This window comes from Bubalus kerabau, chromosome 9, assembly GCF_029407905.1.
Source record: "Bubalus kerabau isolate K-KA32 ecotype Philippines breed swamp buffalo chromosome 9, PCC_UOA_SB_1v2, whole genome shotgun sequence".
Classification (NCBI taxonomy): Eukaryota; Metazoa; Chordata; class Mammalia; order Artiodactyla; family Bovidae; genus Bubalus; species Bubalus kerabau.
In genome coordinates, this window is record NC_073632.1 from 31,714,664 (window position 1) to 31,786,752 (window position 72,089).

At 39.3% G+C, this 72,089-nt stretch overlaps 1 protein-coding gene across 5 annotated transcripts; it reads left to right on the forward strand.

Moving 5' to 3' along the window:
- The first annotated feature begins 336 nt into the window (after positions 1 to 336).
- Positions 337 to 33,682, forward strand: KIAA0408 (KIAA0408 ortholog). 5 transcript variants are annotated; one of them, XM_055534937.1, is made up of 7 exons: positions 340 to 571; positions 3,141 to 3,219; positions 7,121 to 7,375; positions 12,226 to 12,585; positions 12,674 to 12,753; positions 15,079 to 16,411; positions 18,878 to 33,682. In XM_055534937.1, the coding sequence occupies exons 3-7, from the start codon at positions 7,241 to 7,243 to the stop codon at positions 19,049 to 19,051; spliced, it is 2,082 nt and encodes a 693-aa protein (XP_055390912.1). In that variant the 5' UTR covers positions 340 to 571; positions 3,141 to 3,219; positions 7,121 to 7,240; the 3' UTR covers positions 19,052 to 33,682. The 5 variants fall into 5 exon arrangements, with proteins under 5 accessions (XP_055390914.1, XP_055390913.1, XP_055390912.1 ...); XM_055534939.1 differs by lacking the exon at positions 7,121 to 7,375 and having other exon boundaries at positions 337 to 571; XM_055534935.1 differs by lacking the exon at positions 3,141 to 3,219.
- The last annotated feature ends 38,407 nt before the right edge of the window (positions 33,683 to 72,089 follow it).

The window sequence follows — 72,089 nt, forward strand, 5'->3', positions numbered from 1 at the left end:
CACATAAAACACCAACTTCCAAAGGGACCAAAAAGCGCAGTTCTGAAAGGGGGGAAGAGAGAGGTAGGCAAGATGATTCTTGCCTGTAAACAAGGAGTTAACTTTTCCAAATAAGTGAAATCTAAAATTGGCCATTGTCATCGTGTGATATTAACACCAGCTCTTTTGGCAAGTTTAGAAATACTGGGCTCCCTTATAAAAGTTAAAAATGTCCTGGACCTGGAGTTGTTTATCCAGAGTAGGAGCTGCTCTAAAGTTACAGAGCTCTGGTTGGAAGAGGTGACTTGAAGGCCGCCTCCGAGAAACTGACGTCACAGTAGGCTCAGCTGCCGCTGTGACGCTGGGCTGAGCAGCTTTTTGATTTGTGAAAGTGGTAGAGGTTTCAAAGGGACTTGTCAGTACTTCTCTGTTGAATGGTTGGACTGATTTTACATTCCCATTTCATGCAAAGAAGCAAGATTCACTGCTCCAAGACGTCAAAGGCTTTTCACTCTAAAACAACCAGCTGTCCTCCCATTGCTAGGTTGACCGGTGGTTGGACCTCTGTAGGATTTCTCCCCAGTGCAAAAAGGTATGTTTGTTTTCTGACAGTTTGAAAGCAAGTGAGTAATTGTGGCAAAATATAGAGAGGGGCTGCTGCTGACATGTTTAAAGCTGTGGATACCTTTTAAGTGGAGGGTGATTTCAACATCTGCTTGATTCAGCATCAGTGCCTGGGCTTCAAAACAGTGGGGCGGGGTGCGTAACGGATTTTACTGACTCCCAGGGAAGAAAGGGTTCAGCTGCCGTGAGTGGATTTCCTGACTCTGGACTGACAGTGCCATCCGCTCTGTGAGACGGTTTTTCAAACACTGCTTCTCAGAACTTTGAAGACCGCTTTCTCTGCTGCAGGATTTCACTAAATTTATTTATTTGAAAACTAGTTTCATTAGGATGAAGACTTTTTAACGTTTGCCGAGTAAAGTTCACAGTCTTTGAAACTGTTGGCATTTGAAAATGGCAGGGAAAAATAAATCAGTGTGGTTTCATCCAAGATGATGGTTTACTCACTGCATGATAAGTGTTTCTGTAATTTGAGTTGAAGTGCATAACATTCATAATGGGTTCATCTGCAGTTAGGAGGGAACCTTAATCTATGTCTTCTACTGTTTAAGCTGGTTAACTTTAGGCATCTGTTTATCCTTGGATGTTTTCTAGTTTGAATATATAACTGAAGAGAGAACAAGAAGATAATGTAAAGGCAAAATTGATTTTTCAGAATTGCGTGTGGTAATATCCCTTTGACCCTATTGGAAGATAAAGAACATGTTTAAACAGCCAGTTTTAAAAATTCCCTTTTGCCTTGTAACAGAATCAAGTCATGGTTTTCTTTGGAAAGATGCCTTTGTCAGTAAACACTAAGGGAGGAATAAGGTCTGTTAATCAGTTGAATTGTTACAAGTGATTCCTAATAGCCTGGAGAAAGGGCTGGAGAATCCTGGAAGCAAATGGTGTGTAACTTTGATGGGTATAGACAAGGGAATTCCTGATTCCTCAAAGTTAAGAGGAAGCAAAGCATCTCCAAGGCAAACGGTTGTTCTAGGAATTGTGAGATTGGCAATACCAGTGGCATTCCTATTGGAATGTGTAGCCTCCTACAAATGAAAATGTTTCCATGATATGAAAAGTAGATGTTTAGGGAAAGGAAATCAGAGAATAGGAAACAAACTAGGAGCAAAACTTTCCAAAGGGAGAAGTTGCCATCCAGTCTGCTCTCCTAACATTGTTTCATTTGTTTGGCTAAAATCCAGTTTTTAGTGGGGAAGATGAAGGTTGAACTGGTAATGATGAAGGTGTAGTTAAGAGTGGAGCATCCCTCAGATGAAGAAGTGTTACCATGGCCTATGTGAGCCTAACATGGAAAATGGAACTGATTTATTGTGAAATTCCTGTGTTGCTCCTAAATTTTGCTTCCTAGTAGGGCCGGAAGGTTAGCAGAACTTATTTTCCTCTCGTCATCATACTTATGCAACCCACTCACAACTCTTCTACAAATCTGGCTTCCGGCCTTGGGGAGGGAGAGGTGGGTTAAAGTGGATTATGTAATGCTCACTTAGAGTTGTTGGGGGAAGAATGTGTGCATGACTGAGTAATGCAACTCCCTCTGATACTTTACATGTGCTCTTACACATTTTTATTCTGAATGAAATTCTGGAGACAGTGAAGTGAAATGGAGAGTCAAGGAGACCTGGGGAGGGATGTAGATAGCAGAAATTCTTCTTTCTCTCCCACGGAGATACCAGTATCTGTGGGTGAAAAAGAGTGACAGCTAGGAACAAAGAGAACTTTTATATTGGCCTCCGCAGAAAGCACTGAAATTGAGTTTTTGAATCGGTTGAGCCATTTTACCCCATAACTTTTCATTTCAGAACATTATGTCCCTACAAAATTGCCCTATTTAGTTGGATTTTTTTTAACATTTAGGGAGAATTATAACAAGAACAGTTTTATGTAAGATTCGTCTACTCAGATTTTTACTAACAATAAAAAAATTCGTAAATCTTTAACTTGCCTTCTGTTCTTAAAATACTTGAAAAACACTGAAGGCAAAGGAAAACCATTAAAAATATGAGTCCACACAATTACACTTGCTTCTGTGAATTTTCTAATTAAATCAAAATCATAGTTTTATCTAGATGAAAATAGATTAAAGAAAGAAGGGTGCAGGGGAAGACCAAAAAAAGAGAGAGGAAGAAAGGAGAGAGGAGAAAACAGCCCTTTATTGAGCACCCAGTATGATCCGAAACGGTGTTAGGTGCTTGGATTAAGCGTTCTCTCTCTTGCATATTTAATCCTCACAAAATGCTTTGGACCCCACTTTATTTTTGGAGGAGAAAGCAATATATTCAGCTCTATTATATTTGACATTTGTGACAAGACATAGACAGTGGAAAGTACAATAAACCCACAGAAATTGACACAGACATTGCTGTATAGGAATTTTCTCTCAAAGGCTTGTTTTTGATCCATAGCCATTGGGTTTTGTGGCACTAGATGTGGCTCTAGTCTTAGAAAAGAGAAGCTCTGTAGATTGGTCCTTCTCCATATTAAGTGATGAGTTTGGCTTTTTGCAATTAAGTGCAGGGTTCTGTCTGCTTCAGGAATATTACCTGGATTCATGTGTAGTCCTGTTACCAGGAGCAAGCCTGATTGAAGGTTTTCCTGGATGATGTTCTTCAGGTAGGTAAAAAAGAAAAGAGTCTGTTGCCCCTTAACCCTGATTTGAAAGTGGTTCAAGAAGAATTTGAAATGAAAAGAAAAATTGAAGCCATTTGCTACATAATTGCAGGAGACAATTTATGATGATTTCTGTACATTTAGTGTTTAAAGACAGAATGAAACATGGACTATCATAGCACCTCTTTTCTAGTAGCTTGAAATTAGTCTGCTCTCTTTATATAACTTGATTGGTTAAATTTGTGACTTTCTCTTGATATCTTAAACCATTCCACTATTTCTAAGAAGTTTTAATGTTAAATACCTGCTAGTCTGCACGATAGTTTTAGCTCACAAGTAATTACATATAGTAAAGCAGTCTGTATTCTCTGAAAATTAGCACTGTCTCCATTTCCTGTGAAATAGATGACCCCAATGGCACCCCACTCCAGTACTCTTGCCTGGAAAATCCCATGGATGGAGGAGCCTGTTAGGCTGCAGTCCATGGGGTCGCTAAGAGTCGGATACGACTGAGCGACTTCCCTTTCACTTTTCACTTTCATGCATTGGAGAAGGAAATGGCAACCCACTCCAGTGTTCTTGCCTGGAGAATCCCAGGGATGGGGGAGCCTGTTGGGCTGCCGTCTATGGGGTCTCACCGAGTCGGACATGACTGAAGCGACTTAGCAGCAGCAGCAGAAGATTAATAGGTAATCAAAATCAGTAACAGATTCTCTAAGACACAAAGTTCTGTGTATTCTTTACTCTCTTCCTTATGTTATGTCTTTATCGACACATTATTTTGGGGCAACTTCCATTTGCTGTGGCACACACCTCTGGTCACTGTCTCACAGGGCTGGAGGGTAGCAAAAGGAGGGAAGGGGGTCAGAGAGGATGGAAAATGAGATGAGCAAAACTGGATAAAATTGAGACACGGTAGTGTTTTTAATGGATAAATCTGAAATTACTTCTTTTTCTTGGATGAATTAGTCACAGTAGAGTGCCAAAGAAGTAGGTATGAATGATCAAAGTATCTGTAACAAATTTTTTGAGAGAAGAATAACCATATAGGTCCTAACATTATTGGGGTGTTTTTTGAGGATGGAGCCCTGTATATAGCACTGATATTCTTTGACCCTTATTAGTCTATTATAATTCATTAATAGATTGCAGCTCAAAAATGTATGTTTGGCACAGTTTAGCACATGATATGCACATTCAGGACAGCCTGACCAAAAAAAAAATCGAATGTCTTCAATGTTTATATTTGGGATATGAAATATGCAGCCTTCTTCTATGACTGCAGACTGAGGCTTGCTGCCTGGTTTTGTGGGCTTCATTTGACAATGCCAGCACCCAGGCAGCTATGACTCTTGAGAATTAGCTCAAAAGTAGCATCATCTGCCAACTTGTAAGTCAAGGCACTTTGGTCGTGGCCTAAAAAGTCGAAGAGTTAAAGACTTCTTTTAGGCATGATTATCTTAGATGAAGATTTGAACATTTTAAGCATGCTTTTCTACCCATTAAAAATGTATCTGGCTTTACTAACAAAAATACTTTCAGTGGAAGTCAGCACAAGATTTTTTTTTTTAAATAAGAAATAAGGGAAATTTTATCTTTTTCAAATCTCTTTTTATTCATGTCATTTAATCTTTATAATAACCCTGTGGATACCCCCCATTCTAATGTAAGTAAATAAAATCTCAGAAATTTTAGATGAGTTATAAAAGAGTTACCAATCAGGTATTTTAAAGTTCATCTTAAAATCCTGAGTACACATGCCCTAAATGCTAGAAACCTAATTATTTCAGTCAGTGCTTAGTATGATCAAAGATTTCCCTGCAAAGTGATCAAAACATTTTCTTCTGTACTCTAAATTCAGTATCAGAACACACATTCTGATATCTAGTCTATTCAGTTCAGTTCAGTTGCTCAGTCGTGTCCTACTCTTTGCGACCCCATGAATTGCAGCACACCAGGCCTCCCTGTCCATCACCAACTCCCGGAATTTACCCACACTCATGTCCATTGAGTTGGTGATGCCATCCAGCCATTTCATCCTCTGTTGTCCCTTTCTCCTCCTGCCCCCAATCCCTCCCAGCATCAGAGTCTTTTCCAATGAGTCAACTCTTCGCATGAGGTGGCCAAACTATTGGAGTTTTAGCTTTAGCATCAGTCCTTCCAAAGAACACCCAGGACTGATCTCCTTTAGAATGGACTGGTTGGATCTCCTTGCAGTCTAAGGGACTCTCAAGAGTCTTCTCCAAGACCACAGTTCAAAAGCATCAATTCTTCAGCACTTAGCTTTCTTCACAGTCCAACTTTCACATCCATATATGACCACTGGAAAAACCATAGCCTTGACTAGACGGACCTTTGTTCTCTGCTTTTGAATATGCTATCTATGTTGGTCATAACTTTCCTTCCAAGGAGTAAGCATCTTTTAATTTCATGGCTGCAGTCACCATCTGCAGTGATTTTGGAGCCCCCAAAAATAAAGTCTGACACTGTTTGCACTGTTTCCCCATCTATTTCTCATGAAGTGATGGGACCGGATGCCATGATCTTCGTTTTCTGAATGTTGAGCTTTAACCAAACTTTTCACTTTCCTCTTTCACTTTCATCAAGAGGCTTTTTAGTTCCTCTTCACTTTCTGCCATAAGGATGGTGTCATCTGCATATCTGAGGTTACTGATATTTCTTCCAGCAATCTTGATTCTAGCTTGTGCTTCTTCCAGCCCAACGTTTCTCATGATGTACTCTGCATATAAGTTAAATAAGCAGGGTGACAATATACAGCCTTGACGTACTCCTTGCTTCCTGACCTGCATATAGGTTTCTTAAGAGACAGGTCAGGTGGTCTGGTATTCCCATCTCTTTCAGAATTTCCCACAGTTTATTGTGATACACACAGTCAAAGGCTTTGGCATAGTCAATAAAGCAGAAATAGATGTTTTTCTGGAACTCTCTTGCTTTTTCCATGATCCAGCATATGTTGGCAATTTGATCTCTGGTTCCTCTGCCTTTTCGAAAACCAGCTTGGACATCTGGAAGTTCATGGTTCACGTATTGCTGAAGCCTGGCTTGGAGAATTTTGAGCATTACTTTACTAGCGTGTGAGATGAGTGCAACTGTGTGGTAGTTTGAGCATTCTTTGGCATTGGCTTTCTTTGGGATTGGAATGAAAACTGATCTTTTCCAGTCCTGTGGCCACTGCTGAGTTTTCCAAATTTGCTATTAGAAGGAAAAAAGAGCGTGGATAAGTTCTAACATGGTTTTCAGAATAATTTTGCTGCTTTAGTATTTTACTTGATGAAATAAAATAATGACAATATTTTTCCATGCTTTAGTTTGGTTTCTTGCTGATACCATCTGTCCCAGATTGACGACCAACACTGGGGTCTTATTGATACAGTAACTGCATTTGCCACAAGATTGAACTCTTCAGTATAAAATGAAGACTGTAGCACAGCACTGTCTCAGGACTTTAAAAATCATAAAATTATATAATCTGGTTGCATCAGAACAGAAGGAGTAATTCTACTGCAGAAGAATCTACCGCAGTTGTGTAGCTGTGACTATCCAGTTGAATTTCATACTTCCACTCTTAAATAGTCATGAAAAATTCTATCTTTAGATTAGGCGGTTAGTTTAAGGAATACTTATATCTCACACATGCATTTAACCATCCTGTCCACTGTAATTTTGCTGTCTGGTTTCAGAAAGAGGAAGAAAAAAACCCTGGATGATACTTTTGTTTTGTTTTTGATTGTGCTAGTCTCTTCTTAAGCAGATATTTTTGTCATCTCTTCTTCTGAGTCCAATTTTCCTGTGGTTTGTTTATGTCAGTGGCTCTTGACAATCTGATAAAATGTTTCCAGAAAGCACATGGATTTGGAACTCTCTCTTGTTATGTTTATATTAGGCTTTGTTTTAAAGGCAAGTGAGACGGCTTCAAATAAAACAGCTCCAAGCTTCCAAGAAACAGTTAAGAGAAGGCAGAGACGAACAGAAATACCCCTTCACTAACACTCACACGGTTGCCATGGACCTGCACAAGCAGTGGGAGAACACAGAGGCTAACTGGCACAAGGAAAAAATGGAATTACTGGACCAGTTTGACAATGAAAGAAAGGAATGGGAAAGTCAGTGGAAGATAATGCAGAAGAAGATAGAAGAGGTACATGTTGATTTGTTTGAATACTTTGGAAACTTAAAACTCAGAATGAAAATCCTTTTGGCTTGTTTTGTATTGGAAACTGTTTTAACTTTCCAATTCTACCTAAAAGATACATGTCTCAGTGATACTTACTAGACTGAAAATAGCATAAGCTAACCCATTGGTAGTGTAGAGACTATACTTATTTTATAACTTTGCATGAAAACTCTAAAATATGTCAATTTACTCTTTTCTGACTAAAATGCTGATGGCATCAAAAGTGAGGTATGTATTTTGCATGAGTTTTCAAATGCCGAGCTCAGTGTGAAAATAAAAGAAAAACATAATTAGTGGAACATACCTTCGGATTATTACAATTGGGCATTAAACTAGATCTTTTCTGAGATAATTTATGAATAACATCTACTAAAGGAAATTATGTACTCGATAATTCAGTATAACCAAAAGGAGTGTCGTATTTCAAAAAGAAAATGACAGTGGACATGATATTTATCTGGCAAGGTGCTCCACATTTATTGGCATATTTATTAGAAAAGAGTTTATGAAAAATGACATGCCCAGAATCTGATACAAATAGTAATTTAATCCCTTCAGCCTGTTGGACCTTGAATATTTCCTTTAGTTATCTGCATTGATGTATATTCAGGCTTGTTCCAACTGAAAATTATTTATACTTATCTTGCTTTCTTGTAACATCCCTGCTGTTGACTTACATGGTTTGTGCACATTGTCAAGACAGTTATTTTAACAGACTCCTTGGCCTTCATTCACAGGCAATCAATGCTGATGCTTTGTTTATAGTGCAAATAATTTTCTTATTAACAGCCATGTAATTAGTTATGAATAAAATACAAATTGGCATGCTAAAAGGAAAAATAAAAAAAGAATAGCCATTACTCTATTAGAGAATTCCATGGACAGACCATGGGGTCGCAAAGAGTCGGACATGACTAAGTGACTAACACATAGCCATTAGACTGTTCTTGGAAAATCCAGCTGAGAAGTCAGGCATGTAGTAGATGATTGCAGATTGAAAGGAGAACTTGCTTCTTGTCCTTCTATAGTTTGGAAAATACATTTTGCTTCCTCTGTTAACTCCTCCACCCAGAGTTCAATTGGATCAAAAAGGAGATGGCTAAATCAGAGTGTACAATGCCAGTTTGAAACCTGAACTCATAGGTCACTGGCTTCTCAAGGTTTGGAAAATCCATTAAATAATAGCCTCAGATGATTCTAGCATCTGAGCAAAATAATTAAGGGAGTCAGGATTAGTCTAGCCCATTGTTTAAGCCATGTAGCCTAAGATGGTAGCTAAGGTAGTCTGCGGTCTGGTTAGATTTGTTATTGTCAAATAATTATTCTGAGAGCTCTGCTGACTCCATCTATGGAAGATATGAGCCCTGTCAATTAGCAGGCATTAGACATACTTCAAACTTAGGTGATAGTCCATAAAAGTACTGACAGAAGGAATGGAGTATTTTTTCTTTATCTTGGATAGTAGCTGTGGTGCTATTTATTCATGATGCGTGCATTGTACAGCGCCATACCTGAGAATAGGTTTGAAAAATGTGCTTACCCAGACTACCCACCCAGAGAGGATGCTCTACAATACCTGAAGACTAGCATTGTGTCCCCCTTGTCATAACAATATAGTTGTCCCTCAGTAGACACGGGAAATGGCTCCAGGAGACCCCACGGATACCAAAATTCATGGATACTCTCAAGTTCCTTATATAAAATGGCAGAGTATGTATGTATTCTTTTCCACTCCCAGTATTTGTACCTGTAATAATGTACCTTTAATATCTTCCTGCTTAGAAGCTACAAAGCTGGGTTAGAAAAGATTGGGAAAAACAGGAAATTGTCCTCACATGTCATAGAAAGTCAAGACAATATTGTTAACTAAAATTAAAAGTCTACACTTGGAAACATGTAAGATACTACAAGCGTGTGCACATGTACGTGCTAGTCACTTCAGTCGTGTCCGACTCTTGCGACCCTGTGGACTGTAGCCCACTAGGCTCCTCTGTCCATAAGGTTCTCCAGGCAAGAATATGGAGTGCATTGCCACATCCTCCTCCAGGGGATCTTCCCGATCCAGTGATCAAACTTGTGTCTCTTTTGTCTCCTGCATTGGCAGACAGGTTCTTTAGTAGCACCACACTAAGAGACTGTATTTCTTTCTTATTTATCACGAATTCTGTGTTTTAAATCAGACACAACGTATTAAGTCATATGCTAGAAAATTTGACATTTTTAGGTGCAGGCTTATAACTTCTGTGATTCCAAGTAAATATATCGTTAGTGAAAGGATCAGTATTGGGTATTAAGATGCTAATGATTCTTTATTCAGCCACTATCCACAATCATTGCATTTGCTGTTACAAAGTGAAGATGTAGATACTTGGATCTTTGAAACCTAGACTGATCCAGATAGTTGCCCTTAACAGAGTTAATAGACAGCTGGGAATTTTTCTTTTTTTATCACTTTGCCATCTTTCCTGCCTATGTCCTTTGTTTGAATGATCAGATACCCATTGAAAACAGCTGAGGACCAAGTAACAGATTTCCTTGCACAAAATAAATGGTTTCCCTTCAATAGTATAATGTTTTTTGTTTTTTCATATGTCACCTAAGTCCCCAAGAGAATTTAAGATGTCAAATAGAATTCTGTGTAAATTAAAGTATTTCAAAACGAGAAGAGAAAGGTGAAATGAAGATAAGAGGAAGGATCCCTTGCAAAATGCATGCAGCAGGTCCGTCTTTCTAGCAAGTAACAAACAATTACCAGATGCATATTTCTCAATATTCAGGAAACAAAAGCAGACTAATTTTCCAGAAATAGTACTTTGGTCCCTAATTTTACATTGAAGCAATTTTGTTTTCACCCATGACTCCTCTATAAGAGGACAGTGCCACCAAGAACATCCTTAGATTTAGCCTGGTGCTTTTGAGGGTTGCTTCTTATTATGCCCCTCAAGGTCGGCCAAAATTATAATGCCCACAGCAGTTCAGTGCAGATAATTTTACAGGAGCCAAAATGGTTGATTCATGATGGCAATTTGATGCTATCCTGACTTCATCCAATGACAAATTTATGACTAGGGCAATAAATGCACTGCATATCCTTCAGGCATTAAATATGTTCTAGTGCTTCTCTCTGAGATTTGCATAAATACTGAGTGGAAATTAATCTGTTATTATATTCTTTGATTAATAGATCTCGTGCAGATATAGGATGTGATTGTAAAATGTAGAGTCATTTGCTTTAATAGTTCTCTGACAGTCTTTGGAATTTGACAAGCTTTCTCAGAACTCAAGCCTGAAGAGAAAGTCACTAATTGCCTGCAGGTTAAACTAAATCCTCAAGAACTAATTTGGGGCAATTAATAAACTAATAGATGATCAAAGCCTTAGAGTTCAACTGTATTACATAGGACAGGCTCACATTTGTTTTAATTAGGACAAAGGAAGAAACTTTTTTTGAATGTATATAGCCTTGGAAGTAAAAAAAAAAAAAAAACAAGTCTGAGAATTACCTACCCCTCACCCAGGTAACTTCCTAAAGAAGCATCTTTTGATGATGAAACAACTACTTAGGGGACAGAATGAGCTGAGTTACTATGTGAGATTGTCAGTCATTTAGACAGTTCAATGCTGACTTACAAGTAGGATCATATGTTTTTAAAATATGGCCTTAATGTTGGTTAAATTAGAGCACATTGCCAGTAATTGGGAGAAGGCAATGGCAACCCATTCCAGTACTCTTGTCTGGAAGATCCCATGGATGGAGGAGCCTGGTAGGCTGCAGTCCATGGGGTCGCCAGGAGTCGGACACGACTGAGTGACTTCACTTTGACTTTTCACTTTCATACACTGGAGAAGAAAATGGCAACCCACTCCAGTATTCTTGCCTGGAGAATCCCGGGGACCAGGGATCCTGGTGGGCTGCCGTCTTTGGGGTCGCACAGAGTCAAACACCACTGAAGCGACTTAGCAGCAGCAGCAGCAGCAGCCAGTAATTAATTGAGGTCATTCCAATTTTGTTAACAGTGCTCTGTATCATTATGACATCTATATATAAATGCAGGTTTCTGTCATTTTTGAATGAATTGATTTCTAGTCATATAGAAATTACCTTCTTTGCCCTACTACATGTAGTCTTTATGGTTCATCAAAAGTTGCTCCAGCTAATCCAGATTTTAGAAGCATGATTTGGAAGCCCAAGCATTAGTGCCCTGGAGCAGTCTATGTATGCATGCGTGCTTAGTAGCTTAAGTCATGTCTGACCCTAGGGACTGTAGCCCACCAGGCTCCCCTGTCCATGGGATTCTTTTTTTTTTTTTTTAATTTTATTTTATTTTTAGACTTTACATAATTGTATTAGTTTTGCCAAATATCAAAATGAATCCGCCACAGGTATACATGTGTTCCCCATCCTGAACCCTCCTCCCTCCCCATTTCATCCCTCTGGGTCGTCCCAGTGCACCAGCCCCAAGCATCCAGTATCGTGCATCGAACCTGGACTGGCAACTTGTTTCATACATGATATTTTACATGTTTCAATGCCATTCTCCCATTGAAACATGTAAAATATCATGGGATTCTTTAGGCAAGAATACTAGAGTGGGTTGCCATTTCCTTCTCCAAGGGATCTTCCCAACCTAGGGATCAAACCCAAGTCTCCTATATTTCCTGCAATGGCAAGTGGGTTCTTTACCATTAGTGCCACCTGGGAAGACCCACTATATAGTAATATGGCCAAGAGAACTCAGAGCATGGTGTTTAGGATCAAAACTATTGAGAAAGTGGTAGTTAGGGGGAAACTTTTATCTTTGTTTTCCTTATAGCTCTGCCATGAAGTAAAGCATCGGAGGAAAATCAACATGAGTGAACGTGCTAAGGTCATTGATCTTGATTGTGAGAAGGCTGTTGGAGATAAAATGGAATCTTCTCCAGATTACCCCAATTCAGGACAATGTAAATTTACAGGGATACATCCCAGGGACATTCTGGGAAAAAAAGATAAAACAGAGCAGAGTTTACTCAGGGAAAGAAATCAAGTGTGCAAGGAACAAAAAACAATGAAAAAATCAAAAGTAGGGTATATGGATTCTGAAGCCAGAGACAACCAAAAAGAATGTGGGGCCCGGCCTGACCTGAGGACTTTTGAGGCAGAGAACAAGAGCTGCTCTGGCGCCCTCAACACAGTAAGTAAGACGGGATTGGCCTTGGACTGTTTCTAAAGAAATATTTACATTTCAAAGGGCTAACATGCTATTGCTTATATGTATAAAGGCTCTTGAAGAACTTGCCAAAGTTAGTGAAGAATTATGCAACTTTCAAGAGGAAATTCAAAAGCGGTCTAACCACAGAAGGTAGGCTGGTACATCTATGATGATTTTTATGTTGAAAAATCAAGACGATATTGTTTTAAGTTAATGAGTCCAAATTACCTTTCACATTTAACACTTTGTTAGCAAGAATTAGTAATGTTACTAAAATCTGTTATTTTAGGAGATAAAAGCTTAAATTGTACACTTCTTTGTTCATTAATTCTTAAAGTAAATCTTCTGGTTTTCTTTATAATTTGACTATTATGTGTACTTTACTTTTTATTGATGTTTAGTTTAGTTATGCTTGCCATTGTGCTCAGTCACTTAGTCATGTCTGACTCTTTGCGACCCTAGGAACTGTATAGCCCACCAGGTTCCTCTGTCCATGGAATTTTCCAGGCAAAAATACTGGAGTGGGTTGCCATGCCCTCCTCCAGGGGATCTTCCCGACCCAGGGATCAAACCCACATCTCCTTTGCCTTCTGCATTGGCAGGTGGATTCCTTCCCACTGAGCCACCTGGAAAACCCCAACACTCACCATAATAAATAGTGAATTAGCAAGTGTATACAATGGCATTCTTTTTGTTTGGAGTATTTGCCCAGTGGAACAGTATGTTGGGTTAACCTAGTTAAATACATCTTTAAGCTAAGTCGCTTCAGTCGTGCCCGACTCTGTGTGACCCCATAGACGGCAGCCCACCAGGCTCCCCGGTCCCCGGGATTCTCCAGGTAAGAATACTGGAGTGGATTGCCATTTCCTTCTCCAACGCATGAAAGTGAACAGTCAAAGTGAAGTTGCTCAGTCATGTCCAACTCTTAGCAACCCCATGGACTACAGCCCACCAGGCTCTTCCGTCCATGGAATTTTCCAGGCAAGAGTACTGGAGTGGGGGTGCCATTGCCTTCTCCAAATACATCTTTAAGCTGTGTCAAATTTAACAATATGGTGCTTTAATTTTATAGTGATGTTCTGCTGAAATATTCTGAATTATTTATTTCTCTACATTTATTATGTGTATAATGAAAGCATTCATAACTTTCAGAACAACATACTGTAAGTACATACCCACATATGTATTCACACAGTGCTGTAAAAATGCTGTTTCAGTTCAGAAACACCTATATAATTCTAAGGGTAAGTTTTAGCCCAATTGAAAAATAAATTGGATTCTCTGCAAGTTAAGTGATGGATTGCTCTAAAATCACCATTTATCTCCTTGTGGGACAGCGTACTTCTCTGAGAAGCTATAGCAATGTGAACCCTTATTTTTCTTCATCTCTTTGGAAGCTCAGAGAGAATTTTTGTACTGACTTACAACAGATTTTACTTACCCAACCATGTTTTATACATAATTTTGCCTTCCACTTTTCCCATTTAGCTTTTGCCTAGTAGGCATTCATCTGTGCTTTATTATAAGCTATCTCATAATGGAAGTTAAATAGGTATAAATGTGGTTTCTATTTATCAATATGATTAATTAATGTTAATTTGTGAACCCACATTATTGCTACATTTAGGTTTTTATTTCGATAATTCAGAAAATTCTTACTTTCCAATTTGCTTTTACAAACCATCCCTGGTATAAAGTTCTCACTGTGACTTCATGGCCTTTATAAAAAAAGCTCAAAATTCTTAATATGTAATTCAAAGTTATTACAATTTGACCTAGCATTTCTCTCTTATTTGTCATCATTCTTTCCCGCTCTGTTTTATATTCCATCTATGCCAGATTACTCACTGTAGCTTGAGCAGCCACATGATTTTTACTGCAGCTTTTAAAAAAAAATGTCCTTTACTCATCAGAAAAAAAAAAAGCTCACTTTTCTTTCTTGTCCAAATAACACCTCCCATTTGGTATTGCTCATGTCTCTCTGTGCTTTGATTCAGATTTCTGGAATGAAATAGAATGTTATTTCATTAATTTCTTAGAATGTTATTTCAAATTCGAGGGGAGGAGATTGAGCTCAGAAGACATTATGAATAGGAATTCAGTAGGCCAAGCTGACATAAGGAAATGGCAAGAGAAAACCTATGGAAATGGGAACACCAATAGGAGACACCCAAGAGACTACACAAAGTCTAAATGTAGGTGAAGTTTCAGGTAATAGAAGAAAATGAGAGACAGTTAAAAAGACAGTTTGGGTCAGACTATGTATATAGTCTTGAATACAACACTGAGTGGTGGTCTTTATCCTATAGCAGAAGTGACTTGAAGTTTTGTACTAGGAAATTTATATAAAAATATTTTTTAAGGAAGTTGTGACTCCTTTTCCTATGTCAGAATCCATTGTTTTAGGCCCAGTGTCTTTTAAGAGTTTATCATAAACAAAGTCATCACTAATATAGCATGCTTTATAATTTTTAGGATGAAGTCAGATTCTTTTCTCCAGGAAACACCAAATGTAATGAATACTCCTCATGGAGGTCACATGATCAACAACAGCCAGTGCATTCCTTCAACCAGTTTAGAAAATGAGAAATGGAAAAACAGAAAAAATCTGAGCTGTACCAATGTTTTCCAGAACAATTCCAAGAAAAAAGATGGAATTGATACAACTGATCTGAAAAGAAGTGAAGCTCCACCAATTCCTCCTCCAAGAAGCACATCTCGAAATTTTCCCAGCTCATATTCTGCACAAGCCCATGAAAGTTGGAAAGAATGTTTAGACCACAGCAGCTGGGTGGCCCAAGAGGGTCAAGGTGAAAAGAACAGCCACCCTCATTTTCTCTGGAAGCATGATGAGATGCCACTGCTGGGTCTAAATGAAGGGAAGACTCTGAAGGATGGTATCACGTTTCCTTCTTTGGCACCAGAAGCCAAAATAGATAACAAGCCTTCATGTAATGAAAATGCTGGACTTAGCATGTGGTCATGCAACACTGGGGTTTGTGCAAAAAATAGCCCCTCTACACTGTGGTTTCAGAAAGCCTGCTCTACTCCCAATAAGCCAAAATATGAAAAGGTAATTCCAGATCACTCTGCTAAACCTCCTCCTGATCTTCATATAAGCAATGACTGTAGCTCCTTAGTGTCACAGAGCAGCGGCCCACTAAGAAGTTTCAGTTATGGCTTTGAAAAGACTACTGGGAATGAAAAGCTGGCAAAAAAGACTGATGAATTTAACAGAATTGTATTTAGAACAGATAGAAATTGTCATGCTGTACAACAAAGTCAAAGCTGCTCAGAACGATCCGAAGATCTTCAGCGCTGTGAGACCTTGACTGCGTGCACAGGCAACGTCTCAGTCAGTGAGAGTGTTTCTGACGTTCTGAAAACCAGTGCCCCCATGCCTGTGCCCAGGGAAAATGTGCCTGATAATTCCACCAAAAAACCCACACCAGGCCAGTTCAGACAAACGCGGGAGCCCATAAGCCCTCACAGTTACCGGAATATGCTTCACGAGCATGACTGGAGACCAAGTAGTTTGTCTGATCGGCCAAGGTCTGCGGACCCCAGGTCAAATTATGGTGTGGTGGAAAAGCTGCTGAAAACCTATGAGACATCTGCGGGGTCTGCATTGCAGAATTCTCGATGCTTCCGGGCCAACTGGACCAAATGTAGTTCTGATGTCAGTGGTGGAGCCACATTAGGTCAACATTTAGAAAAGCTCCAAATAGAACAAGAGCTTGAGCACAAGACAGCAATGCATGGAGCACAGCAAGTGAAGCGAGGAGTAGATCGGAAAAAGGTAACTGAGGTGAGAAAGCAATTTAACATATTTTGGTGGAACTGCATCCATATTTAGCAATGGCTCAGAGTTCAGTCATTTGCCCATTCATATAAATAGAACATAGGCAAATGTTTTGACATCTTCTTAGTTCTTTGACCCTTCATTTGTGAATAAATATAAACCTTAGGATTGTAACTCAGTGCAAACTTTTAAAAGTTTAGTTTTTAAGTCTGGGTTTAGCACATTACAGCTTTTGTTTAAATTCTGAAATAGCAGAAAATATATGTAATAAATGGGCTCCAGAACAAAATGATCAAGTATTTGTTGTGTTTCTTTCTTAAAGAATATTCTGAATGTGAGTTTGTTCATTTATAGAATTTTATCCTATTAAAGTGTTTATATTTTTTAAAGTATATGGAAAGTATTTTAAAAATAACTTGTATTTTTCTGTTATTAGCTATGATTGGTTCAGTCATTTCCAGAATTTGATTTGTGTTTTTCCTCATGGGATTATTCACATGAATATGAGTTTGGTTAAAAAAAACCATCATTTAAAATAGTGCCTCATAAAGTTCTCTTATTGTGGAGCTAAAAGGCAGTATATGAAAAAAAAATGATAGTATAGCATAAAAACTTTAGAGTCATTATTATAGGTATAAATTCTTTGTATGGAAATTGTCCCCCCAAAATGGGTATTTAAATAAACTGTTACCTTTTTTTATTACAGTGTGCTTGCAAAAGAGCATAATCTTAGAGGGGAGAAAAGAGGTTGAAGAGATCTGTATTTACAATGAAGAGCTATCCATCAGTACCTTATACACATAATTTATAAAAAGCTACAAGGTGACATATTGTTACAATTAGGCAATACTTTGAAAACCCTAGTTTTACAAGCACAGTGTGTATGCAGCATAGTTTTAAAGGATGCAAGTTGCCTCCTGGTGTGAGAAATTTTTATGTGGTTTTCAAGTCCTATAAAAATATCAGTTTACGTCCAGTTGATCAGAAACTTTGTCTGTTTGCCCAAAGTGCAAATAACTATCCTGCTTTTGTATGTCTGTTGTTTAGTTGAGCCCATAGATACCTGTAAGGTCCTCTGGCTTCAGATAGAAGGGCATGGAAGTGGAAGCATGTGTACAATAATCAGCCCAAAATTCTCATTAACAAATATTAAATATTTCCCATTTTTGCAATGATTGGAGGTTTGAGAAGGGTCCTCTACTGTAGATCCTTAAGAGCAGTTCTTATATTTGGGACACCCCTGATGGTCCAGTGGTTAAGAGTCCACCTTCCAATACAGGGGACATGGGTCTGATATCTGGTCAGGGAACTAAGATCTCACATGCCCAAGGGGCTACTAACCCCAAGCGCCACAACTAGAGAGATGCCTCACACATGGTAACTGAGAGCCCACTCGGCAACAAAAGACCCCCACATGCCCCAATTAAGACCCAGCACAGCCAAAAGTAAATATTATAAAAAAGAACAAAGTTCTATTTTAAAGTCTTTTAAAGATAATTTTGAAGCTTTTAAAAGATTGATAGTAAGAGTGGTTCTTAGTGAACAAAAAAAAAGATAGCATCAGACAAATCATTTGGTGATTTGTGTCCCTTTTGTTTATGATCTCTAAAAGTGTCAATGCTGCTGCTGCTGCTAAGTCGCTTCAGTCGTGTCCGACTCTGTGCGACCACATAGACGGCAGCCCACCAGGCTCCCCCGTCCCTGGGATTCTCCAAGCAAGAACACTGGAGTGGGTTGCCATTTCCTTCTCCAATGCATGAAAGTGAAAAGTGAAAGTGAAGTCGCTCAGTTGTGTCCGACCCTCAGTGATCCCATGGACTGCAGCCCACCAGGCTCCTCCGTCCATGGGATTTTCCAGGCAAGAGTACTGGAGTGGGGTGCCATTGCCTTCTCCAAAAACAGCTCGCTTTGAATATGAATATGGCATTTGCTAATCTTGTGGATCTCGTTGTATTAAGTTTTAATACAACTAATTTCTTTTTAGAACTAACTATGTAAGTTAGTCTTATGTTAGAACTCAAAGTTTATGTCAGGTAACATTGATATGATGGAACTAAAGATTTTCCTTAGTGGAGTGTTAGGATATTTCAGGTTTTTTAAAGATAATAATATAAAGAATTAATTTGCGTCCGGTTATTTTATGTCAAGTTATAAACCGGATGCAAATTAATTCTTCTTTAAATTATTATCTTTAACATAAGATTAACTTACATAGTTAGTTCTAAAAAGAAATTAGTTGTATTAAAACTTAGTATGATGAGATCCACAAGATTAGCAAATGCCATATTCATATTCAAAGTGAGCTGTTTTGATTAAAACATCCCAGACCACAAATATTAGACAAAGAGATTCTTTAATTTTTCTTGCTTGTAAACATGGTAAATACATTAATCCTACACTTGGGATCCATAATATATTAAGCTCATTGTTGGTGCCTGAATGGTGAGGTGAAGGTCTTCTTTTGTGTCTTAGGAATCCATGGCAGTGAAATCCTCACCTGGAAAAGGATTTTCCCGACCTGCCAGACCAGCAAATCGCCGTCTCCCATCCAGATGGGCATCTAGATCTCCTTCAGCACCCCCTGCCTTGCGGAGAACTGCCCACAACTTCCCCATTCCTCTGCGATCAGAAGCATCGATGGTCTAAGTCTCTGGCCTGGATTGCTAGACTACAAAAGTCCGATTGCCAAACAGAGTATTCCGAGTGTTTACAACCAATTCTGTCTCTTCTGTATCCTTCAAGATTACTGGGACAATTTAAACCTTAACTTCCCATCAGTCTTCAGTGTTTTTAATCTATGGAGTAATTATCTTCTTGTATTTTGATTTCCTAGATCAGAATTTTTTAATGCCATCCTCATTAATTTGCCAATATGATTTACATCGAAACAGTGTACTATATTGTATATTCTGACTTTCTTGCAAGTGGCAGAAAGCAAGGTTATGTGCATGGCTATGTGTTTTGTAGGTGCATGTGTTGATACAGGAAATGTCAGTATGTATTTAGATAAGTAAAACTTATGTGCTAGTGTTGACTTTGAAATTATAACATATATACCTATATATTCTTTGTGTTTATTTAAAAATTTTTAAAATACACAGTATTATTTATATTTTTTGTACCTTTTAATAGGTATCCACGTAAGGCATTTGAGGTACATATATTAACTAACCACTTCTTGACCCCAGCTACATAGAAAACTAACTATACATATACCTAAGGTTAGTAGGTTTCTACAGCCAACTCAGTTCCTTAACCCATATAAGGATAGATTAATACCATTGATCTCCTCATTTATTCTTTTAAATATTAATAAATAAAAAGTTTAAATAGGTTGAAACAGATCAGCCTTCTAAAACAAACATAAAATGTCCACAAAAACTTTTATATATCATTCAGCAGTCTATTATGGCTTTCGCTGTATACTTGATCCTCAGAGCCAGCATAAGACTGCTTTATAAACAACATAACTGAACAATTAATTTATTTTGACAACCTTAGTAACAAACATACCTTAAATATGGTTTAAAAAGAAATTTGATTAGGCTGAATTCTAATTTTGGCAAAATTTTAGTAAGCTTTTTTTCAGCATTTGGAGCAATGCATATTGTGAGAGGTAAGTTATTCACTTTTTCCCTTTTTAATCTTTCCCTGAAATTAGTAGATAAGAGACTATTTCAAATTTTTATTAACAAAGAAAATCAGGAACGATACTTCATTGAGAGCTGAATTGTATTTCTTGCAGTGTGCTACATTCAAAAAGCCTTAAACTAACCTTTGGCATCCATGGGTAGCATAAGGGGCAGAAACTTTTTTGGTGGTTGCACTTTGCTGACAGTGAATATCCATATACTGAGAGCTGACAGAAATATGAACGTCGAGGTGCTTGGAATTCTACATGAATGATCTTAGAAGCAACTTTGCTATCCACTGTCTCTGTATAAAGCCAACTACATTATTAGATAGTAATTCTATTTAAGCTTTTCTTTTACTACTAAAAGCTTAACGAATTCTTATCACAAAGATATTCAAAGACCCTTCTCCTTGTGATACATTCTAACAGTTTAGGAAAATTCACTTCATCACACCATGATTTGACGTACAGTAATTAATTTTTGAATCCCAGACTGCCTTAAAGGCTCAAGACTGTTGCATGGTGATGGCCAGATTCATATTTTCCGATAAGAAGAGTTTCCGGGAGTTGAGCAGAATTAAACTTCTAGAACGTGAGGTTGGAGCAGATGGTAAGAAAGGGCTACAGATCCAGTCTTTTAATTCTTGTTTGTTTCAGGCATATCCTTTTCCATAGGAAGACTGTAAGAGAAAAGTACCCTAGATATCAAGTGATGTCACTCATATAATATGCTGTTCATCTAAAAGGGAGAAGACCCTGGGGAGGTGGGAGACTATGGCATAAGATAATAAACCGGAAGATCCTGCTGTGTAACAGTGGAGCTCAAGCCTGCCCAAGGGCTGTGCGACAAAGCTCCTCCTCTCCTTCGCTGTATCCCAGGTAGTCTGACGTGGGTCTGTGGTCCTAACTTGAATTACAAGTCAAATATTGAGGGTTGTTTTTTAATTCTTGGCCTCACCCCATAACTACTAAAAGAGAATTTCCAGGGGTGGGGAGGGAATTTTGAGTCCTTAATAACACAGAACAAAATACTTGCTAATTAGGGAGATTTGGAAGCAGTGACATTCATTGATACCCTAATGATGTGTATCATTGGATATTCATGTTACTTCTCTGTGGCTTCCTTATCTGTAAATTAAAAGGGTGATATTGTCACACATCACAATTTTGTGCCACTTGTTCTAACCATCTGAATGAAACAGTGGGATACATTTTAACATCCTATGTTGACAAAAATCATAGAATATTAGCGCTGGGAAAAAAAAAAAAAAACCTTAGCATCTACTCCAACTCCTTGATTTTAAAGTTGGAAAAACTAAAACAAATATTAATTGAATATTCTGTCTTCTCTTTTAAATATTTTATATAATTTTTTATGGAAAAACCTATCAGTTAAATGGAAATTATCCTGGAAAATACATTTTTGATGTATTGTGACTTTTAGCCAGTAATTTTTCTACTTTGGATGGGCATTTTCTTCCCCCAAAACTTACCTTTATTATACCATCATTACTGGATTCTAGGTGTTTATAAACCTTTCAGAGGCGCTTGATTAGAAGTTTTCCCTGGCAGACTTTTGAAGGGAAAAAAATCTTATATTATTTCAATAGAGTTACTGATGTTGTAGATTGATCTCAGAAAGGAAGAAGAATGAGGCAGAGGAGAGTGTTTGAGTTTCTGTGCCCGTGTGCCTGTATGTGTGTATGTGTGTGTGTACATGTGCACAACCCTTGCCCATGCTCCCTATGTTGCTTTATGATCAAAGCCAAATACAAATGATGTTGTATAATTCACTTTATTAAACATTATTCATAACTTTAATTTATTTTTACATAGACAATGACAAGGACCAGATATTATCATGCACAAAACGTGATTACTTCTACATAGAGGATTTAGCCAGTCTCCACGTCATCCTAAGAAAACATTTGGACCTAAAAGCAAGAATCTGCTTTCCCACACAGACTTTTTAAAATGATTTTTAGTCACGCTTGCTGACAAACAGCTACTCAATAATGAAATCTCTTTCAATCATTGGAAACTATCAAGTAAAATAGGTGTGGAAACACTTGTGGTGGCAATGTGTATACACGAGGAAGAACATTTATATTTTCCTCTTTTACTGGTGAAACTCCAGCTGAGAGTTTTTTAAAGTCTAAACTCAAATATGTACACAGTTCAACCTAGCTTCTCCTAAAATATCTCAAGATGGTAGTCTAAAGACCAAGCCTGCTTGAACTCCTGCACCCAGTCATATGCAAACACATCTGGTTTCTCATGTACTGACACCACTTTGTGTCTATTTATCTGCTTATTAAGTCTGATTAAGTTTGTTTTAAAAAGAAATACTCCTCTGAAATTTGCTCTTACATTATGAAATCAGTTAAATTATTTTTAGACATACACAGACTTCTTGTTATTGTTGTTTTAGTTGCTAAGTTGTACCTGACTCTTTTGCAACCCCATGGACTGTAGCCCCCCAGTGTCCTCTGTCCATGGGATTTCCCAGGCAAGAATGTTGGAGTGGGTTGTCATGTCCTTCTGCAGGGGATCTTCCCAACCCAGGGATTGAAACTGCACCTCCTGCTTGGCAGGTGGGTTCTTTACCACTGAGCCACCCGGAAAGCCCCACAGATTTCTAGTAGAGTGCTATTTCGCTTCAAATTCTGCACATTTCTTAAGTAGCAAGTACTTAATCAGAGGGACTTCGCTGCCAGCTCAGCAGTAAAGAATCCATGTGCAATCCACATGCAGTAGCTGCAGGAGATATGGGTTTGATCCCTGGGTTGGGAAAATCCCCTGGAGGAGGGCATGCAACACACTCCAGTATTCTTGCCTGGAGAATCCCATGAGCAGAGGAGCCCGGCAGGCTTCAGTCCAGAGGGGCGCAAAGAGTTGGACATGACTGAAGCAACTTAGTGTGCATGCACATTTATCAGAATCTAGACCATGACCTTCATTTTATTACAGCTCAGAAAATAAGCCTCTCCAAAAATGAGCTTCATGAAGTAAAAGAAAGCAAAGAAAAAAAATTGCAGGAGGAGTTTTAAGGCAAGTGCCTAGCCAACATTTTTTATTGTGGGAATTCTTATCATAGAAAATAATCTTTGTCTCAGTGGGGAAAAAAATCTTAAGACTTAAAATCTGATACATATTACAATGATCTCATGAATCCAACAGGTAAGATTGGCAACTTCTGGAAAGAAAAATGATTCTGTTTTTATGAATCTCTGATGGAGTCTAGAAATGAGAGAAGAAGCTAGAGTAGGAAGGACCTTAGAAATCACACAGAGCCATCTCATCTGACTTTAAAAGACAGGCAAGGGTGGTGTGTGTAGACTGATAGTCTCTTCTTTCCGCCTTCCTTTTATTGTCATCTAAAGTTTTATCTAGATAAACCCATAAATAAAATCTTCCTATAATAAGAGCAAAATTAGATACCCCAGAAACTGAACGTGACATTTTTCTTCAATTAAAAAAAGAAATAGGCACAATATCAAAGAGTAAGACCATGTCTAGAAGAACTTAGAAAATGACTGTATATATGAAGTGGAAAAGCATAGGGAACACCCATATTGCATCTGGGAATAAAATATGGTCTCAGGGAAAAAGAAGTGCAGTGATATTATAACTAAAGAAGGTGAAGCTTAATCAGCTTCTCTGAGCTCTGTCCTGAATGGAAAGGAGGTGGGCTGCATGGAGCAGAGGAAAAGATACTTGAGAGCAAGAGTATCCACTGTTGATCCACTGCCATCCAGTTAAAACAAACAAAAAGGCCAGGGCCTGAGAACATGAAATTTCTGGCCATAGTACTACTCCATTCTGTCTCTAGGGGAGGAGGTTCCCACAGACTGTCTGTGCCCCACAGGTCTGTGCCAAAGGGTCACCCAGTTCCATCAGCTCACTTTTCCCACACTCACTCAAGTACTGTTCTGATTCTCAAATTAACGACTTGTTTAGAGAAATAAGAGAGTATCAAGACCAGTGTTTTTTTTTTTTTTTATATTTCCAGGAAGTTCTCTCTAATAGTAAAAAAAATAACTACCCAAAGTCTCTGTCTGTAGACAGCTTTCTCCATCCTTGGCTGCAAAGAACATAATCTAATTTCAGTATTTACCATCTAGTGATGTCCATGTGTAGAGTCCTGTTGTCGGAATAGGGTGTTTGCTATGACCAGCATGTTCTCTTTACAAAACTAATCTGTTAGCCTTTGCCCTGCTTCATTTTTTAATCCAAGGGCAAACTTGCCTATTATTCCTACTTTTGCATTCCAGTCCCCTATGATGAAAAGGACAATCTGTTTTTGGTGTTAGTTCTAGGTGTTGTAGGTCTTCATAGAACTGGTCAGCGTTAACTTCTTCAGCATCAGTGGTTGGGGCATAGACTTGAATCATTGTGATGTTGAATGGTTTGCCTTGGAAATGAACAGAGATCATTCTGTCATGTTTGAGATTGCACTCAAGTACTGCATTTTGGACTCTTTTGTTGACTATGAGGGCTACTCCGTTTCTTCTAAGGGATTCTTACCCACAGTAGTAGATAAAATGGTCATCTCAATTAAATACACCCATTCTCATCCATTTTAGTTTGCTGATTCCTAAGATGTTGATGTTCAATCTTGCCATCTCTTGTTGGCCATGTCCAATTTACCTTGAATCATGGACCTAACCTTCCAGGTTCCTATGCAGTGTTGTTCTTTATAGCATCAGACTTTACTTTCACCACCAGACACACCCACAACAGCATCAATTCCACTTTGGCCCATCCACTTCATTCTTTCTGGAGCTACTAGTAATTGCCCTCCACTCTTCCCCAGTAGCATGCTGGACACCTTCTGACCTGGGAGACTCATCTTTCAGTGTCCTCTCTTTTTGCCTTTTCATATTGTTCATGGGGTTCTCAAGGCAAGAATACTGGAGTGGTTTGCCATTCCTTCCTCCAGTGGACCACGTTTTGTCAGAACTCTTCACTATGACCCATCCGTCTTGGGTGACCCTGCATGGCATGGCTTATAGCTTCATTGACTTATACAAGCCCCTTTGCTACAACAAGGCTTTGATCCATGAAGGGGGTGTCTAAAATCATTTCACTTAGGGTAGTCATAACTTGAAAATTTTTACAGTCCTTAAACAAGCCAGGATTTTGTTTGCTTTGTTCACTTACTGTGCCAAGTGCTTAGGAAAGTGCCAGCAGAGAGTCAGCTCAATAAATATTTGTTGAATAAAAAAAAAATTGTTGTTAACCGTTTAACAGTAACAAAATTCTTTAATCGTTATCAGGAAAATCAAAATAGGTTGTCCTCTCTGCTTCCTTATTTAATTACCACGGACTGAAATTATTTATTTCCCAAAATTGAGCCAGGTGAATTTACTTTGTATAGTAATTTCTCTTCTTGATGGTGTCACCATAGTTTCAGCACTTAAAATGTGCCTACAAATAGAGATCATTTGTTTTCACTGTTTTGTAAACTTTATAAGCATAATCACTGGCATAAAATGACAAGAATACTACCAACGAGATAGTATTCTTGAACGTTTGAATTGACTGCTGGTAGAAACTTAAGTATCTTTTAGCTGAAAAGTCAGTGTGCTATGTGAAATATTGTAAGGCTCTCTTTTTTATTGTCTGAGGAGAAACATAGTTGAAGGGCTTTTGTGAAGACAAAAAAATAATAATATAGGACTAACTTTTACCACATGTCATTGAATTGAAATTTCCAAAATTTCATGGTCGATGTCAGTTCTTCGCAGCTGGCACATTTTAACTGCTGTCTTATCACACCCGGTGAAAGCTTTCACAGATAATTCAATCTTAAAATGTTTTTGCTAAATAAGCCAGCTTTGAGAACTACTGTTTGCCGTTAGATAAAGCGGTGATTCATCATTTTAACCCATATTTTAGCCATTTTTACAAGTTTTTAATTTTCCTCTTAAAAAAGTAGTTTTACTAAATTGAAAATCTTTTTAAAATTGTTATTTATTTATTTTTGGCTATGCTTGGTCTTGGTTGCTGTGCGGGGACTTTCTCTAGTTGCAGAGAGTGGGGCTACTCTTCTTGTTGCAGAGCACAGGCTCTAGAGCTCGTGGGCCTCAGTAGTTGCAGTAAGCCTATGCAGCATGTGAAATCTTCCTGGACTAGGATCAAACCCATGTTCCCTGCATTGGCAAGGGGATTCTTTAGCCACTGGACCAGCAGGGAGGGCCCTAATTTGATCAGCAGATTTCTCTGCCTAAACCAGCACATATACATGTCAAAGCGCAGATTTTCAAACTCATTTGCCATTTCTTTATAAATTTATCTAAAAGATAAGCATCTAAATAATTATTTCTGTTAATTTTCAACAAAATTCAGCATTTATGTCCAGCCCACTAATCCACAAAGAAAAGCAGAAAACAAATTCTTTGAGAGGGGATATTATTGACGCACCACCCCAGGGCTGCTGATTCATGCAGAATATAAAAGGGTGACCCCTTGTTGACATCAATATCAACATCATAGATTCATTTCTCTGCAAACACTCATCAATGGGCATTTTCATTAATTAAAAAGAAATCTCATATATAGTTTAAAAATCATTTTCTGTAATTTCAATCTGTATAAATTAGGATAAAGATTTTTAAATTACCAAATTATCAGTGTCCATGCTTTCCAATTTAAAATAAAGAGCAAGGTTAGGGTTCATCTTTCAATCGGTCATTCTTCTTGTGTGTTAGAACTATCAAACATCAAACAACATTTAATAATTGTATCTTTTTCATCCTGTTGGTTTCTTTTTAATCTCCAAACAGATATAATCATAACTATAGCATGGAGCTTCACCAAGATTGGGGTTATTTTCTTTAAACAGATTTTAATAATCAGGCAATTTTGTCTTTTCAATTGTGCTTTTCACTCCTAGCTAATATTTTTTTCCTCTGTTGGTGCAACATTTTCTGCTCCTTTGAACAGTTTATTTTAATGTTAACCACAAGAACAGTGATGGTTTATGCAGTTATTCTCAGAGTTTTATCCACTGAAAGATATAAACAACTAGACCTTTGGCAGTTCCACCATATTATAGCTCATATTTCAAATATGCCTCTAAGTACATCCTACTATTTTTAGATGGGAGCTACCTAGTACCAGTTCAGCAGTAAAGAGAGTGGTCTATGACCTTTCCATCATCATTTCATTGGTAAAACTCATCTCTCCAACTTTTGCTGATTTCTGGAAGTACTAAGAAGTTTAAATTATCTGTTTTATTTTACTCAATATTCAGCTTGGGACCCAAACTTCCTTTTTAAATGACATAATGTATTTCCTGAGGAAATAAAATTTTAAAATTGTTTTTGTTGTTCAGTTGCTTAGTCATGTCCAACTCTTTGTGACCCCAAGGACTGCAGCATGCCTGACTTCCCTATCTTTCACCATCTCCCAGAGTTTGCTCAAATTCATGTCCATTGAGCCAGTGATGCCATCCATCCATTTCATCCTCTGTCATCCTCTTCTTCTCCTGCCTTCAATCTTTCCCAGCATCAGGGGCTTTTCAAAAAATGATAACATAACATGCAATGCAGCTTATTTTAAAATACTTATTCTCTATTGGCAGAAAGTAGAACTTAGAAGGAATCAAGCACTTGTAAACAAAATACATAATTACAGTAATTGTTAGAAATTCTTAAATTTCATTTTGCAATCAATGACTTTCTGTGGCATGTAATCTAAAGGTTAAAAACACTGATTCTTTCTTTTTCAATAGTGAAAGATGTGTATCAGTTTTCACAATCAATAGCCAGACAAAAAATAAAAGATGATCATAATTGCAAGCCATATTGGGAACATGATTAACTTGCTGCTGCTAAGTCGCTTCAGTCGTGTCCGACTCTGTGCAATCCCATAGACGGCAGCCCAGCAGGCTCCCCCGTCCCTGGGATTTTCCAGGCAAGAACACTGGAATGGGTTGCCATTTCCTTCTCCAGTGCATGAAAGTGAAAAGTGAAAGTGAAGTCGCTCAGTTGTGCCCGACCCTTAGCCACCCCACGGACTGCAGCCTACCAGGCTCTTCCATCTATGAGATTTTCCAGGCAAGAGTACTGGAGTGGGGTGCCATTGCCTTCTCCATGATTAACTTAGCAATATAAAATAATTACATAGAATTTGGGGGGTCAAGCAGAGTGATGTGGTAAGTGAAAGTGCATACATGGACGTGTTTTCATCCACTCAGCCAATTTATGTCTTTTGGCTGGTGCATTTAATCCATTTACATTTAAGGGAATTATCAATATAAATGATCCTATTACTGTTTTCTTAATTGTTTTGGGTTTATTTTCTATAGGTCTTTTCCTTCTCTCATGATTCCTGCCTACAGAAGTTCCTTTATTTGTCATAAACCTGCTTTGGTGGTAACTTTTGCTTGTCCATAAAGTTCTTGATTTCTCCATCAAATCTGAATTGAGAGTCTTGCTGGGTAGAGTATCCTTGGTTGTATGTTTTTCCCTTTCATCACTTTAGAGATATTATGCCATTCCCTTCTGGTTTGTAGAGTTTCTGTTGAGAAATCAGCTGATAGCCTAATGGGAGTTCCCTTGTATGTTATTTGTCATTTTTCCCTTGTTGCTTTTAATATTTTATTTTTATCTTTACTTTTTGTCAGTTTGATTACTATGTGTCTTGGCTAAAAACACTGATTCTTGCAGCAACTGAATAATTACTCTAAAGACTGGCTGTCCAGGTCTCTGAGGACACATTGGGAAACCCCATTTTTCAGCTTTTCCTGCTCTGGCAGCCAGTGCCAGGAGAAATCTTAACACACTGTTCTTCCTCTAGTAGCATGTTCATGTTCGTTTTGTGGGACCACACTGTTGATAGCACTTTATTCCCCAAAGCACAAGAGTACTAAACTTCCCAGTCAATAATTGTATCTAAAAAGGTTATTCTTTCTTGGCTGACATAAAAGCCACAAAATATTCACCAACAAAGAAAATCATGTTATCTAATTTTCATTGAGTTGGCTTGTACCCAACAGAGTTTTATACACTTTTTATTTTGAAGTAACAGTTGACTCATAGTAAGCTGAGAAAATAGAACAAAGAGTCCCAGCTTCCCAGCTTTTTACCCAGCTTCCCCGATGATGACATCTTATAGAGGCTCTAGTGTAAAATCAAAACCAGGAAACTGACATTAGGACCTGCATTGTAAAACCTGCATTCATTTGTGTGTGTGTGTGTGTAGTTTTATGCACCTTTTTTCATGTACAAATTTGTATAATCACCACCACAATCAAAATACATGTTTGATGCACTATCACAAAACAATTCCTTTGTCCCGCCTCCTTGTATCTGTGTCTCCCTCCCCACTAAACCCATCCTTGTGCCCTGACAGCCGCTAACCTGTTCTCTACCCATCTAGTTTTATTGTTTCAAGGATGTTATATGAATGGAATCATACACTATTAATATTGTGGGGGTGAAAATCTAACTTTTTTCACTAAACATAATGTCCTTGGGGTCCATTTGGTTTGTTGCACATATCTGTGTGTGTGTGTGTGTGTGTGTGTGTGTGCACGCACACACATACACTTCTGTCCAATTCTTTACAGCCCCATGGACTGAAGCCCAAGAGGCTCCTCTGCCATGTAGCTTTCCATGCAAGAATACTGGATGCAGTGCCATTTCCTTCTCTAGGGGATCTTCTCGACCCAACATCAAAACTCTGTCTCTTGCATCTCCTGCATCAGTAGGCAGATTCTTTACCACTAGTGCCATCTGGGAAAGGGACAAAAGTTCCAAAGCTACTTGTAGTCTAGGAAATCTAGTGGCTTCAAAGCAGTACTTTGTCAGGGACCAGTCAGGAGGATAGAAACAATAGGAATCGAAGCATGTAAGAACGGGAAATTGATAACAAAGGGACAGAATATCTGGAGAAACAAGCTGATGATGAGGGCTGGAGGAGCAAGAAAGAAGAGTTAATACCTAGAGATTAGGAGCTGCTAATGTTCCCTAATGTTCCTAGCCTAGAACACACACACTTGAAGCTGCACTGTTGGAAGCTCCGTCAGGGCTTGTTCTAGGATGCCAAATAAGAACCATTTCCTATAGAAAAATGCAGCTTCCATTTGGACTGTTGAGTTTAAAATCACCTCACCATCACTATCATTACAACAACAATGGCAGTTATCACTGCGTGGGAGCTGGAAGCAGAAGCTTCTCTTTCTTTATCATCCAGGTCTCCTTCCAGTACCAAAGGGGCCTAGAAGATACAGTGTAGTCTCACAGCCCTCGTCATACACAGCAGAGTCTAAAAGGGAAGTGGGAAAATCCAAAATGTTACTGCAGAACTTCTCTAAAATGAAACATTTGACTTGACATTAATGCCTTAAACATAAGGAAAAATGATCAAAGATGGCACCGGTTGGCCAACTTTTTGTTTTCTCCAGTATTTTAGAGCAAAATGAAATTATCACTAGTGTGTAGCAGGATCATTTACTTATGGATCTCAGTAAAATCAGAAGAGTTTACAGGCTCAAATTGGTAGAGAGTACTACCTGGAAATTTCAAACTTCTAGTAAGAGAATAAAGGAATTTATGGAGTTTTTCCCCCCAAAATTGTACTTCAGATATTAACATTTTTGTGAAGAAGAACATGGAATAAGTCTTTCACATAAAGGTATTCAATCTGTTTTTAAAGGGAAGAAGATTAACAAATCACTGAGGATCATTCTTTAAACTACATTTTACATTTGTGCCCCAAGCAAGCACCTCTTACCCAGATCATCAATTTACAAAACCTTAAAATATATTAAATCACCTGGTATCTCTTCTCTAACTTTGAAATTTACACTCTAGAATTGTTAGGGGAAGCACACTGAAACTGCCCACCTGGCCAGGTCCTTTAGTAACCATTCGCATGAGCTGTTTTATGACAGGAGATCCTGGTAAGGAATATGGAACTAATAAGCCACCACCAACTGGAAGAGTTCGGGAAAGGTCAAAAGGAGACACCATGTGTCCGTTCACTTCCCAGAATCCCTCTCGCTAGTATCCATCTTAGCTGGGCGATGCGTGTGCCACCAGGAAAGACTGAATTAGAATGATTGGCCAAAGACAATCCAGAAACTAATCCCATGACCATAAAACCCGAGACTGCAAGCCATGTGGCAGAGCAGTTCTCCTGGGTTCCCTTACCATGCTGCTCTCCACCTGGGTGTCCCTTCCTAATAAAATCTCTTGCTTTGTCAGCACATGTGTCTCCTCAGACAATTCATTTCTGAGTGTCAGACAAGAGCCCAGTTTCGGGCCCTGGAAGGGGTCCCTCTTCCTGCAACAGAATATTCATGGATTATTCAACAAAGCTTCCAAAATTATTTAAATCTCAAGTCCATTTCAAGAGAAGAAAAAAATATGGTACTGGCAAAACCTAATCGAAAATCTTGACCTTTTCAAATATTTCTTTTCCTTAGCAGTTCTAATTTCTGAAATTTTATAAAGCGCAAAGGGAAATTTTCAGAATGGAATGAAGAATGGCTTTGATTTCTGTTTTCCACTCTGGGGTGGGGGTCCACACCCTTTAGGTTTCATAAGACACAATGAAAAGACAGATCTGATTCTAAATTACCTGACTGTTATGGTCCCCCAATTCAGAAAGTACACATGCAATGAGGGCAAAGAAACACACAACATTAGCAACCAGAAGTAAAGTGAACACTTTGGGAAAACATACAGTCAGGGAAAACAGCAAGGCAAAGCCATCCCATTGCCCTGCATATGCTGTGTAGCTCTTTGCAGGGCTGGGGGGCATGTGGGGGGCAAGCTGAAAAGGGAGAACAGGGATTGTCAGAAGAAGACCTCACCAGATACTACTATTCTACATATTGATAGAGAAAGAGGGGTAGGAAATGGCCACTTGATTTTGACAATGTAACAAAGGGAGCTTCTTTTCACAATGTCATGGGACATTAAAAACAGGCTCGTTGGAAAAGGGGAACCCCAAATTCAGGCACCACCATCCGCTTGTTCTTTCCTCAGCCTCAGATGGGAGTCTAGCTAGCTACCAAAAGGGGGAGGAAATGAGCTACTGACACCAGCCATCTCAAGGTGTCTCTCATTATATTCGTGAACTATAGCACTCAGGGGAAGGAGAAAGAAGAATTTAGAGAAGTTTAGAGGACTTAGTAGCAAACAGGCACTTACTTACTCTTTTGACTGCAAGGAAAAAATTTTGCTATATTGTAGAGTGGGAAAAAAGTAGTGGGATTTCATTTATGTATAGCAAAATACTTTTGTATTTTCTACTCAAAATTTTACAGCAACGTATTTGTAAAGAGGAAACAAATTTTAAAATCTATAAACAAAATATGATTTCTTTGATTTACTCTTTCAAATGATGCTTATCTTCCAGTATCCTAATTGGAAAATTAATTTTCCCTAAAGAATAGGAGAAATCTTTTTATCTGAGAAACAAGTCACTTTCTACTCATTTAAATTATGTGTTTTCTGTTAGCTTCACTGTGTCTAATCTATCAACTTATTTTAAATAATAGACTATAAAATTACCCTCACCTGGGTAAAGAAATTATCATCTGGAGGAAAATGGTTCCAATAAGCATATTTATGATGATCATACATGTTGGGTTTCTATATTTAAAATTATAAATACATGATGCCCAGTTAAATTTGAACTTCAGATAAACAATAATCAGTTTATAATAACACTATTGGTTTATTCTGCTCTGAATCGATTGTTAACACAAAGATAGATAGATGATAATAAGTAGACAGAAGATAGAAAGATAGAATACAATATTTAGGATATCCTTATAGTAAAACATTTTTTGTTGTTTTCTGATTCTCAATAGAGGAAAGAAAGAAAAAGAGAAATATTTTGAAGGCAGAGCCCAAAGGAAGGCTAACCAGACTAACAATAAATTGGTTGCTTTGAAAAGCAGAGGAGGGAGGAGCCAAGATGGCGGAGGAGTAGGACGGGGAGAACACTTTCTCCCCCACAAATTCATCAAAAGAGCATTTAAACGTCGAGTAAATTCCACAAAACAACTTCTGAATGCCGGCAGAGGACATTAGGCACCCAGAAAAGCAGCCCAACTCTTCGAAAGGAGGTAGGAAAAAATATAAAAGACAAAAAAAGAGACAAAAGAGGGAGGGACGGAGTTCCGTCCCGGGAAGGGAGTCTTAAAAAGAGAGAAGTTTCCAAACACCAGGAAACCCTCTCACTGCCGAATCTGTGCCGAGCTTTGGAAGCACAGAGGGCAACATAAAAGGGAGGGGAAAAAAAAATAAACAATTAAAAATCGCGGATTGTGAGTCCTACGGTAACTCCCCCAGCGGAGAAGCAGCGCAGACGCCTGCACACGGCATTAGCAAGCGGGGGCTGGGCAGGGAAGTGCGGCGCGGGCTGTGTCCCTTAGAGTAAGAATCCGGCCGAATGTCCTGAGCGCTATCTGAGAGAAATAATTTGGGCTAGCAAACCAGACTGTGGGATATCTACCACGCGAAAAGCCAGCCCTAACCTAAGACACCGCCAGGCCCGCGCACAGAACAAAGGACTGAACAGAGATAGCCGGCTGCAGACCTTCCCCCTCCGGTGACAGGCAGCCAGAGCCGAAAGGGGGCAATCGCAGCTCCAGAGAGACACTATCTAGAAAACTGTAAGCAGGCTTCTTTGCTAACTAAAACTTCTTGGGGGTCTGGACGGTCAACATCTGCCTGAGAAGGTGCGCCGGTTTTACACCCAGATAACTGAGTGGCGGGGAGGCGATAAGTCGCAGCATTGGTGCCCGCCAAACACCTCATCACCTGAGCTGCTCGGATCTGGGAAGAACACAAAACGCAGGCCCAACCGAGTCTGCGCCTCTGAGGACTACCCGAGTGCCTGAACCTGAGCGGCTTGGACCTGGGAGCTCAGCCCAGGGCCGGCCTCTGATTGTTCCCGGGGAACAACCTAGAGCCCAAGCAGTGTGGGCAGGGAGGCTACACGCGCCGTGAGCGGGGTCAGACCCAGTGTGGTTGAGGCACTGCGAGCGCACGCCAGTGTTATCTGTTTACAGCATCCCTCCCTCCCTCCCCACAGCGCAGCTGAACAAGTGAGCCTAAATAAAATTAAAAAAATAGTGTCCTCCACCGTCCCCTTTGTGTCAGGGCGGGAACCAGACACTGAAGAGACCAGCAAACAGAAGAAGCTATAACAGAGGGAAACGCCTTGGAAGCTACAGGCCATAGATTAAAACCCTGTGGTTACTACGGATTACATAGGAAGGGGCCTATAGATCTTGAGAAATATAAGTCGGACTAAGGAACTGCCAAAAATGAACTGAACCCACAATACTCACAACAAAACCAGAGAAAGACCTAGATATATTTTTACTATTTTTACGATCAATCTTTCTTTCTTTTTTTTTTTTAATTAAAAAAAATTTTTTTAAGTCCTCTATTGTCCTTTAATTTTCACTTTTATAACTATTACTTTGCAAAAAAAAAAAAAAAAGACCCTATTTTTTTTTTTTCTTCTTCAGCGAACTTCATATATATATTTTATAATTTTTTGACCGTGGTGTTTTTTTTTTTCTTTTTTCTTTTTCTTCTTTTCTTTAACATTGTATTTTTGAAATTCCAAACTCTACTCTAGATTTTTAATTTTAGCCTTTTGATATATGTTATCAATTTTGTACCTATAGTTTTTTTCATAATTTCTGTGACTTTTTTTTCCCTCTGTTTCTTTCTCTTCTTCTTTTATATAACATCGTATATCTGCAATTCCAAACTCTACTCAAGATTTTTAATTTATGCTTTTTGGTATTTGATATCAATTTTGTACCTGTATTTTCTTTATAATTTTTGCGACATTGTTTTTGTTGGTTTGTCTGTTTTCTCTCTATTTTTCTTCTTCTTCTTCTTTTTTTTTTTTTTTAACGTTGTATTTTTGAAATTCCAAACTCTACTCTAGATTTTTAATTTTTGCTTTTTGGTATTAGTTATCAATTTTGTACCTGTAGTTTCTTTATTACTTTCACGACCTTGTTTGTTTTTCTTTGTTCGTTTTTTCTCTCTTTCTTTTCCTTCTTCTTTTCATTAACATCGCATTTTTGGAATTCCAAACTCTACTCTAGATTTCTAATTTTTGTTTTTATGTATTTGTTACCAATTTTGTACCTTTAAGAACCCAATCTTCAGGACCCATTTTTCACTAGTGTACGAGATTACTGGCTTGACTGCTCTCTCTCCCTTTGGACTCTCCATTTTCTCCACCAGGTCACCTGTATCTCCTCCCTAACCCCTCTCTACTCTACCCAACTCTGTGAATTTCTGTGTGTTCCAGACGGTGGAGAACACTTAAGGAACTGATTACTGGCTGGATCTGTCTCCCTCCTTTTCATTTCCCCCTTTTATCCTTCTGGCCACCTCTGTCTCCTGCCTCCTTCTTCTCTTCCCTGTATAACTCCGTGAACATCTCTGAGTGGTCCAGTTGTGGAGTGCACATAAGGAAGTGACTACTGGCTAGCCCACTCTCTCCACTATTGATTCCACCTCATCTCATTTAGGTCACCTCTAACTCCCTCCTCCCTCTTCTCTTCTCCATGTAACGCTGTGAACCTCTCTGAGTGACCCTCACAGTAGAGAAACTTTTCATCTTTAACGTAGATGTTTTATCAGTGGTGCTGTATAGAAGGAGAAGTTTTGAAACTACTGTAAAATTAAGACCGATAACTGGAAGTAGGAGGCTTAAGTCCAAACCCTGACTCCAGGGAACTCCTGACTCCAAGGAACATTAATTGACAGGAGCTCATCAAACGCCTCCATACCGACACTGAAACCAAGCATCACACAAGGGCCAACAAGTTCCAGGGAAAGACATAACAAGCAAATTCTCCAGCAACAAAGGAACACAGCCCTGAGCTTCAAGATACAGGCTACCCAAAGTCACCCCAAAACCATAGACATCTCATAACTCATTACTGGACATTTCATTACACTCCAGAGAGAAGAAATACAGCTCCATCCACCAGAACATCGACACAAGCTTCCCTAACCAGGAAACCTTGACAAGCCACCTGTACAAACCCACACACAGCGAGGAAACGCCACAATAAAGAGAACTCCACAAACTGCCAGAATACAGAAAGGACACCCCAAACTCAGCAATTTAAACAAGATGAAGAGACAGAGGAATAGCCAGCAGATAAAGGAACAGGATAAATGCCCACCAAACCAAACAAAAGAGGAAGAGATAGGGAATCTACCTGATAAAGAATTCCGAATAATGATAGTGAAATTGATCCAAAATCTTGAAATTAAAATGGAATCACAGATAAATAGCCTGGAGGCAAGGATTGAGAAGATGCAAGAAAGGTTTAACAAGGACTTAGAAGAAATAAAAAAGAGTCAATATATAATGAATAATGCAATAAGTGAAATTAAAAACACTCTGGAGGCAACAAATAGTAGAATAACAGAGGCAGAAGATAGGATTAGTGAATTAGAAGATAGAATGGTAGAAATAAATGAATCAGAGAGGATAAAAGAAAAACGAATTAAAAGAAATGAGGACAATCTCAGAGACCTCCAGGACAATATTAAACGCTACAACATTCGAATCATAGGGATCCCAGAAGAAGAAGACAAAAAGAAAGACCATGAGAAAATACTTGAGGAGATAATAGTTGAAAACTTCCCTAAAATGGGGAAGGAAATAATCACCCAAGTCCAAGAAACCCAGAGAGTCCCAAACAGGATAAACCCAAGGCGAAACACCCCAAGACACATAGTAATCAAATTAACAAAGATCAAACACAAAGAACAAATATTAAAAGCAGGAAGGGAAAAACAACAAATAACACACAAGGGAATTCCCATAAGGATAACAGCTGATCTTTCAATAGAAACTCTTCAAGCCAGGAGGGAATGTCAAGACATACTTAAAAAGATGAAAGAAAATAACCTACAGCCCAGATTATTGTACCCAGCAAGGATCTCATTCAAGTATGAAGGAGAAATCAAAAGCTTTTCAGACAAGCAAAAGCTGAGAGAATTCTGCACCACCAAACCAGCTCTCCAACAAATACTAAAGGATATTCTCTAGACAGGAAACACAAAAATTGTGTATAAATTCAAACCCACAACAATAAAGTAAATGGCAACTGGGTCATACTTATCAGTAATTACCTTAAATGTAAATGGGTTGAATGCCCCAACCAAAAGACAAAGACTGGCTGAATGGATACAAAAACAAGACCCCTGCATATGTTGTCTACAAGAGACCCACCTCAAAACAGGGGACACATACAGACTGAAAGTGAAGGGCTGGAAAAAGATTTTCCATGCGAATAGGGACCAAAAGAAAGCAGGAGTAGCAATACTCATATCAGATAAAATAGACTTTAAAACAAAGACTGTGATAAGAGACAAAGATGGTCACTACATAATGATCAAAGGATCAATCCAAGAAGAAGATATAACAATTATAAATATATATGCACCCAACACGGGAGCACCGCAGTATGTAAGACAAATGCTAACAAGTATGAAAGAAGAAATTAACAATAACACAATAATAGTGGGAGACTTTAATACCCCACTCACACCTATGGATAGATCAACTAAACAGAAAATTAACAAGGAAACACAAACTTTAAATGATACAATAGACCAGTTAGACCTAATTGATATCTATAGGACATTTCATCCCAAAACAATGAATTTCACCTTCTTCTCAAGCGCACATGGAACCTTCTCCAGGATAGATCACATCCTGGGCCATAAAGCTAGCCTTGGTAAATTCAAAAAAATAGAAATCATTCCAAGCATCTTTTCTGACCACAAGGCAGTAAGATTAGATCTCAATTACAGGAGAAAAACTATTAAAAAATCCAACATATGGAGGCTGAACAACATGCTGCTGAATAACCAACAAATCACAGAAGAAATCAAAATTTGCATAGAAACGAATGAAAATGAAAACACAACAACCCAAAACCTGTGGGACACGGTAAAAGCAGTCCTAAGGGGAAAGTTCATAGCAATACAGGCACACCTCAAGAAACAAGAAAAAAGTCAAATAAATAACCTAACTCTACACCTAAAGCAACTAGAAAAGGAAGAAATGAAGAACCCCAGGGTTAGTAGAAGGAAAGAAATCTTAAAAATTAGAGCAGAAATAAATGCAAAAGAAACAAAAGAGACCATAGCAAAAATCAACAAAACCAAAAGCTGGTTCTTTGAAAGGATAAATAAAATTGACAAACCATTAGCCAGACTCATCAAGAAACAAAGGGAGAAAAATCAAATCAATAAAATTAGAAATGAAAATGGAGAGATCACAACAGACAACACAGAAATACAAAGGATCATAAGAGACTACTATCAACAATTATATGCCAATAAAATGGACAACGAGGAAGAAATGGACAAATTCTTAGAAAAGTACAACTTTCCAAAACTCGATCAGGAAGAAATAGAAAATCTTAACAGACCCATCACAAGCACGGAAATTGAAACTGTAATCAAAAATCTTCCAGCAAACAAAAGCCCAGGTCCAGACGGCTTCACAGCTGAATTCTACCAAAAATTTAGAGAAGAGCTAACACCTATCCTGCTCAAACTCTTCCAGAAAATTGCAGAGGATGGTAAACTTCCAAACTCATTCTATGAGGCCACCATCACCCTAATACCAAAACCTGACAAAGATGCCACAAAAAAAGAAAACTACAGGCCAATATCACTGATGAACATAGATGCAAAAATCCTTAACAAAATTCTAGCAATCAGAATCCAACAACACATTAAAAAGATCATACACCATGACCAAGTGGGCTTTATCCCAGGGATGCAAGGATTCTTCAATATCCGCAAATCAATCAATGTAATACACCACATTAACAAATTGAAAAATAAAAACCATATGATTATCTCAATAGATGCAGAGAAAGCCTTTGACAAAATTCAACATCCATTTATGATCAAAACTCTCCAGAAAGCAGGAATAGAAGGAACATACCTCAACATAATCAAAGCTATATATGACAAACCCACAGCAAACATTATCCTCAATGGTGAAAAATTGAAAGCATTTCCTCTAAAGTCAGGAACAAGACAAGGGTGCCCACTTTCACCATTACTATTCAACATAGTTTTGGAAGTTTTGGCCACAGCAATCAGAACAGAAAAAGAAATAAAAGGAATCCAAATTGGAAAAGAAGAAGTAAAGCTCTCACTGTTTGCAGATGACATGATCCTCTACATAGAAAACCCTAAAGACTCCACCAGAAAATTACTAGAACTAATCAATGACTATAGTAAAGTTGCAGGATATAAAATCAACACACAGAAATCCCTTGCATTCCTATACACTAATAATGAGAAAACAGAAAGAGAAATTAAGGAAACAATTCCATTCACCATTGCAACGGAAAGAATAAAATACTTAGGAATATATCTACCTAAAGAATCTAAAGACCTATATATAGAAAACTATAAAACACTGGTGAAAGAAATCAAAGAGGACACTAACAGATGGAGAAATATACCATGTTCATGGATTGGAAGAATCAATGTAGTGAAAATGAGTATACTACCCAAAGCAATCTATAGATTCAATGCAATCCCTATCAAGCTACCAACAGCATTCTTCACAGAGCTAGAACAAATAATTTCACAATTTGTATGGAAATACAAAAAACCTCGAATAGCCAAAGCGATCTTGAGAAAGAAGAATGGAACTGGAGGAATCAACCTACCTGACTTCAGGCTCTACTACAAAGCCACAGTTATCAAGACAGTATGGTACTGGCACAAAGACAGAAATATAGATCAATGGAACAAAATAGAAAGCCCAGAGATAAATCCACTCACCTTGGACACCTTATCTTCCACGAAGGAGGCAAGAATATACAATGGATTAAAGACAATCTCTTTAACAAGTGGTGCTGGGAACTCTGGTCAACCACTTGTAAAAGAATGAAACTAGAACACTTTCTAACACCATACACAAAAATAAACTCAAAATGGATTAAAGATCTAAACGTAAGACCAGAAACTATAAAACTCCTAGAGGAGAACATAGGCAAAACACTCTCTGACATACATCACAGCAGGATCCTCTATGACCCACCTCCCAGAATATTGGAAATAAAAGCAAAAATAAACAAATGGGACCTAATTAACCTTAAAAGCTTCTGCACATCAAAGGAAACTATTAGCAAGGTGAAAAGACAGCCTTCAGAGTGGGAGAAGATAATAGCAAATGAAGCAACTGACAAACAACTAATCTCGAGAATATACAAGCAACTCCTACAGCTCAACTCCAGAAAAATAAATGACCCAATCAAAAAATGGGCCAAAGAACTAAATAGACATTTCTCCAAAGAAGACATACAGATGGCTAACAAACACATGAAAAGATGCTCAACATCACTCATTATCAGAGAAATGCAAATCAAAACCACTATGAGGTACCATTTCACACCAGTCAGAATGGCTGCGATCCAAAAGTCTACAAGTAATAAATGCTGGAGAGGGTGTGGAGAAAAGGGAACCCTCTTGCACTGTTGGTGGGAATGCAAACTAGTACAGCCACTATGGAGAACAGTGTGGAGATTCCTTAAAAAACTGGAAATAGACATGCCTTATGATCCAGCAATCCCACTGCTGGGCATACACACTGAGAAAACCAGAAGGGAAAGAGACACGTGTACCCCAATGTTCATCGCAGCACTGTTTATAATAGCCAGGACATGGAAGCAACCTAGATGTCCATCAGCAGATGAATGGATAAGAAAGCTGTGGTACATATACACAATGGAGTATTATTCAGCCATTAAAAAGAATACATTTGAATCAGTTCTAATGAGGTGGATGAAACTGGAGCCTATTATACAGAGTGAAGTAAGCCAGAAAGAAAAACACCAATACAGTATACTAATGCATATATATGGAATTTAGAAAGATGGTAACAATAACCCTGTGTACGAGACAGCAAAGGAGACACTGATGTATAGAACAGTCTTATGGACTCTGTGGGAGAGGGAGAGGGCGGGAAGATTTGGGAGAATGGCATTGAAACATGTAAAATATCATGTATGAAATGAGTTGCCAGTCCAGGTTCGATGCACGATACTGGATGCTTGGGGCTGGTGCACTGGGACGACCCAGAGGGATGGAATAGGGAGGGAGGAGGGAGGAGGGTTCAGGATGGGGAACACATGTATACCTGTGGCGGATTCATTTTGATATTTGGCAAATCTAATACAGTTATGTAAAGTTTAAAAATAAAAAAAATAAAAATTAAAAAAAAAAAAAGAAAAGCAGAGGAGGTTTTAAGCAGATCTCCTTGAGAGATCAATGGAGCTCCTAGCTGCAACAATACGTTAAACAGGTATTTCCCAGGCTTAACACCCTACAACATGCAGCTCAGAAGAAAATGGAACAGACAGTCAAAAGAATTCTTTTGACTTGGAAAAGTCGATCTAGAGCTAAGAACAGTTTATAGTTTAGAACAGGATAAACAAATAAAGTGGTTATTAACTGGTGGTTAACAAAAAAGATTAAGAAATCGATTACAAAAATAGAAGCTAATTATAAAATAAAATATTTTCCCATTGTATTCATAATAATACTCATTATATAAAATTCGAAATCATTAGAGAAATATAATTAAAAACACAATGCTTTCCCAACCCAAAAAAAGATAATAGAGAAAGACAGTACTTTTATTTTTGAATAAGGACTAAACCAGACTATAATGCACATCACAGGTAACCTGCCAGGAGACTGTAAAGATAGAAAGGAGTTTTACCCTCTTATATAGCAAAGCTGATAGAGTCCATTGCAGGCTAAGTTGCTCAGTCATGTCCGACTCTTTGTGACCCTATGGACGGTAGCCCACCAGGCTCCTCTGCCCATGGGATTCTCCAGGCAAGAATACTGGAGTGGGTTGCCATGCTCTTCTGCAGGGAATTTTCCCTACCCAGGGATTGAACCCACATCTCATATATCTTCTGTATTGGCAGGCAGGTTCTTTACTGCTAGCTCCATCTGGGAAGCCCAATACATACCTATTTTCAAGATAATAATAACTAATCCTCAAGTGGGAGGGCTGGACAGCACCATGAGTTATACAGAATTCATCCTAAATTCACCTGGTAATTCAGTGACCATCTATGATGGTAACTGAACTAGCCAGAGGGAAAACACCCTTTTCTTATTTTTATGACAGAAAGTAGTTTCATACCTTGGAGTGAGGTGCCCATTCAAGTTAAGGCTCCTGTCCTCCCACAGAGACTGGGAGACTGTCTCCTTTAATGTTTTCATTGCCTTTTACGTGTGGTGGGGCCAGGGCCAGAGTAGGGATGGGGCAGAGGAGCTCAAACAAACATATCCTTCTCACAGCTCTGAAGGCTGTGCTGTACTGTGCTTAGTCGCTTAGTCATATCCAACTTTTTGTGACCCCCTGGACTGCAGCCCGCCAGACTCCTTTGTCCATGGGGATTCTCCAGGTAGGAATACTGGAGTGGGTTGCCATGCCCTGCTCCAGGGGATCTTCCCCACCCAGGGATCGAACCCAGGTCTCACGCATTGCAGGTGGATTCTTTACCTCCTGAGCCACCAAGGAAGCCCTGTTGCTGCTGCTGCTGCTGCTGCTGCTAAGTCACTTCAGTCGTGTCTGACTCTGTGCGACCCCACAGACGGCAGCCCACCAGGCTCCCCTGTCCCTGGGATTCTCCAGGCAAGAACACTGGAGTGGGTTGCCATTTCCTTCTCCAATGCATGAAAGTGAAAAGTGAAAGTGAAGTCGCTCAGTCGTATCTGACTCTCAGCGACCCTATGGACTGCAGACTTCCAGGCTTCTCCGTCCATGGGATTTTCCAGGCAAGAGTACTGGAGTGGGGTGCCATTGCCTTCTGCTGCTGCTACTGCTAAGTCGGAAGTCCAAAATCAAGGCAGACAAACTGAACAGATTAGATGTCTGTGAGGATGTTTCCTAGGTGGCGCTAGTGGTAAAGAAACCGCCTGCCAGTGTATGAGACTAAGAGACACGGGTTTAATCCCTGGGTCGCGAAGATCCCCTGGAGAGCATGACAACCCACTCCAGTATTCTTGCCTGGAGAATCCCATGGACAGAGGAGCCTGGAGGGCTACAGTCCATAGGGTCACAAAGAGTTAACAGGACTGGATTGCCTTAGCACACTGTACTCACACTCACAAGGACGCTTCCTGGTTCATAGACTTACAGGTTCTTTCTGTCCACTGTGTCCTCATAGGGAAAAGACTTGGATGTTTGCATTTCAAAGAGATAGTTCCCATTATTATACAGAGTGAAGTAAGCCAGAAAGAAAAACACCAATACAGTATACTAACGCATATATATGGAATTTAGAAAGATGGTAACAATAACCCTGTGTACGAGACAGCAAAAGAGACACTGATGTTTAGAACAGTCTTACGGACTCTGTGGGAGAGGGAGAGGGCGGGAAGATTTGGGAGAATGGCATTGTAACATGTAAAATATCATGTATGAAATGAGTTGCCAGTCCAGGTTCGATGCACGATACTGGATGCTAGGGGCTGGTGCACTGGGACGACCCAGAGGGATGGAATGGGGAGGGAGGAGGGAGGAGGGTTCAGGATGGGGAACACATGTATACCTGTGGCGGATTCATTTTGATATTTGGCAAAACTAATACAGTTATGTAAAGTTTAAAAATAAAATAAAATTAAAAAAAACAAAAAACAAAACAAAGAGATAGTTCCCAGATAAGAGAAATGTTCCTGGTTCATGAAGCTGACAAAGGCCTATCTAGTTTCCAAAAGGGTTTACATATATTTCAGAAAGAGAGAAAGTACTCACAGCTATGGGGCTTCCAAGGTGACTCAGTGGTAAAGAATCTGCCTGCCATTGCAAGAGATGTGGGTTCCATCTCTGGGTCGGGAAGATCCTCTGGAGAAGGAAATGGCAACCAACTGCAGTATTCTTGCCTGGAGAAATTCCATGGACAGAGGAGCTTAGTGAGAGGAAGATCTCTTCCTATATTTTCAACAGGAAGAAATAGCCTCTTATTTTAAAATTGCATTTGGCCTTAAATGTTATGAGAAAAGTTAAGGCGATATCTACCTACACCTAGATATAATCCTATTAGCATTTTGTTATATTTTATACATTACTTTGTTTTTTATAGTTTTAATCAAATAATATAAACCTAATTTTGTGTCTAAACTTTTTCTATTAACATTATCCCATATTACAAATATCACTTTTAATGGTAATCTTTTAATTGTTGCATTATGGTTCATTTCATACAGCAGTTAAAGCTTTTATTCCTTCATATTTACCATTAGTTCATTTTGAAAGATTGTCAGGAATAGAATTCCTAAGTAAATACAAATGAGTATTTTAAAGCTTTTGTTAGATGTCTCTGAGCTGCTAAAAGTTGCTTTTCTAAGTAACACAATTATGTCTTAGCCAATAATTTTTCTCTCCTTAATTTTTCAAACAATTGCACAGTTTCTATGATTTTTAAAAAGTGACTTGAACAATTCCCTTATTCTTAATTCAATTAAATACTCAAAGCATTTAAATTATAAGGAATCATGAAAAATAATATTCCTGTTAGTTTTGTATTTCTAAGGAGAGCCCATGCTTTTTGCCCTCATTGGAAGCCATCATTTGACAGTGAACCATCACAGACCAATCAGTAGCAGTCACCAGAGAAGGAGGAGTACTGGGTGAATCTCATGTTGCCTTTGACCAAGCTTTGAAGCTCTAATGAACACTGGTGATCATTGTATCCTCATATAGAAAAACAGATTGCTCAACTTCAAATTAATAACCAAAACGTGTTTTTAAAAATAATCTATTTGGCTGCATTACATACTTTCCTTGCTCTGCTGCAGGCTGTCCTGTTTACCCTAGAGAGAAACTAATGTAAACCCTGGAGACTCCACTGATCTGAGTCTCTGAAGCAGCCACTGAGGTCCTTTGATCAATGGATAAAAAGGAAAAAAAAAAACAGGTCCCTAAAATGAAGCATCTTTTCTCTCTCTTCACCCCACCCCCAACTTTTCTTCTTTTGTCAGCTGTTTGAAAGATCTAATTAAAGCCACTGTGTTTTGATACACAGTCAGACCCCAATAGGTTGAATTACAAGTCACCCTGAAGTCAGAGACTCAAGGCAGGGTCCTAACTTTTAAAGCTAAAATGATGAATAACAGGTGACATTTGATCAAATTCAGCATTGGTTTTCTGGCAGAGAGATGAAAAGGAGGGATATATAATTTTTTAATTAATATACAGAACTTAGATCCTGTTTGTCACAATTCCATTTTAAATTACCCCATGTCCCCTGTAATTAACAACAGCAAAGAATTAAGCACTATCCTTACATATTACTAACCAACTAATAAGATACTTAACATGAGATACTCCAGAAGCATTTTATCACTGTATTAAATCCGTTCCATAAATTGAGAAATGCCTTTGTTTATATAGAATGGAAAAAGACTTAGCCAGGCATACACAGCATATACTATACAGCACTCTCAAGAATTTCAGGATGTAGATGGAGAAATGGGATATTTATATATAAATGGTAACTACTATAACCATACATGGTATTGAACAGAAATTATGATATATCTAATATTTCTATGATTTATTAGAGTCTGCTAAGTTTGGCCTTCACTAAACTCTGAATTTGATATTTTTACCACCATTCAATGGATGAAGAAATTGGGATTTAGAGAGACAAGAATTTGCCCAAGATTTCACTTCTAGTAAGAGATAAGATCTGACATCAAATTCACGATCTGGAGTACTCCAGGCAATTAAATGCCTAGAAAATCAAAATTGGAGCATAGTTTTATCAAAAGAGCATTTATGACAGATGCTGGATTTAACGATGTAGGCACAGAGGTCATGTTAAGTGAAAGAGAAGTTTGTTGGCAAAGGCACACCAAACAAAAATCCCTGAGGCCTTTCCACTGGAATCTGAAGAACAGTGACTGAGCCAGCTTGTCTGAGGGGAGATTTCAGGAGAGACCAAAATGCTAAGGCTAAAATGTTTACACTTTATTAAGGAAACCAATGAGTACTAGAGAAAATTTTGAAACAAGACTGTGACATTTTATCTTTGAAGAAAATGATAGTTTTGGCTTCTGTAACGTAGAAACTCAAGCCTGCCATATTAAGCCAGAACACATTGTTCAGAGCACTGAACTTGGTGCTCATGGTAAAGAACACGCCTGACAATGCAGGATTCATAAGAGATGCAGGTTTGATCCCTGGATCGGGAAGATCCCCTGGATTACCACACAGCAACCCACTCCAGTATTCTTGCTTGGAGAATTCCATGGGCAGAGGAGCTTGGTGGGCTACGGCTTAGAGGGTAGCAAAGAGTTGGACAGGACTGAAGTGACTGAGCAGGCACTCAAACTTGGCAAAAATGTTACAGGCATCAACAATGTTAAAATCCCTTCACAGATGTCCCTGCTGTGATAGCAGCGCATGTCAACTGTTTCTCTGTTGCAGTGCTCCAAAATTCTGAGGACCATTTTTTGAATTACAAACTTAGGCCATTTTATCTCCAATAATTAGACTTTATTCTCAGGGACTTTGAACATATTCTGAGGCACAGTGTTGTTTCTCTAAAGTCTTGAGACACCAGGAAACTGGGAGGAGGCATGCCAGAGAGGAAGTGAAGGGCACAATCATAACACAGGTGTGGGTAAGACTTGAAGAGAGCCAAGAGATTCTGATCTAGGATTAGGGGACATTTCTTTGTGCTTCTTTTCCAGCTCGGGGCTGACTAGCTTCCATCTTGCAATGGAATAAAGCTGTACCACTAGTACTCGCTCCACCACAACTTTGCCCCTCTTCTAAAACTCCTTGTCAGTGAAACATAGGGAAAACCTATGAGTCTGAAAAATTCACTAAAATTGTTCTTATGAATACTATACCGATTAATTTTATAACACTATATGGAAGCAAGACACATCAAGATGAATAAGATTAATTAGCATTCTGAAAATGTTCTCAATGCATAAGTAAACTAGAGATAAAATTTGAAGTAATATAATAGAAAATTATTCTTTCACTTACTCTTTTTCTCCTGCTCTTTGATTCTACATATCTTGGTATTTTAAAAACATGCAAGATTTATTTGTTCATATGTAGCTCTTGAATAGCTTGGTATAATTGATACCCACAGATTATGATTATAATTTATGGCATTATTTGACTTTCAGAATTAAAAGACAGTCATCACTGCACCATAAATATGAGTCAACCTGTACTTTATTGAGCCTTTGCACACACCACCATTTTAGATATCATAGTCACATGGATCTTTGATCTCAAGTATTAAAACATGGTTATAGAGAAAAATATACATGCTTTGAAGCATTTCCAAAATTAGCAGTCAATGTATTGAAAAGCAGAGACATTACTTTGCCAACAAAGGTCCGTCTAGTCAAGGCTATGGTTTTTCTGTGGTCAGGTATGGATGTGAGAGTTGGACTGTGAAGAAAGCTGAGTGCCGAAGAATTGATGCTTCTGAACTGTGGTGTTGGAGAAGACTCTTGAGAGTCCCTTGGACTGCAAGGATATCCAACCAGTCCATTCTAAAGGAGATCAGCCCTGGGATTTCTTTGGAAGGAATGATGCTAAAGCTGAAACTCCAGTACTTTGGCCACCTCATGCGAAGAGTTGACTCATTGGAAAAAACTCTGATGCTGGGAGGGATTGGGGGCAGGAGGAGAAGGGGACAACAGAGGATGAAATGGCTGGATGGCATCGCTGACTCGATGGATGTGAGTCTGAGTGAACTCTGGGAGTTGGTGATGGACAGGGAGGCCTGGCGTGCTGCAATTCATGGGGTCGCAAAGAGTCAGACACGACTGAGCGACTGAACTGAACTGAACTGAAGCATAAAACAATACTGTAACAGCACAAATTAAATGCACAAATGTAACATAGAATCAGGGTGGAAATGACAGAATAGTCAGATAGAGTAATAATTTTTCTGACCATAAATGGTGCCCGTATCCCATCCAGCAGATGGAGATTTTTTTTTTTTTCAAGATTTTCATGATTTGCTAAACCCCATTCTATGACCTACAAAAAACAGGCCATCCTTGTTCAGTCCAATTAAAACCCTGATGACATGGCTAGTCCTCCTGGATAAAAAAACAAAAAGGAAGCTTCTAACACTGTAATCCAAAATACTCATGGGGATGAAGAAATTCCTCTAGATTCATAGAAATCCATAAGAAGGTTAACAGTTACTTTAACTAGACAAAAGACCCAAAGCAATGCTAACTCAATCTTCCAAGAATAAAAGATCCCACTTATTACATTCAGCAAATATTAATTGATCATCTTCACATATTAAGCATTGTTGTAGGGCTGGGTGAATACAAGTTGACCAAATCCCTTCCTTTGGTGCTTACGGCCTATTGAAAGAAGAAAGACCAAGAAAAAACTTACAAAGGTAAGATTTTGAGTGCCAGGTAGGGAGTAGGGTGTTGGAAAATGAACTAGAAAGAAGAGAGAATATGCTGGAATGGGCATTCAATTTAAATAGAGTGATTAGTGAGGGCTCATTGAGAAGAGGATGTTTGAGCCAGGATGATAAGAAGGTGGGCTTCTGAGGTGGTGTTAGTGGTAAAGAATCTGTCTGCCCACCCAGAAGAAACAAAAGACTCAGTTCAATCTCTGGGTGGGGAAGATCCCCTAGATGAGGGCATGGCAACCCACTCCAGTATTCTTCTTGGAGAATCCCGTGGACAGAGGAGCCTGATGAGCTACGGTCCATAGGGTCGCAAAGAGTTGGACACAACTGAAGTGAGTTTGTTCTTGTTGTTCACTCCCTCAGTTGTGTCTGACTTGTGCAATCCCATGAACTATAGCACACTTAGCTCCTCTGCTCGTGGAATTTCTCAAGCAAGAATACTGGAATGGGTTACCATTTCCTCCTCCAGGGGAATCTTCCTGATGAAACTTGGAACTCCTGCATTGCACACAGAGTCTTTACCCACTGAGCCAAGAAGGTGAGGGACTGAACTCTGTAGGTATCTGTGGGAAATATGCTCAGGTAGAAGGATTAAGAAGACCAAACGTCCTGAGGCAGTGGGGTATCTGGTGAGTGAAAGGCCCAACCAGGAGGCCAGTGTGGCTGGAGAACAGGGAATAAGAGAGAGATAAATAGAAGAGACTGGAAGGGTCATAAGGAACTAAATTGTGGAAGGACTGGCAGAGATGTTTCAAGGGCTTAGAGTTCCACTCCAAGGAGAACAAAAGTGCTGGAAGGGCTTTAAGCAAAGGAATGATAAGATCTTAAACATGTTTTAAAGGCATGGCTCTGATGCCTTGTTGAGAATTTAAAAGAAAAATCCAAACAAATAGTTCTCCCTTACCTTAAAAACAGAGTCTGTAAAGTAGTATCTATCAATTGAAAAAAGAAATGCCTTATCCTTTGTACAAAAATGTGGCTCCTTTTTTCTGGCATTTGGCAGAAAAATGGTCAGTTTGGAACTAATGTATCCACCCTCTCTAATTTGGGTTCTCCTGTCCAGTTGTACTCTCAGAGCAGCCAGCTGGCTGGGATTAGAGGCTTCCTGCTCACCCCGGGGGAATGAAGGAAGTCCGTGGGCTTTGGGAGTTATCATTGGCAAGTGTAAGTTGAGCAACTTCTCTCCCTGCTCCTGCTTCTACTAAGATGAAGACCAGCTTCAACTCAAGAGGAAATAAACAGTATTTTTATGGATAAAAATAAAGTTTCTTTACTTCAATTACTTTCTCCCTAAAAAAAAAAATATACAGCATGCAAACTATCAGAATAATACACAAGATCCCAAAGCTGACATCGGAGGCTTCATCACCAAAGCCCTGCTTTTTCCCACATGTTCTATTTTTTTCTGAACGCAATGAGCTTTAGCCAACCCAAAGAGCTATTTTCTGTTTCTTTGCTCATGCTCAAACACTTCCCTGAAGCCCATTTCTCCAGGTCCAAAATGAAGCTACGAAGTGGAAGGAGTGAAAACTTAAAATGAAGAGCCCTGTGTGAAACTGTTAAACTTTGACCCCAGGAACTTAAACTTGTTCAGCCTATTTCCTTATTTGCCTCACAGAGGATGTTATGTACCAATTAGATAACAGAAGTGAGTCTTTATAAAATAAAAACATCACATTTATTGAGTCAATAAATACTGATATCTATTCACTGAAGGAGACAGATTGAGGGGAATAGAGGGAAGGTGGGAAGATATTTAGGAATAAGAAAGCTCAGTGGTAAGTGCTGCTTAAGGAGGCTCTCCTCCACTGCACCTGGTCATACAGTGGAGGGAAAGTAGCCAATCCCGCCTCTAACATTCACCGGGTTTGGGACAAGAGCACAAAATGAGACCCATGTCACATACCTCATAAGAACAAAATTGCAAAATACCAGTAAAACTATGGTTTTCACACAACTTGAAAGTCTGAAAAACAGCAGAGTTAGCTGCTACACAGATTCACAGATTACTGTTACACAGATTCACTGTTCTATTTATAGACTGGTGTTGTAACAAGTAATAAAATAAAGACAAACCTAGTTGATAAATAATCATGCATTCTATTAAATTTAGTTTTATTGTCTTCATTTTGACAAAGCCACTAAATGAAGTTGCTATAAGTATAAAATGGGCTTCCCTGGCGCTCAGTTGGTTAAGAATCTGCCTGCAATGAGGGAGACCTGGGTTCCATCCCTGGGTTGGGAAGATCCCCTGAAGGAGGACATACAACCCACTCCAGTATTCTTGCCTGGAGAATCCCCATGGACAGAGGAGCCTGGCAGGATGCAGTCCATGGGTTCACAAAGAGTTGGACACGACTGAGTGACTAAGCACAGAACATAAGTATAAAATACACACAGAATTGGAAGACTTGCTACCCCTCAAAAGAAGGTGAAATAGCTCATGAATTTTTGTGTTGATTAAATATTGACATGATAATGTTTTATAAAGATTGGATTAAGCAAAACATCATTGAACTTTAAAAAACCATATATAGCACATATTGGAGAAGGAAATGGCAACCCATTCTAGTGTTCTTGCCTGGAGAATCCCAGGGACAGAGGAGCCTGGTTGGCTGCCGTCTATGGGGTCGCACAGAGTCGGACACGACTGAAGTGACTTAGCAGCAGCAGCAGCAGCACATATTGACTTTTATATATTTTAGATAAAGCTAGGCACTGAGCTGTCTCATGCTAATTTGGGATAAACCTTTCATTTTATTTCTGAGGCAGGGAAGATGATGGAACATTTTGGTGATCTCTGTTCTTTCAACTCTTTCCTTGAACAGACATAAGAAGAACACATCAGGAGTAAGGGCTGCAGCTCCAGAAGCTGACTTAGTCTAAGTCCAACTTTGGCCATACTGTGCCCCTACCTAGAGAGTAACTATGAGCCTGAGTATTATGAGGAGGGAAGGTGAGGGAGGACTCTGAAAAACACTGGCCCTGTGAACAGGAAGAGTCTGCACACCTGGAGGGCTGCATGATCTCACAGCTCCCAGAAAAACCCCCTTCCTCACAGAAACTTGAAATCCTGGAAAGAATTTCTTTCTAAAGTCACAGGAGGAAAGGGACAGCATCCAAACTGTGTGTGTGTGTGTGTGTGTGTGTGTTAGTCGCTCAGTCATGACTGACTCTTTGTGAGCCCTGGACTGCAGCCTGACAGGCTCCTCTGCCCATGGAATTCTCCAGGCAAGAATACTGGAGTGGGCTGCCATTCCCTTCTCCAGGGGATCTTCCCAACCCAGGGGTCAAACCTGAATCTTCCACATTGCGGGCAGATTCTTTGTTGTCTGAGCCACCAGGGAAGCCCAGCATCCAAACTACCTCCCATAAAACCGTATTTCATGTTTTATGTCAGTCAAATTGTATCTGTGAAATCAAGGACTTCAGAGCTCCCAGAAATAACCTTGAAATTAAAAAGTACTTGTAAATGACTTACAATCTGACAGATGCATTCTGTACCTTTAAGCATGGCATTGGTATGAATTATTACCCAGCTAATTTAAATAAAAGCAGATTCAGGTAACTCTAGCTTGACATTTGTAAATATTTCCCTTTTAATCTGGACTCTTTAGGTGTGGCAGTAACCCAGGGATTTAGAACATTCAAGATGTGTGTGCATAGGATAGGGTTTGGAGTTTGCTCACAGGGGTCAGGGAATTGAATTTCTTCCCACCAGAAATGGAGAGTTGGAGAAAAGATGTGAGGTTGGCACATCCCACTGGACAGTCCAGGAAGAATGGAGAAAAAGATTCAGTGTGCACTTCTTAACATGACTTGGAGCAGAACAACAGGCCAGGAAGCCAAGCAGGCAAAGATGTGCCAGATAGATGAAGACAGAGAGGAAAAAGAGCCTGTTGATGTTGGGTAGCTAACCAGCTGCTGTCAGAGAAGGTTGTTCATTCCAGTAGGATACAAAAAAATAATGCAACTGGTCTTCTAGCAGCTGGGGTACAGGTCTCCTCTTCCTGAGCTGTTTACTTCCATGTGTAGTTGGCTTTAGACAGGTAGAAAGGTAAGTGAGAGAAAAAGGATCAGCTCAGGAAGGACTGAAGCATTGCATTTAAACTGAGGTTAAATGTAATTAACCTTATTACTTACATTATTAATTACATAAGTATATTAATTAAATGTAATTAATAATTATATCAGGGCTCAGATGGATATTAACTTAGAGAAAGGCAGGGCGAACTTCCTCCCTGAAATTCTTTTATGTTTTCAGATGTACATTTTACTGCCTGTAACCATCAGAGGCAGCCTGTTTGTGACTCTTCTTTCTGGAAGGCAGATATGCAGATGTACATTGATGTTTACTTTTTTTCATTCTTCAGTCAACAAATATTCACTGGCCTTTTTCTTCCGGTTACAGCATAATTAAAAATGAAAAGAGGAAACTTTCTAATCTTTTGACTCATATCTTTTTGTAATATAATTTAAAAATAATTTTTATAATTAAACATTTCTCAAAGAGGTGATGTTTGAATGAGCACTTTATAGACTTTGAACATGGAGAATAGTTATTTTACTTTTTCTTCTAGTCCAACAATTTCTTCCAGTCCAAAACTGCTTTTCCAGCAATTTTGAAAACTGCAAAAAACTTTTACTTACAAGATCATATCTGGGCAAAAGATACTTGATAATGATTAAACTGGCTACAAGAGAGGATTGAGATTAAAAAAAGATAGGCCATTCTGCATATTATTAAAAGGAGCGCAGGGAACAAGGGCACCTGTCAGTCATTTTCAGTAAAGTATTTTGAATCTAAATTTCCCACATGCCTGAGACATAATTTTATCATTATAAAAGGTTATTTTTAATTAAAAAAAAAATATATATACCTTTTTATAGATTCATTGGTTTTCATTATATACACAATAAAATCAGGCATTCAAAAATGTAAATAATTATACTAAAGTGCTACTGGTCTGTGTGTTCATGTAATGAGATGCGTTCTTCCCTCATTCTTCTGCTTTCTAACTTTTAGACTTTCTTCTATGATTTAAGTAACGTATTAGGAGCCCCAAGGGAGGAGCTTCCCTGGCCACTCATCGGTAAAGAGTCCACCTGCAATGCAGGAGCCGCAGGAGACATGGGTTCAATCCCTGGATCAGGAAGATCCCCTGGAGGAGGGCACAGCAACCCACTCCAGTATTCCTGCCTGGAGAATCCCATGGTCAGAGGAGCCTGGAGGGCTACCGTCAGCAGGATTGCAAAGAGTCGTACACGACTGAACACGCACAGGAGGAGGGGGAGGTACTTGCACCTAGTCATGATATTCTCCTGGGAAAATCTCACATCTATATCAATCTGTTGGCTTCTTCTCTTACCTACTGATCAAGCTGGAGGAAATTCTAAGCCTCTAAAGGTTAGTGTGTCTCTCTAAGGGGCTACTGTCAAGCTTATCAGGACCTCAGTGCCAGCCACTTTTTTATTTCTCCTGAGCCTCTCTCTCCTACTGCCTGAGGGTCATTTCAGTCCTACACTTTCCCAAAACCCTCTGTTTCATATGCCCTCCTTGTTTTGAACAGTTTACCTTATCTTATTTTTAACTGAAGGAAGAGAAAAATAAAGATCTGTCTGCACGAACTGTGTCTGCTTTCTTCGCATACACACGTGACACCATCATTCTCTCCTCCTCTCAAAGGTTGGCTCTTTCTCCTTGTGCAGTAACAACTTCTTTCAGTTTCTACCCTATTCTAGACAAGGGAGATGGTAGAGCTTATACTCTACTATCATTGTTGGCAATTCCCACCCTGAGGAGATTTAGGGTCATCTGTTCCCAGATATGAGGAGTGCCTGCAGTAAACAGTCACTGGAGCAGAAAAGGGCCTCAATGGTTACAAGAGTTTCATGTTACTCCTTTATTAATTTAACAAATATTGAATGTCCACTAAAGTGTTTACCATCAAGAGGGAGGACACATGTTAAACCAGTAATTTCACAGATCATTAGTTAGTTATATTCTATGAAATGCTCTGAAGGAAAGATACAGAATATTGAGAGCATATAACTGGGGGACCTTGCATAAACTAGCACATTACAAAAAGCCTTCCCTGAGAAAATGTCAGTTAATTGAGAGGTGGAGGCTGAGTAGGAGTTTGTTAAGCAAACCAACAGGGAAAAGGCCTTCTAGGCAAAGTGATCAAAAAGCCTCACATGAAACTGGAAAGGTATAAAGATTGAAAGTAGGTCAGGGTGGCTAGAGTTTATTGATCAAGGACAAGAAAGGGTAAAAAAGAAGTTTCATAGGTATGCTGGGACCAGATCTTTGAGGAGCCTGGTCTTTTCCTATGATCTTATCCTATGACTTGGGCTTCCATGGTGGCTCAGAGGGTGAAGAACCTGCCTGCAATGCAGGAGACCCGGATTCAATCCCTGGGTTGGGAAGATCCCCTGGAGATGGAAATGGCTACACACTCCAGGATTTTTTCCTGGAGAATTCCATGGACAGAAGAGCCTGGCAGGCTAGAGTACATGGGGTCGCAAAGAGTTGGACATGACTGAGTGACTAACACTTTGACTTTCACTTTATCCTATGAGCAGTGGAAATCCACTGAAGGATTTAAATCAAGACTGACTTCATTTGCTTTGTTTTTATAAGTTGATTTCAGATTTTTTGTTACCAACACCAACTAAAACACTGATTTAATTCACAAAAAACTCTAACAAATTACAAGAATGCATTCCTCTTGGCTTTCCTTTCTGGATACCTAAATCCCACTTCATTGAACACACAGTTCACCATTACTTCCACAGAGTCTTTTTTGAGCATTTCAGGGCTGAGTTATTTACAGTTTTGTGAATTCTTAGAGCCACTGCAGCCTTGCTGTCCCCCTACCAGAATGTTAGCTTCTGGAGGACAGGAATTACTATCTACTGTCTTCACTGATCTATCCCTATCACATAAAACAGGACCTGGTCATGGTGGGTGTTCCACTCCAGTTCAGTTCAGTTCAGTCACTCATTCGTGTCTGGCTCTTTGCGACCCCATGGACTGCAGCATGCCAGGCCTTCCTGTCCATCACCAACTCCTGGAGTTTACTCATAATCATGTTCATTGAGTCGGTGATGCCATCCAGCCATCTCATCCTCTGCCATCCCCTTCTCCTCCTGCCTTCAACCTTTCCCAGCATTAGGGACTTTTGTAGTGAGTCAGTTCTTCACATCAGGTGGCCGAAGTATTGGAGTTTCAGCTTCAACATCAGTCCTTCCAATGAATATTCAGGACTGGTTTCCTTTAGGACGGACTGGTTGGATTTCCTTTCAGTCCAAGGGACTCTCAAGAGTCTTCTCCAATACCACAGTTCAAAAGCATCAATTCTTTGGTGCTCAGCTTTCTTTATAGTCCAACTCGCACATCCATACATGACTACTGGCAAAACTATAGCCTTGACTAGACAGACCTTTGTTGGCAAAGTAATGCCTCTGCTTTTAATATGCTGTTTCGGTTGGTCATAACTTTTCTTCCAAGGAGAAAGTGTCTTTTAATTTCATGGCTGCAGTCACCATCTGCAGTGATTTTGGAGCCCAGAAAAATAAAGTCTGGCACTGTTTCCACTATTTCCCCATTTATTTGCCATGAAATGATGAGACGGATGCCATGATCTTAGTTTTCTGAATGTTGAGTTTTTAGCCAACTTTTTCACTCTCCTCTTTCACTTTCTTCAAGAGGCTCTTTAGTTCTTCTTCACTTTCTGCCATAAGGGTGGTGTCATCTGCATATCTGAGGCTATTGATATTCCTTCCAGCAATCTTGATTCCAGCTTGTGCTTCATCCAGCCCAGCATTTCTTATGATGTACTCTACATATACGTTAAATAAGCAGGGTGACAATATACAGCCTCGACATACTCCTTTTCCTATTTGGAATCAGTCTGTTGTTCCATGTGCAGTCCTGACTGTTCTTCCTGACCTGCACACAGCTTTCTCAAGAGGCAGGTCAGGTGGTCTGGTATTCCCATATCTTTCAGAATTTTCCATAGTTTGTTGTGATCCACACAGTCAAAGGCTTTGGCAGTCAATAAAGCAGAAATAGATGTTTTTCTGGAACTCTCTTGCTTTTTCAATGATCCAGCGGATGTTGGCAATTTGATATCTGGTTCCTCTGCCTTTTCTAAAACCAGTTTGAATATCTGGAAGTTCACGGTTCACGTATTGTTGAAGCCTGGCTTGGAGAATTTTGAGCATTACTTTACTAGTGTGTGAGATGAGTGCAATTGTGCGGTAGTTTGAGCATTCTTTGGCATGGCCTTTCTTTGGGACTGGAATGAAAACTGACCTTCTCCAGTCCTGTGGCCACTGCTGAACCTTCCAGATTTGCTGGCATATTGAGTGCAGCACTTTCACAGCATCATCTTTTAGGATTTGAAAGAGCTCAACTGGGAATTTCATCACCTCCACTAGCTTTGTTCATAGTGATGCTTCCTTGACTTCACATTCCAGGATGTCTGGCTCTAGGTAAGTGATCACACCATCGTAATTATCTGGGTCATGAAGATCTTTTTTGTATAGTTCTTCTGTGTATTCTTGCCACCTATTCTTAATATCTTCTGCCCCTGTTAGGTCCATACCATTTCTGTCCTTTATTGTGCCCATCTTTGCATGAAAATTTCCCTTGGTATCTCTAATTTTCTTGAAGAGATCTCTAGTCTTTCCTATTCTATTGTTTTCCTTTATTTCTTTGCACTGATCACTGAGAAAGGCTTTCTTATCTCTCCTTACTATTCTTTGGAACTCTGCATTCAAATGGGTATAGCTTTCCTTTTCTTCTTTGCTTATCACGTCTCTTGTTTTCACAGCTATTTGTAAGGCCTCATCAGACAGCCATTTTGCCTTTTTGCATTTGTTTTTCTTGGGGATGGTCTTGATCCCTGTCTCCTGTGTAATGTCACGAACCTCCATCCATAGTTCATCAGGCACTCTATCAGATCTAGTCCCTTAAATCTATTTCTCACTTCCACTGTATAATCATTAGGGATTTGATTCAGGTCACACTTGAATGGTCTAGTGGTTTTCCCTACTTTCTTCAATTTAAGTCTGAATTTGGCAATAAGGAGTTCATGATCTGAGCCACAGTCAGCTCCTGGTCTTGTTTTTGCTGACTGTATAGAGCCTCTCCATCTTTGGCTGCAAAGAATATAATCAGTCTGATTTTGGTATTGACCATCTGGTGATGTTCATGTGTAGAGACTTCTCTTGTGTTGTTGGAAGTGGGTGTTTGCTATGACCAGTGCATTCTCTTGGCAAAACTCTATTAGCCTTTGCCCTGCTTCATTCTGTACTCCAAGGCCAAATTTGCCTGTTACTCCAGGTATTTCTTGACTTCCTAGTTTTGCATTCCAGTCCCCTATAATGAAAAGGACATCTGTTTTGGGTATTAGTTCAAGAAGGTCTTGTAGGTCTTCACAAAACCGTTCAACTTCAGCCTCTTTAGCATTACTCTTTGCGGCAGAGACATGGATTACCATGATATTGAATGGTTTGCCTTGGAAACGAACAGAGATCATTCTGTCGTTTTGAGATTGCATCCAAGTACTGCATTTTGGACTCTTGTTGACTATGATGGCTATTCCATTTCTTCTAAGAGATTCTTGCCCACAGTAGTAGATATAATGGTCATCTGCGTTAAATTTACCCATTCCTGTCCATTTTAGTTTGCTGATTCCTAAAATGTCAATGTTCACTCTTGCCATCTCCTGTTTGACCACTTCCAATTTGGCTTGATTCATGGACCTAACATTCCAGGTTCCTATGCAATATTGTTCTTTACAGCATCGGACCTTGTTTCCATCACCAGTCACATCCACAAATGGGTGCTGTTTTTGCTTTGGCTCTGTCTCTTCATTCTTTCTGGAATTACTTCTCCAGTGATCTCCAGTAGCATATTGGGCACCTACCAACCTTGGGGGTTCATCTTTCAGTGTTCTATCTTTTTGCCTTTTCTTACTGTTCATGGGGTTCTCAAGGCAAGAATGCTGAAGTGGTTTGTTATTCCCTTCTCCAGTGGAATTTTGTCAAGCAGCAGCTGCGCAGCCCTGGAGCCAGTGGCTGTCAGGAGATACCCCATATCCAAGGTCAGAGAAACCCCAGTAAGATGGTAGGTGATGCAGCGGCTGTGAGGAGATACCCCATGCCCAAGGGCAAAGGCGAAGCCCCAGCAAGACGGTAGGAGTGGCGAATTTGCGTTTCGAGTTGGACCCCATTCCCACCAGAGAGGTTCAAGGGCTTGGGCAGGCCTTGTGTGCACCGGGACCCAGGGATCCCACAGAGACTGGGACAGAACTGTGTTTGAGCATCTCCTGTGGAGGTATGTGTCAGCAGTGGACTGCCGCAGGGACAGGGGCTCTGGGTGCAGCAGACTTGAGTAAGTCATAAGCCCTCTTGGAGGAAGTTGCCATTGACCCCACCGTAGAGCTGACAGAGCTTACTCAGGACTGGGAAGTAGACTCTTGGAGGGCACGGGGGGAACCTTGTGTACACCAGGACCCAGGAGAGGGGAGCAGTGACCCCATGGGAGACTGACCCAGACTTCCCCTGAGTGTCCAAGAGTCTCCAGTGGAGGTGTGGATCGGTGGTGGCCTGCTGCAGGGCTATGTGCGCTGAGTGTCGCAGTGCATGCGTGGGATCTTTTGAAGGAGGTCACCATTGTCTTCATTACCTCTGCCATAGTTGGCCACAGGTAAATAGCAGGGAGGGAACACAACTCCACCCATCAACAGAAATTTGGATTAAAGATTTACTGAGCATGGCCCTGCCCATCAGAACAAGACCCAGTTTCCCCCTCAGTCAGTCTTTTCCATCAGGAAGCTTCCATAAGCCTCTTATCTTTATCAGAGGGTGAAAAAGTGAAAAGTGAAGTTGCTCAGTCCTGTTAGACTCTTTGCGACCCCATGGACTGTAGCCTACCAGGCTTCTCCCTCCATGGGATTCTCCAGGCAAGAGTACTGAAGTGGGTTGCCATTTTCCTTCTCCTGGGGATCTTCCCGGCCCAGGGATTGAACCCCGGTCTCCCACATTCCAGGCAGACGCTTTAACCACTGACCCACCAAAGAAGCTCCAAAATCACAATCACAGAAAACTAACCAATCTAATCACATGGACCACAGCCTTGTCTAACTCAATGAAACTATGAGCCATGGTGTGTAGGGCCACCCAGGATGGATGGGTCATGGTAGAGAGTTCTGACAAAATGTGATCCACAAAATGTGGTGTTCAGCTAGTAGTTGTTAAATGAAAGACTGTATTTCCCTCAGTAAGGTTTTGGGATTCAGGATTCGTTATATTCAGTTTTGAAGTAAACTATATTAATTTCTTATTAAGTCTATTTTGGCTAGAAAAGAATTCTGGCAAAATAAAAAAAAATACACATTTGTTTATGGTATATATGGTATCTTCATAAATATCCTGCTTCACATATCATATATATATCCTATAGTAAATTATACATGGGCTTCCCAGGTGGCTCAATGGCAAAGAACCCACCTGCCAATGCAGGAGACGCAGGTTTGATTCCTGGGTCAGGAAGATCCCCTGGAGAAGGAAATGGCAACCCACTCCAGTATTGTTGCTTGGGAAATCCCATGGACAGCCTGGCAGGGACAAACCCTACAGTCCATGTTGTCACAAAGAGTCAGACACAATTTAGCGACTGAGCATGCAAGCAAATCATACATATTATTAAATCAATATGTTTACTCAAAGCAGAACATTTTTAAAGATACAAACAGTATTGAAGAAAATGCTGAGCAATCAGATTCCAAGAAATAAAAGAATCAGGGTATCTCTGGGAATCTCAGCCACAGACACTCTTGATGGTCTTTTTAGGGCCCTGACTTCTGTGTTTGTGTCACTTCACTTCAGACTGAGATTTTTAAGAGATGACAGCACAGTATGGAGTATATGCATTGCTTGCCTTTCACCTCCTTTGAATTGGGATGAAGGAAGGAAAACTTCCAAAAAGAAAAGTGAGGTGCTATTAACAGGCACTGGAACAGCTGATAAGGGAGCATCTGCAATAAACCACACACAGCTGACCCTCCAAACCCACATCTTCTGATTCAATTAACCACAGATCAAAACTATTTAGAAAAAAACATTACAGAAGATTTCCAAAAGCAAAACTTTATACTGCCACATCCTGACAACTATTTAATTAGCATTTACGTTCTATTTTATATATATATTATAGTATAGTGTTATTATATATTAATAAGTAATTTAGAGGTGAATTAACATGTACAGGAGGATGTACAAGGGATATATGCAAATACTACATCATTTCATATAGGGTACTTGAGCGTCCTTGAATTTTAGTATCTGGGGGCAGGAGGGAGGGTGGTAGGTCCCGGAACCAATCCCCAATGTAAACAGAAGAATGACTGTGTTCACTTTACCATGATGTAGTGTCTCTTCCTTTAGTTACATGTTGTAATAGACAAGGTATAGGGCTTCCCAAGTGGTGCTAGTGGTAAAGAACTTGCCTGCCAGTGCTAGAAACATAATGAGACATGGGTTCGATCCGTGGTCAGGAAGATTCCCCGGAGAAGGGCATGGCAACCCACTCCAGTTCTTGCCTGGAGAATCCCATGGACAGAGGAGCCTGGCAGGCTGCAGACCATAGGGTCTCAAAGAGTTGGACACAACTGAAGCGACTTAGCAGGTATGAAGAGGCTTCAGTTCCTGAAAACATAAAACACTATGGAACTATCATCTGAATTTGTATTAACAATTATTATAATTAATAATTTATTTATAATTTTATATTATTCATATTAAGATGTAGATGAATTCTAAAAATGACCACAAACTCTTTCTCTCCCTGAACCCATGTCCTTGCAATTTGATTTTACAAGTCCTCCCATTAAAGGTGGAATCTGTTTTATCACCTTTGATTTGAGCATTACCAAAGGAGACATGAGCAACAGAAGCTTGACAAAAACTTGCACATTGGAGCTTGCCCATGTGAACAAGCACACACGGTTAGTCAAGACAAGGATGATAAATTGCATAGAGAGCCATACCAGACCAGCCTCCAGCCAACCTGACTTGATAGCAGACCCACATGAGTAAGACCTGAAGACTCAGACCAGTGGAGCCCAAACAAAATTTCATGAGCCAAATAAATATTGCATGTGTGCTAAGTCACTTTAGTCGTGTCTGACTCTGTGTGGCCCCATGGACTGCTGCCCACCAGGCTCCTCTGTCCAAGAATTCTCCAAGCAAGAATACTGGAGTGGGTTGCCATTATCTTCCCAACCCAGGGATTGAGCCCAGGTCTCACACATTGTAGGCAGATTCTTTACCCTCAATAGTACTCACAGAAAAACCCAAGAGCACTAATTTGAAAACTGTTTCTTTGTCTGTTACAATATTTTATTCAGATGTGGATCCCATACTATATAAGTTGCATTACTTAAAGAGCTATGATAAGATCTCTATAACCTGCATACTGCACTAAAGAAATGAATTGGGTCAAATTGCAATTTCATTGTGCAACAGCTAATCTTAGAATCAAGGTCTATTACTCTATTCCCAAATTTATCCAACCATTGTATTCTAATGCTACTTAACTTAATATACAGTATTGCATGCTGAGAAGCAGAAAATCATGATTAAATCATGTGATAGAAAGATCACGTTAAGAAAAACAACAGGTGGTGCTCCAAATTGTTTAAAAATTAGTGATGAAAGCTAATTTCAACAGCTGACAGTGGTGGCAGGTGCTGAGCTACATCAACAGAACTGTTGGGTGTATGAGCTAATGAGCCTCAGACGTCCAGCAGACAAATGCAGACTCCACAGTTGCTCCCATAATGTGAGCAATATATAACTGTGTGATTATCACCTTAGTCCTTGTTAACATGCTCTAGAGGCCAAGGAAAGTATTCTAATCCAGCGCGATGTTCTCTGATTTACAAGTTCTATCAGAGATTTCTTAATGATTTTTTAAAATCATTGATTGAATCATTGATTTTTTTTAATCCACCAAAGTGTGATGATATTTTAAAATGAGCTGCGCATTTGTTAAAAAGAGAGCACTTTAGTATTTTTCCTTAGTGGCAGAGCAAGCAATATTGAGGAATATATCCAGAATGCCAGAGTAAATCTTTTGTTTATGTTTTGAATGTTAAAAAGTAAAACGTTTTAAATGGCTCCATGTGGGCTAAGTCAATTCAGTCATGTCCTATTCCTTGCAACCCTATGGACCATATCAGGCTCCTCTGTCCGTGGGATTCTCCAGGCAAGAATACTGGAGTGGATTACCAGTCCCTTCTCCAGGGGACCTTCCTGACCCAGGGATCGAAACTGCTTCTCTTGCATTGGCAGGTGGGTTCTTTACCATTAGCACCATCTGGGAAGCCCCAATGGCTCCATAGAGCTGATAAAATATGAGTTAACTGATTGTAGAGCTGGGGTAAGGAAGGTACAAGATGAATATGGAACCCATTGTTGTACAAGAAACTAAGGATGGACTCATGAAAAAGGGAAAAAAATAAAATAGGGGCACAAATAAATCTTACAGAGGCCAGCCTGAAGTGTCTCCACTTTGGCAATCTGAGACATTTTAATTATTCAAATAAAAAAAGACAGTAATAGTAGTAATATCATCAAATGAAATAGGAATCCATGGGTCCACATTAGAGATAGGTAAATAGAGGAAAGGAAAAGACCTTTCTTAGAGTAGAATGACAACTAATTTCACTGGAGTTGTGAATCATTTTGCCTCCATTATATTAAATATTGATTTTGGCAAGAATAATCTGCCGGGAGCCGGCGAGAGACATTCCACTCGTGACAAAGGTCATGAGGAAGGAGGCTCGGCATACGCAAAGGCGGGATCGAGCCTCGGGAGTGCCCCCGGATATTCTCGAGCATCTACCCCCAAAAAACCAGAGTCTGCCTACTTTATTGCTTTGTGCTCTCACCTCTGACTTTACTGGGGGCTGTCCCCCACCACCATCTCGCTCTCTCTGTCAAAGAGTTAACTTACAGCTCCAATTAATAAAGTTCCTGGGCAATAGGAGTGTTTAAATCCAAACCCCTCAGATGGCTCTCTAACTCGCCTGACAAGTTTACCCGGACACCTACAGCTATGCATACGGTTGTTTACAGTCTCCCAGCCTCGAGAGGCATGGGAAGCTTAAGATATTCAAATAGCTTAGAGCCTCTCAGAGAATTAGAAACTGTCAGAATAAAACTAGTAAAAGATTTCATTGATAAGCCAATGTTTGTTGCCAAGTTTTCACATCCCCTGAATTGTATCCTTGAATGTGCATTAATTAATATAGTTGGTATGTAGAAAAAATAAGTAGTGGCCTTGGTGTTAGTAACTTTAGACCCTTAAGGTAATAAATTCTTTCCTTTGTAAACCCATTACACATCCACCCTATAGGAACGTAATCTTATCTTCGGAAGATGGCGCCAAACCTTAAAATAATTACTCTTAGAGAAAATAAGTCTTTGTTGATAAGTGCTTGTCAAGAGTCATAAAATGTTAATAGGCCTCTGGCCAGAAGATGATGTAAATCACCTAAACCATTTGTATACGATAAATTTGCAGGAAAGAAACCCTGGTTTTTGATAAGCATCAAAGACTGCTGACTTTGCATCCCCTATTATCCTCTATGTGTAACTTAGGGTATAAAAGCCCCTGTTGAAAATAAAGCTATGGGCCTTGCTCACCAACGCTTGGTCTCCCCATGTCATTCTTCCCTTTAACTTCCAGCTGAGTGTCCATCTGGAGCGCGGATATCCTCTGCGACCATTTATTTGCCTGGGCTTCTAAGACCCACTCGAGAAGGTGTCTAAGGTGGGGCACCTTCCACTATTTGAGAGGGTGCCTGCGGCCTCCGTGGTCAGAGCTAACCTGGTGTCACGGGTTATATTGATTTTCCGCGTAAACCAAGCCACTCAGCTTCTTTTCTCCACTGAATTTTCCTACTGAGCTATCCTCATTCTATTACTCTTTATTATCTCTAATTAACATTTGAATAGGTCGCCTAGCCGTCTCTCCTTCGAATACCCTGGATCAGCCGGGGCTGGACCTCGGCAATAATCAATTGTTGTTGTTCAGTCACTAAGTCTGTCCAACTCTGAGACTCACGGACTGGAGGACACCAGGCTCCTCTGTCCTCCACTATCTCCTGAAGTTTGCTCAAATTCATGTCCAGTGAGTCAGCGCTGCTGTCTAACCATCTTATCCTCTGCCACCCACTTCACCTTTGGCCTTCAATCTTTCCCAGCATCAGGGTCTTTTCCAGTGAGCCGCTCTTTGCAGCAAGTGGCCAAAGTATTGGAGCTTCAACTTCAGCATCAGTCCTTCCAAAGAATATTCAGAGCTGATTTCCTTTGGGATTGACTGGTTTGATCTCCTTGCAGTCCAAAGGACTCTCAAAAGTCTTCTCCAGCACCACAAATTGAAAGAATAAACTCTTTGGTGCTTAAAATTCTTTTTGGTTCAAATCTCACATGCCTAAATGACTACTGGAAAAACCATACCTTTGACTATACAGACATTTGTCAGCAAAATGATGTTTCTGATTTTTAATACACTGTGTAGATTTGTCATAGCTTTCCAAGGAGCAAGCATCTTTTAATTTCATGGCTACAGTCACCATCTGCAGTGATTTTGGAGCCCAAGAAAATAATCAATAGATGGATATGAAAGCAGGGGATAGAGAATGAGTTTGATGGGTATGTTGAACAGCAGAATGGTTCAACCCCCCTTGGATTGTTTATTAGTTTCAAGGAGGAAGTTAGTAAGGATATAGTGGAGAAACCAGACAACAAATTGACCAGTGATTGAAATTAACATCACCAAGGAGGGTTTGTGGACATCCTGTGATTCTAGATATGACATTCTAAAAAGAACACAACATCACTTTCTTAGCATTCTGGCCAGGAAGGTGTTACCTGAATATAGGCAAATAAATATTCAGGAATATTCTATGAAATAACTTTGCTATAGCCTTCAAAATATCAATCTCATAGACTAGTGAAATATTTCAGATGATAGAATACAAAGATGTGACAACTTCCTGAAATGTATGAGCCTAGACTAGTCTTGGTCTTGTACTGAAAGCAAAAAGACTATATAAACATTATGAGAAAATTGTCCAAAGTGTAATATAAATTGTTGATTTGATAAAACTGTTATATCAATGCTAAATTTACTGAGTGTGATATTGTAGCAATATAAGCTATTCAAATTTTTCTTATAACTTTTCTATAATTTGGAACTATTTTAAAATAAAAGATTAGAAAAAAGAAAACTATAAGAAATATATTATATTATTCTATTCCAATAGCTCATAGTACTTCATAATAGATTACTTCATGTAGATACATACATGCTATGCTATGCTAAGTCACTTCAGTCGTGTCCGACTCTGTGTGACCCCATAGACGGCAGCCCACCAGGGTCCCCCATCCCTGGGATTCTCCAGGCAAGAATACTGGAGTGGGTTGCCATTTCCTTCTCCAATGCATGAAACTGAAAAGTGAAAGTGAAGTCGTTCAGTCGTGTCCGACTCTTAGCGACCCCATGGACTGCAGCCCACCAGGCTCCTCCGTCCATGGGATTTTCCAGGCAAGAGTACTGGAGTGGGGTGCCATTGCCTTCTCCGAGATACATACATAGAAGAACACATATTTACACCACATTTACACCAAATTAGAAAACCAAGTTGGTAATATAAATCAGTTAACTTTTTAATATAATTAATAGATTTATTTCCCCCACCGTGATCTAATTTATTTTAGTACGTGCATTGCAACTTTGTTCTGACCCTATCCATCTGCATCCATTCTAATTTCAATTGTTTTAATAACTAGCATTTTAAGTTATGGGCTTCCCGGGTGGTGCAGTGGTAAAGAATCCGCCTGCCAAACTGGAGACCCAGGTTCAGTTCCTAGGTTGAGGGGGCGTCCTAAGATGGCAGAGGAATAGGACGGGGAGACCACTTTCTCCACCACAAATTCATCAAAAGAACGTTTGAACGCTGAGTAAATCCCACAAAACAACTTCTGAATGCCAGCAGTGGACATCAGGCACCCAGAAAAGCAGCCCATTGTCTTTGAAAGATGTTTTATCAATGGTGCTGTATAGATGGAGAAGTCTTGAGGCTACTGTAAAAATAAGACTGAAAACCAGAAGCAGGAGGCTTAAGTCCAAATCCTGAGAACACCAGAGAACTCCTGACTCCAGGGAACATTTATCGACAGGAGCTCATCAAACACCTCCATACCTACACTGAAACCAAGCACCACCCAAGGGCCAACAAGCTCCAGAGCAAGACATACCACGCAAAATCTCCAGCAACACAGGAACATAGCCCTGAGTTTCAATATACAGGCTGCCCAAAGTCACTCCAAACCCACTGACATCTCATAACTCATTACTGGACACTTCATTGCACTCCAGAGAGAAGAAATCCAGCTCCACCCACCAGAACACTGACACAAGCTTCCCTAACCAGTAAACCTTGACAAGCCACCTGTACAACCCCACCCACAGTGAGGAAACTCCACAATAAAGAGAACTCCACAAACTGCCAGAATACAGAAAGGCCACCCCAAATACAGTGATATAAACAAGAGGAAGAGACAGAGGAATACCCAGCAGGTAAAGGATAATGTCCATCAAACCAAACAAAAGAGGAAGAGATATCTACCTGATAAAGAATTCCAAATAATTATAGTGAAAATGATCCAAAATCTTGAAAACAAAATGGAATCACAGAAAAATAGCCTGGAGACAAGTCTTGAGAAGATGCAATAAAGGTTTAACAAAGACCTAGAAGAAATTAAAAAAAAATCAATATATAATGAATAATGCAATAAATGATATAAAAAACACTCTGGAGGGAACAAATAGTAGAATAATGGAGGCAGAAGATAGGATTAGTGAGGTAGAAGATAGAATGGTAGAAATAAATGAATCAGAGAGGAAAAAAGAAAAATGAATGAAAAGAAATGAGGACAATCTCAGAGACCTCAGGGACAATGTTAAACACCTAAACATTTGAATCATAAGAGTCCCAGAAGAAGAAGACAAAAAAAAAGACCATGAGAAAATACTTGAGGAGATAATAGTTGAAAACTTCCTTAAAATGGGAAAGGAAATAATCACCCAAGTCCAAGAAACCCAGAGAGTGCCAAACAGGATAAACCCAAGGCGAAACACCCCAAGACACATATTAATCAAATTAACAAAGATCAAACACAAAGAACAAATATTAAAAGCAGGAAGGGAAAAACAACAAATAACACACAAGGGGATTCCCATAAGGATAACAGCTGATCTTTCAATAGAAACTCTTCAGGCCAGGGAATGGCAGGACATACTTAAAGTGATGAAAGAAAATAACCTACAGCCCAGATTACTGTACCCAGCAAGGATCTCATTCAAGTATGAAGGAGAAATCAAAAGTTTTACAGACAAGCAAAAGCTGAGAGAATTCAGCACCACCAAACCAGCTCTCCAACAAATGCTAAAGGATCTTCTCTAGACAGGAAACACAAAAAGGGTATATAAACTTGAACCCAAAACAATAAAGTAAATGTCAATGGGATCATACTTATCAATAACTACCTTAAATGTAAATGGGTTGAATGCCCCAACCAAAAGACAAAGACTGGCTGAATGGATACAAAAACAAGACCCCTATATATGTTGTCTACAGGAGACCCACGTCAAAATAAGGGACACATACAGACTGAAAGTGAAGGGCTGGAAAAACATATTCCATGCAAATAGAGACCAAAAGAAAGCAGGATTAGCAATACTCATATCAGATAAAATAGACCTTAGAACAAAGGCTGTGAAACGAGACAAAGAAAGACACTACATAATGATCAAAGGATCAACCCAAGAAGAAGATATAACAATTATAAATATATATGCACCCAACATAGGAGCACCGCAATATATAAGACAAATGCTAACAAGTATGAAAGGGGAAATTAACGATAACACAATAATAGCCCACTCACACCTATGGATAGATCAACTAAACAGAAAATTAACAAGGAAACACAAACTTTAAATGATACAATAGACCAGTTAGACCTAATTGATATCTATAGGACATTTCACCCCAAAACAATGAATTTCACCTTTTTCTCAAGCGCACACGGAACCTTTTCCAGGATAGATCACATCCTGGGCCATAAATCTAGCCTTGGTAAATTCAAAAAAGTTGAAAGCATTCCAAGCATCTTTTCTGACCACAATGCAGTAAGATTAGATCTCAATTACAGGAGAAAAACTATCAAAAATTCCAACATATGGAGGCTGAACAACACGCTGCTGAATAACCAACAAATTACAGAAGAAATCAAAAAAGAAATCAAAATATGCATAGAAACGAATGAAAATGAAAACAACCCAAAACCTGTGGGACACTGTAAAAGCAGTGCTAAGGGGAAGGTTCATAGCAATACAGGCATACCTCAAGAAACAAGAAAAAAGTCAAATAAATAACCTAACTCTACACCTAAAGCAACTAGAAAAGGAAGAAATGAAGAACCCCAGAAATGCAAAAGAAACAAAAGAGACCATAGCAAAAATCAACAAAGCCAAAAGCTGGTTCTTTGAGAGGATAAATAAAATTGACAAACCATTACCCCAACTCATCAAGAAACAAAGGGAGAAAAATCAAATCAATAAAATTAAAAATGAAAATGGAGAGATCACAACAGACAACACAGAAATACAAAGGATCATAAAAGACTACTATCAGCAATTATACGCCAATAAAATGGACAACTTGGAAGAAATGGACAAATTCTTAGAAAAGTAAAACTTCCCAAAACTGAACCAGGAAGAAATAGAAAATTTCAACAGACCCAGCACAAGCACGGCAATTGAAACTGTAATCAGAAATCTTCCAGCAAACAAAGGCCCAGGTCCAGATGGCTTCACAGCTGAATTCTACCAAAAATTTAGAGAAGAGCTAATACCTATCCTACTCAAACTCTTCCAGAAAATTGCAGAGGAAGGTAAACTTCCAAATTCATTCTATGAGGCTATCATCACCCTAATACCAAAACCTGACAAAGATCCCACAAAAAAAGAAAACTACAGGCCAATATCACTGATGAACATAGATGCAAAAATGCTTAACAAAATTCTAGCAATCAGAATCCAACAACACATTAAAAAGATCATACAGTATGACCAAGTGGGCTTTATCCCAGGGATGCAAGGATTCTTCAATATCCACAAATCAATCAACATAATACACCACATTAACAAATTGAAAAATAAAAGCCATATGATTATCTCAACAGATGCAGAGAAAGCCTTTGACAAAATTCAATATCCATTTATGATAAAAACTCTCCAGAAAGCAGGAATAGAAGGAACATACCTCAACATAATAAAAGCTATATATGACAAACCCACAGCAAACATTATCCTGAATGGTGAAAAATTGAAAGCATTTCCCCTAAAGTCAGGAACAAGACAAGGATGTTCACTTTCACCACTACTATTCAACATAGTTCTGGAAGTTTGGGCCACAGCAATCAGCGCAGAAAAAGAAATAAAAGGAATCCAAATTGGAAAAGAAGAAGTAAAACTCTCACTGTTTGCAGATGACATGATCCTCTACACAGAAAACCCTAAAGACTCCACCAGAAAATTACTAGAGCTAATCAATGAATATAGTAAAGTTGCACGGTATAAAAACAGCACACAGAAATCCTTTGCGTTCCTATACACTTATAATAAGAAAAAAAGAGAGAAATTAAGGAAACAATTCTATTCACCATTGCAAAGAAAAGAATAAAATACTTAGGAATATATCTACCTAAAGGAAAAAAAAAGACCTATATATAGAAAACTATAAAACACTGGTGAAAGAAATCAAAGAGGACGCTAATAGATGGAGAAATATACCATGTTCATGGATTGGAAGAATCAATATAGTGAAAATGAGTATACTATCCAAAGCAATCTATAGATTCAATGCAATCCCTATGAAGCTACCAACGGTATTTTTCACAGAGCTAGAGCAAATAATTTCACAATTTGTATGGAAATACAAAAAACCTCAAATAGACAAAGCAATCTTGAGAAAGAAGAATGGAACTGGAGGAATCAACCTGCCTGACTTCAGGCTCTACTACAAAGCCACAGTCATCAAGACAGTATGGTACTGGCACAAAGACAGAAATATAGATCAATGGAACAAAATAGAAAGCCCAGAGATAAATCCACTCACCTTGGACACCTTATCTTTGACAAAGGAGGCAAGAATATACAATGGAGAAAAGACAATCTCTTTAACAAGTGGTGCTGGGAAAACTGGTCAACCACTTGTAAAAGAATGAAACTAGAACACTTTCTAACACCTTACAGAAAAATAAACTCAAAATGGATTAAAGACCTAAACGTAAAACCAGAAACTATAAAACTCCTAGAGGAGAACATAGGTAAAACACTCTCTGACATAAATCACAGCAGGATCCTCTATGACCCACCTCCCAGAATATTGGAAATAAAAGCAAAAATAAACAAATGGGACCTAATTAAAATTAAAAGCTTCTGCACAACAAAGGAAACTATAAGTAAGGTGAAAAGACAGCCTTCAGAATGGGAGAAAATAATAGCAAATGAAGCAACTGATGAAGAACTAATCTCAAAAATATACAAGCAACTCCTGCAGCTCAATTCCAGAAAAATAAATGACCCAATCAAAAAACGGGCCAAAGAACTAAACAGACATTTCTCCAAAGAAGACATACAGATGGCTAACAAACACATGAAAAGATGCTCAACACCACTCATTATCAGAGAAATGCAAATCAAAACCACAATGAGGTACCATTTCACTCCAGTCAGAATGGCTACGATCCAAAAGTCTACAAGTAATAAATGCTGGAGAGGATGTGGAGAAAAGGGAACCCATTTACACTGTTGGTGGGAATGCAAACTAGTTCAGCCACTATGGAGAACAGTATGGAGATTCCTAAAAAAACTGGAAATAGAACTGCCATACGACCCAGCAATCCCACTGCTGGGCATACACACCAAGGAAACCAGAATAGAAAGAGACACATGTACCCCAGTGTTCATCACAGCACTGTTTATAATAGCCAGGACATGGAAGCAACCTAGATGTCCATCAGCAGATGAATGGATAAGAAAGCTGTGGTACTTATACACAATGGAGTATTACTCAGCCACTAAAAAGAATACATTTGAATCAGTTCCAATGAGGTGGATGAAACTGGAGCCTATTATACAGAGTGAAGTAAGCCAGAAAGAAAAACACCAATACAGTACGCTGCTGCTGCTATGTTGCTTCAGTCATGTCCGACTCTGTGCGACCCCATAGACGGCAGCCCACCAGGCTCCCCCATCCCTGGGATTTTCCAGGCAAGAATACTGGAGTGGGTTGCCATTCCTTCTCCAATGCATGAAAGTGAAAAGTGAAAGTGAAGTCGCTCAGTCGTGTCTGACTCTGAGCAACCCCATGGACTGCAGCCTACCAGGGTCCTCCAACCATGGGATTTTC

Bases quoted from the DNA above. Each gene is read 5' to 3' on its own strand.
- KIAA0408 (XM_055534934.1), top strand. From the start codon at position 414: ATGGTTGGACTGATTTTACATTCCCATTTCATGCAAAGAAGCAAGATT. The intron at 12,586-12,673 runs GTAAGTAAGACG...ATATGTATAAAG, and splicing joins GCTCTGGCGCCCTCAACACA to GCTCTTGAAGAACTTGCCAA. The intron at 16,412-18,877 runs GTGAGAAAGCAA...TTTGTGTCTTAG, and splicing joins ATCGGAAAAAGGTAACTGAG to GAATCCATGGCAGTGAAATC.